Source organism: Phyllostomus discolor, chromosome X (genome assembly GCF_004126475.2).
Source record: "Phyllostomus discolor isolate MPI-MPIP mPhyDis1 chromosome X, mPhyDis1.pri.v3, whole genome shotgun sequence".
In the NCBI taxonomy this organism is placed as follows: Eukaryota; Metazoa; Chordata; class Mammalia; order Chiroptera; family Phyllostomidae; genus Phyllostomus; species Phyllostomus discolor.
The window spans coordinates 103254650-103326738 of NC_050198.1; positions in this window are offsets into that span (position 1 = coordinate 103254650).

The window sequence follows — 72089 nt, forward strand, 5'->3', positions numbered from 1 at the left end:
AACTCTTTGCCAAATCTGAACATATTAACCAATAACTCTCATACCTGAACATTGTAAATTTTATTATAAATTTATTATGAAAGTAATAATAAACTTTTAATAAAGTACTGATTTTTAATAAACTTTTAATAAAGTACTGATTTTTATTTGATATTTGCATATACTGTGAAATGATCATCATGATAAGTCCAGTTAATATCCATTACCAAAATAGTTACAGAATTTTTTACTTATGATGAGCACTATTACCATTTACTCTCAGCAGCTTCCATATATGCCATACAATATTATCAACTGCAGCTACCATGCTGTACATTACAGCATAGCATTTATTATATAACTGCAAGTCTGTACCTTTTGACTCCCTTTGCTCATTTTGCCCAATCCCAGCCCCAGTCTTTGATAACCATGAATATGTTTTCTGTATCTATGAGCTTGTTTCTTGTTTATTTGTTTTTCATATTCCACATATAAATGTGATCACATATTTGTCTTTCTTTGACTTATTTGACTTAACATAATACCCTTGATGTCTATCCATGTTGTCACAAATGGCAAAATTTCATTCTTTTTTATGGCTGAGTAATATTTTGTGTGTGTATGTTTGTGTGATTTTTATCACATTTTCTTTATCCATTTATTCATTCAGCTATCAATGTATGTTTATGTGTTTTTATATTATGCCATTGTAAATAATACTGCAATGAACATGAAAAACATATGTATGCATATTCTTGAATTATTGCTTTTGTTTTCTTTGACAAAGAAAGTGAAATTTTTGGAGTTTATGGTAGCTCAATTTTTACTTTTTGAGGAAATTTCATGCTGTTTTTCACAATAGCTGCACCAATTTGCATTTCCACCTACAGTGATCAAGGGTTCCCTTTTCTCCATGCCCTTGTCAACACTTATTTCTTGTCTTTTTCCTTGATATCTTATTGTGGTTTTGATGCATTTTAACTAGATTTTTAAAAAGATTTTATTTATTATTTTTAGAGAGGGAAGGGAGGGAGAAAGTGAGAGAGAAACATCAATGTGCGGTTGCTGGGGGCCGTGGCCTGCAACCCAGGTATGTGGCCTGACTGGGAATCGAACCTGTGGCACTTTGGTTTGCTGCTCACGCTCAATCCACTGAGCTACGCCAGCCAGGGCTTTAACTAGATTTTTTTTACTTTTGCTATTGAGTTGCATGAGATTTTTTTATTCTCACCCGAGGATATGTTTATTGATTTTTAGAGGGAGGGTGGGAGAGAGAGAAACATTGATCAGTTGCCTCCCATATACACCCTGACCAGAGATCAAACCTGCAACCTTTGGTGTACAGGATGATGCTCCAAGCAACTGAGCCACCTGGCCAGGGCTGTATGAGGTTTTTATTAATATACTTTGGATATTAATTACCTATCAGATATATGATTTACAAATATTTTAGTAGGTTTCCTTTTCATTTTGTTGTTGGTTTCCTGTGCTGTCCAGAAGCTTTTTTGATTTAATATAATGATTGAATGATTTCCACTACCCGTTTTCTGTTTGCTGACTCTTCTACTTGATCTAGCTTGCTAGTGAACTCCTCTAGTGAATTAATCAGGTCAGTTATAGTATTCTTAAGTTTCAACATTTGTGTTTGGTACTCTCAAAAGTTTTCTAGTTGTTTCATTTTTTAATTTATTTTGTTTTTATTTTTAATCTTTTAAAATTGTTGTTCAATTACAGTTGTCCCCATTTTCCCCATTACTCTCCCCTGCCCTTTCCACCCCCCATCCCCCACATTCAATCCCCCCTCCCTGTTGTCTTTGTCCATTGGTCTTTTATACTTGTTCTTTGACTTGACCCTTCCACTTCTTTCTTCCATTATCCCACTCATGCCTCCCCTCTGGTCACTGTCAGTTTGTTTTTTACTTCCATGTCTCTGGTTCTATTTTACTAATTTATTTATTTTGTTGACCGGGTTCCATTTATAGGTGAGACCATATTGTATTTGTCTTTCACCACCTGGCTTATTTGCCTTAGCATAACGCTCTCCAGTTCCACACATGCTGTCTCGAAGGGTAGGAATTCCTTCTTCCTTTCTGCTTCATAGTATTCTATTGTGTAAATGCAGCACAGTTTTTTGATTCACTCATTTATTGATAGGCACTTAGGCTGTTTCCAGCACTTGGCTATTGTAAATTGTGCTGGTACGAACATGGAGGTACATAGGTTCTTTTGCATTGGTGTTTCAGGATTCTTAGGGTACAAACCCAGCAGTGGAATTGCCAGGTCAAAAGGCAGTTCCATGTTTAGTTTTCTGAGGAAACTCCATATGGTTTTCCACAGTGGCTATGCCAGTCTGCATTCCCACCAACAGTGTACTAGGGGTCCCTTTTCTCCACAACCTCACCAGTACTTGTTGTTTATTGATTTGTTTATAATGGCCATTCTGACCTGGTGTGAAATAGTATCTCACTGCAGTTTTAATTTGCATTTCTCTGATGGCTAGTGATGTTGAGGATACTTTCATGTGTCTCTGGACCCTCTGTCTGTCCTTGGAGAAGTGTCTGTTCAGGTCCTTTGCCCAATTTTTAATTGGGTTGTTTGTCTTCCTGGAGTGGAGTTGTGTGAGTTCTTTATATGTTTTGGACATTAAACCCTTGTCTGAGGTGTCATTAGCAAATATATTTTTTCCATACAGTTGGTTCCCTTTTCATTTTGATGATGGTTTCCTTAGCCATGCAGAAGTTTTTTAATTTGATGTAGTCCCATTTGCTTATTCTTTCCTTTATATCCCTTGCTCTAAGGGACATATTGATGAAAATATTGCTGCATTGAATATCTGATATTTTCCTGCATATGTTCTTTTCTAGGACTTCCATGGCATTACAACTTATATTTAAGTCTTTTATCCATCTCAAGTTTATTTTTGTGTATAGTGTAAGTTGGTGATCCAGTTTCATTTTTTTGCATGTAGCTGTGCAGATCTCCCAAAACCACTTATTGAAGAGGGTATTACTACTCCATTTTATGCTTCTGCCCCCTTTGTTGAATATTAATTAACCATAGAGACATGGGCTTATCTCTGGGTTTTCTATTCTGTTCCATTGCTCTATGTTTCTGTTCATATGCTAGTACCAGACTGTTTTGATTATAGTAGATTTATAATATAGTTTGATATCAGGTATTGTGATTCCCCTACCCTTCTTTCTCAAAATTGCTGAGTTTCTTTGGGGTCATTTATGGTTCCATATAAATTTTTGAAATGTTGATTTTATATCTCATTGTGAAATATGTCATTAGTGTTTTAATAGGGATTGCATTGAATCTATAAATTGCTTTGAGTAGTATGGACATTTTGGTTATATTAATTCTTCCAGTCCATGAACATGGTATGTGCTTCATTCTCAATTTGTTTATTCATTGTTCTCCTGAACTTGGTAAGCATCTTTTTTTGTATTATTTGTGTATTCAATCAGGGTCTTTTATATCTGTTTCACTGGGTTCAGATTTTGGATTATTATTCTGTTTGGAAAATATTTCTGTGGGTTTTTTTTCATTTTTCTTAACTCTCTGTGTTGGTGGCTGCACATTAGACGAATTATCCAACAGGCTTAGTCTCCACACACTGATTTTGTAACAGAGAACCGCTCAGCAAACTGCCTAGATAGAGTTTTTGGGAGATCCCAAACCTTTATGCTGTTCCAACCTGCTTTCATTTTTTTTTTAGCAACCTCCAGGTGTCTGGAATATGCCAGGTCTCATAAGCAATCTCAGAGAAGCAAGACTGAGGAAGAAGTCAATTCCTCAGGAAGCCTCCAGATAATTGGATCGTTGGATGTGTAGTGCACCTCTTTCTCTCCCTTGGTAGAAGTTGAGACTTGCGGTTGTTTATCTGATCATTCTGCTGAGCCTTGGGTGTGCCTATGGACAATGACATCCTGAACGGCCATCTTAGTTTTCCAGTGGCCTCAGTGTCTAGAATATGCCAGTTACTATCAGCACTACAAACTAGGCTATCCAGAATGAATCTCTGTGAAAGTTGTGATTTTTGGCACTTGGCACACCTATTTCTTTACCCATTGGGAAGATAGAAGCTAGCTATGTGGACTGTTAGTCTCCTTGGTAGCTTCCAGAGGTAGCTACGCACCTTGGTAGTTGGGGCATTGGATGTACAGTTTACCTCTTTTCTTCTCTGGAGAGAAGCTGAGAGCTGAGGCTTTTCAATTGTTGCTCTTTGCTAATCTAAGAGGAGTGATTATGGTGACTGCCAACTCAGACCTCTGTTCTCAGTAACTCAGGGTGACTAGACTATGCCATGACCCTTCAGTGCTCTGATACAGGATAGCCTCTATAAAAGTTGGGCCATTGGATATTTGGTGCATCTCTTTCCCTACCCAGAGGAAATCTGGAAGCCAGGTGATTTTATTTCAATCATATGGAATTGTGCTAATGGTAAGGATTATGACAAGGGGGTATCTGGAATTTCCCTCCTGGCCTAGGTGTGGCTGGTTTTGCATGTAGTGCAGAAGATTTGTTTAGTTAATGGGTTTCTCACAAAGGGAATCTGTCTGTGAATTGTTGTTGAATCATGGGGAGAAGGAGGACCCAGGGCTTCTTAATTTGCTCTCTGACTGACATCCCTTTTTTGAATCATGACTTTGCATTTCTCTATACTTCTCACATAATGACTACTTCTCATAATTATAGTTCTTAAAAGTATATTGAACTTGTTTCCTATGGCTACTGTAATAAATTACCACAAACTTCATAAACTTAAACAAGTTTATTATTTTGCAGTTCTGGAGGTCAGTAGTCCAAATTCAGGTTCACTGGACTAAAATCAAGGTGGTCACAAGGTTGGCTATTTCTGGAGGCTCTAGGGAAGAATCTGTTTCCCTGTATTTTTTACAGGGAGCTTCTGGAAGCCTCCTAAATTTCTTGGCCAAAATCACTTCAACCTTTTGCTCTCATTGTCACATCTCCTGCTACTCTTCTGGTGTTAATATTCCTTCTTCCCCCAACTGATAAAGACACTTGTGGTTACCTTTAAGTCCTGACCAGATAATCCAGAATCTCCCCATCTCAAGATATAATACTTAATCATGTTCGCAAAGGCCCTTAGGCCATTCGTTTACAGGTTTCAGGGATTAGGATGTGGATATTTGGGGAAGCAATTATTCAGCCTACTACATATACGTACATATAATGTGTTTTGCATGTAGTAGTGTCAGTAGAACTGTCTACTTTGGGGACTCCTGGGTAGATATAAATTTATTATATGCATATACTTGAATAAATCTGTTTCTGGTTTAGGTCTACTTCTGTGAGAATTGAAAAACAAATGAAGATAGCGTAATGGGCAGGAGGCAGCATTAAGCATTTTAAAATACTATAGGGTAAAGATTTTTATGGATTTTGCCCCTTCTTGTCTTCCACTTGCAAGGCTACAGGCAATGTTTAAATACCATGAAAGTTTCTAGTAAAGGAGGAAGGTTGGAGAAAAAGTTTGGTGCTAGAGGAAATAGCAACAGTGAAAAATGCAGTATTTCAGGGACAGAAAAATTGATTTCTTAGTTATTTTAATTGAAAATGCTACTCTTTTCATAGTCAAGCAAAAATAGTCAAATGATTACAATGGAGGAATCATAGCACTGCTTTTCTAGGAGGTACTGAAAGGTTTGAATAAGTGTGAAGAATTGCCCAAGTTCGATTCAGGTGAGAAAGCAATACAGTATGATTGACAGCATAAATATTTACATACACTATCAGGGGACTATCTAGAAAATCTAAGAAATGTGATATAGACAATAATTGGCTCTAGGCTTTCCTTTTGGAATGTAAGGCAACACACAGTTAATGAATTCTGAATAAGTTTGAACTCCAAAGGGAACTGAATCATCCTGTCTCTTTTTTACTGTTGTTCAACTATAATTGTCTCCATTTTCACCCCACCATGGCCCCCTGCCTCACCCATCTCCGCCTTCAAATGTACCCTCTTTGGCTTTGTGCATGTGCCCTTTATACATGTTCCTTGATGGACCTTGCCCTGTTTTCTCCCATTATCTCCCTCTTCCTCCTCCCTTCTGGTTACTGTCAGTTTGTTCTTTATTTCAATGTTTCTGGTTATATTTTTGCTTGCTTGTTTGCTTTGTTGATTAGGTTGCACTTATAGGTGAGATCATATGGTATTTGTCTTTCACCACCTGGCTTATTTCCCTTAGCATAATGCTCTCCAGTTCCATTGATGCTGTCGCAAAGGGTAGGAGCTCCTTCTTCCTTTCTGCTGTGTAGTATTCTGCTGTGTAAATGTATCACAGTTTTTTGATCCACTCATTTATTGATGGGCACTTAGGTTGCTTCAAGCACTTGGTTATTATAAATTGTGCTGCTGTGAACATTGGGGTGCATAGGTTCTTTTGGATTGGTGTTTCAGGATTCTTAGGGTATAATCCTAGCAATGGAATTGGTAGGTCAAAAGGCAGTTCCATGTTTAGTTTTCTGAGGAAATTCCATCCTGTTTTTCACAGTGGCTACACCAGTCTGCATTCCTACCAATAGTGCAAGAGGGTTCCCCTTTCTCTACAACTTCTCCTGCACCTGTTGTTTGTTGATTTATTGAAGGTAGCCATTCTGACAGGTGTGAGGTGATATCTCATTATGGCTTTAATTTGCATCTCTTTGATGATTAGTAATGTTGCGTATCTTTTCATATGTCTATGGACCATCTGTGTGTCTCCGAAGAAGTTCGGAGAAGTTGTCTGTTCAGATTCTTTGTCCATTTTTTAATCGCATTGTTTGTCTTCCTGGTGTTGACTTGTATAAATTCTTTGTATATTTTGGAGATTAAACCCTTATCAGGAGCAGCCCCACAGGTAGAAGGGGCAGAGCTCTGCCTGTGCACCAGGGATGGAGGAGACCAGTCCTTTACCCAAGCCACCCAGTTAACTCACTGTCTGGCTCTGTGCTCAAAGCCTCCCAGAAAAATAGGGCCCATAAAGTCACTGTGGGCTTCAGCCAGCAGACTCCTCCGCGGGACCTGAGTGTGGGAGTGCTGCAGGCCTTTCAGGCAGTCACAGCGGCCCTGTGAGCTCTCCAGGCTGGGGCTGCAACAATAGCAGTGCTCTGCCCTGCCAGGGTGCACTCTGCATCTGGCAGGCCTGGTGGGTCCCCACTGGTTCCCACCCGCAGACGATACGTAGTCTCTTCTTCCCTTCTGTGTTCTGTGAGTTGGGGATCCCCTTGTTTCTTGCGGGACAGAGCTCTGCAGCCGCAAATCTGCCTGCTCTCCCAGCAGCTGCTGCTGCAGCTCTGTGAAGGGGCTTCCCCCTCCTTGTCTCAACCCCTCCTCTGGTCTCTAGGTAGCATCTTCTGTACCCTCGGTCACAATGTTGCATATCAGCTTGGTTTCAGTTGATGGTGCACCTGGATTGTTAGAAAGTTCAGCTGTAAATGCAGTTTGGGAGCAGGAGCAAGTGGGCACAGCTACCATTCATCTGCAGCCATTTTTGGACCAAGATCACTTTAGTTTTTAATTGTTTTTATTGCCATGCTGATTTAAAATCCTATCCTTATAAGACTTTGAAAATAATTATTATAAGTTTTTGACATAATAAAGCCTAATGGAAAAGGCTTCTAATTATGTCACATAGAAATTATGTTGTCTTGGACTAGTCACTTATTCTACTGAGTTTATTTCACCACTTATAAAATGGGGCTAATACTGTTCTCTTAGAGTTTTTGTAAAGATGAAATGAGACACCACTTATAGAACATGATATCTATATCTTTATCTGAATCTATATATCTCTGTCACCTATCTATAGCTGTCTATCTATCTATCATCTGTCTATCTATCTATCTATCTATCTATCCATCATCTAGCTAGCTAGCTACTTACCTACCAATGGGGATTTAATTTTGGAAGGAGGAAATGCACTCACAATTCTGACCTTTGCATCTGATTTATCCCATTAACTAAACAATTATTATAGCTACACCTTAAATATATGATATATACTTTTTGTACCATAAGTCAGTTTAAATCATAAAGATTTGGTACTAACTTGTTTGTAGTGTACCTTAGTCATTTCACTTTTTCCTGCCAAGTCATTTCCCCTGCTTAGTGGTCAGTTTTGCTTAGCAGAGAGGAAACTGAGACTGAGAATATTAACTGTGTTGTAATGGGAAAACAACAGAGGTAGAGATCAAAACCCAGATTTACTATTTTTTCCATTCTACTGTTTAAATGAGGCTGTATAGACAAAAGTAAAATACACTACTTTCGCAAATAAATTTTTATTTGTATTCTAATGGACCACATATTGGCTATAAGTGAAACTAAATATGATATCTTGGCAATTTTATACAAATGTAAGAAAGAAGGGGGAAAAAAGAAAATATCTGCCAGCTGTGTTAAAATGACATCATGCAGCATATGCCTTTTCTATCACCAAGAACTCAAAATACTCTAAAGCAGTCATTAACCAAACTTGTCAACAAATGGAATTTTGTTTGCAAACTGAAAAATATTACACATAGGAGTTGGCAAGTGTTAATTTGTATGTCTGCATTTCTTAGTTGTTACAGAACCTGAAAAACCTAGGAGTGGGAAAAATGGCAAATCATAGTAATATGGGATAGGAAAAAGAAAGGTCTTATTTGGAAACTACAGATATAGATTCAGTACTGGGACCAGATGAAAGAACTGGAATTTTTTTTATTGTTGTTCAATTACAGTTTTCCCAATTATTCCCCATTACTCTCCTGTGCCCTACCCACCCTTGACTCCCTCAGTCAGTCCTCACCCTGTTGTCCATTACCATGGCTCCTTTATATATGTTCCTTCACTAGACCCTGCCCCTTCTTCCCCCTGTTATCCCTCTCCTCCACCCCTCTGGTCATTGTCAGTTTGTTCCTTATTTCCATGTCTCTGGTTCCATTTTGATCACTGTTTATTTTGTTCATTAGTTTCCACTTATGGGTGAGACTATATGGTATTTGTCTTGCACCACCTGGCTTAGTTCACTTAGCATAATGCTCTCCAGTTCCATCTATGCTTTCTTGAAATGTAGAAGTTCCTTCTTTTTTTTTTACTGCATAGTATTCCATTGTGTAAATGTACCATAGTGTCTATTCAGGTCCTTTGCCCATTTTTTTAACTGGGTTCTTTATCTTCCCGGCGTGGAGTCATGTGAGTTCCTTATATATTTTGGAGATCAAACCCTTGTTCAAGGTATCATTAGCAAATATATTTTCCCATATGTTTGGTTTACTTTTCATTTCTCTGATGTTTTCTTTAGCTGTGCACACTACAAAGTCATTTTTGTTTATTTTTTTTTCCGTTTACAGTTTACATTCAATATTATTTTTTAGTGGTATCAGGTATACAGCATAGTGGTTAAACAATGATATGCTTTAAAATGTGTTCTTCCAGTACTCACCTGGGATCATACATTTCTCCTTTTGAGAGCCATATAATGAAAAGGTTGACCTGGTTGATGTTATCCCATAAGTCCCTCCTTTTTATCTTTATGCTTCTTTGATTGGGTGAGTTCCAATGTCCTGTCTTCAAATTCATTCATTTAAAAAAAATTTTGCTTCATCTAATCTGCTCTTGAACCTTTCTATTTGTATTTTTCCTTCAGTTATTTTTTTTCCTTAGCTCTATGACTTCTATTTGATATTTTCTTATATTTTATTTTTTAAGATTTTATTTATTTGTTTTTAGAGAGAGGGGAAAGGAGGGAGAGAGGGAGAGAAGCAGCAATATGTGGTTGCCTCTCAAGTGCCCCCTGCTGGGGGACCTGACCCACAACCCAGGCATGAGCCCTGACTGAGAATCAAATTGGCAACCCTTTGGTTCACAGGCTGGTGCTCAGTCCACTGAGCCATACCAGGTAGGGCATTATTTTCTTATATTTTCTATGTCTTTGTCAATACTCTCTATTTGTTCAATTAATGTTCTCCTGAGCTCAATGAGTATCTTCATGAGCAGTGTTATTTTGATATTTTCATCAGGTAAATTACTTATTTCCATTTTATTAAGGACTTTTTTGACATTCAATCTTGCTATTTTTGGGAATAGGTTCCTTTGTTTCTTTACTTTCTTTGACTCTCTTTGTTTGTTTCTATGGGTGTAGGAAATTAACCTTATCATTCAATTCTGCCCTTGTTTTTGGTTGTTTCTCAATTCTTTGTGACTGTTCAAGAACTAGTTCTATTTTTTTGACATCCATTATTTGAGGATGTGCTAACACCTGTCAGTGTCTACAAAGTGATTATCTGCTAGCAGCTAGACTGAGGCTGATTGAAAACCAGACCCTCAAGCAACTTCTTTTAAAATACACAAGTATACCTCTTTCAAAGGAACAGTAGCAGATGAGCATCCTATGCCTGCTGCCTCTGATCTGAGTCTTGGTATAACAGCTAGTTAAGAACTGTTTCTTTCTTCACTATGGTCCTGTCAAACTTGTGAATATAAGCCTTGCTATTTACCTGAGATAAATTATCAATGTATGTGTCCTCTGGGTGGCAGACAGAAAAGCTGGGGTACCAGACATGTACACAAGGTCCTTTCTCAGAGATATGAAAACCTGGAGTGAGTCAGAGGGAGAACACAAAGATTGTATCTACCATCTTACCTGGTATCTGAAGAGTCTTTGAAGAGTCTTGTGTGTTTAATTAGAAGCCTGTTCTCAGGCCACAGGTATAAATATAAACAAATAGACCACTTCCACAGAATGTCTAGGAATATGTTTGAGTCTGCTGTCTCTGTGTTGTGCTGTGGTATGATGTATAGCCAGTTAAGAACTGTTTATTCATTTTTAACTGTTCCACAGAACTCATGAACACAGGCGTGCTGGCCACCAGAGCTGGGTGATCAATGGTCATCCCCTGAGTGACAGCCACAAAAACTGGGACAACCAGACATAAAAACCAGATCACCAGACATGTGTGTAATCTCCCCTCCAGGAGATATGTATGATCTGGTGTATGGCTGGGGGAGAATGCAAAGATAGCATCCACCTTCTGAGGAGTCCAGAATGGATTACAGTGTGCCCATAGATGTGTGTTTAATTAGAAGCCTGTATTAAGATAAGGTAATACACCTTTTTCACAGAAAGACTGTCTCAGTCTGTCACCTCTCTATTGTGTCATGGGGCAATTGCCAGTTAAGAACAATTTCTCCACTTTTTGTAGTCTTATGGCACCCATGAACATGTGAGACCCATTTCCCCTGGGTGGCAGCCGAAAATATTGAAGTGTTAGATGAGTGTACAAGATCCTTTCTGGGTGATACCAGTGACTTAGATTGAGGCAGAGGGAGAGCACAGAAATAGTACTCATCAGCCTGCATCTTTGTAGATGAGTATTGAATTAAATGCCTACCCTTAAGACCAATGCTTTAAGATGTACAACAACCCTCTTTCACAGATATTCTGGTCACTTTTAAGTTGGATGCCTCTGTTCTAGGCTTTGAGGTGGATGAGTCCCTGAAAGCCTTTTAAGACTGTTTCTTAGTTTGCTATAGCATTGTGGATCTCCTGGATGCAAGCTCCATTGACTTTCAAAGCTAGATGTTTTAAGAACAATCTGACAGTAACCAGAGGGGAGGTGGGAGGAGATAATGGGGTGGGGAGGGAGGAAGAGTTTTCAGGAACAACTATAAAGGATGTGCGGACAAAATCAAGGGGGAGTGGAATCAGGGGATGGAGATGGGGATGGCTGGGGTCCGGGAAGGGGAGTGGTTGGGGGAAAACACAGACAAGTGTACTTGAACAACAACAACAAAAAAGAATTCCAATACAAAAAGAAAGTCCAACTCAAAAAAAAAAAACTAGATGTTTTGGGGGCTCAACTGTCAATTGTAAGTCTAAAAGTTGGGTGCTGATGTAGGATTTAAACCTTTCACTCTTCAGGGAGAAGCTTGGAGTTGTGAGTTCCCTCCTGATTCTGGATTGTCACACTGGGGTTAGGATTTATATCAAGATTGTGTCTCAGCCTCTCATACCTGCTTTGATGTGAATTTTCTCATTTACCCAGTGTGTAGGACTAGCTCAGCAAGTTTTTTTTAAGATGAAATTGTTTCATGTGTCTACTGTAGATTTAGTGTGTCCATGGTAGGGGATGGGTTCAGGTTCCTCCTATATTACCATCCTGAAACAGAACTTCTATGTTTTCCTTTCTAATTTAAACATTTCACTTTAAGAATCATGTGTACTTGATTTACTGTTGAAATAGAATTATCTACATACTACTAGCATAAGTGAATTATTGAGAACACAATTTACCCCATTCAGAGAAATGGAAGCCTTTTGCAGTGCTTGATTCCTAATAGACCTTCCTAAATAGATGAGATTTGAACCTCATTCAGTTTAGAAGGAAATGTATCTAGCATTATCTCACAAAAGTTAAAACCACATTAAAAACCCAAGAAATTAAAAGTAAAACTTTTGATAGATTTGTAGTTACTCATGATATGATAGTTGAGCTCCCCCTTCCTATGCCCCTATTCTGATCTGTGGCATACATTTAAATTTAGTGTTTTCAATCAATAAATGGATATTTATTAAGTATTCATTGTGTACAATGCTTGGTGCTTTGGAGGAATACCATGAAGTACATGAACCACAACCCCAGTCACAATGCATATGAGCTGGGTAGATAAAACATGACGAGATGAAAATTAAACTACCAGCTTACAGCTAAAGAATGTATATGATGTGTGTTATTTACAATATCAACAGCTCAATATTGCACAAAGACTATTCTCTGCAGATCACTGCTAGCTTATAGGGAACCTCTGTGTGAATTATAAGTTACCCGCTCCGGGCAGCAAATTAGAAACAAGAGCTCTTCCTCTTAGCAGATATAACCCCTTCAGAGCACAGCTTAGAAAACTGACTAGTGAAGGAAATATTCAGCTTCACATCAGACACCATAGGCAGACACTTTAAAGGCAGAGTGCTGCTGAATTTTAGTCTCCCTTTGCTGCTTAAACAAGGTCAACTTTGCACAAATCCAAAACCATAAACTGTAACCTTGTAATTCTGATGAGCTGTTGTAGTGGCAAACATAGTTCAGAATAATCTATAATATTGTTTACTTTATTTCTTATTTACTTATCATTTTTATATAAGTATTAATGGAAAAGTAAAAAAAAATGAAACAAAGAAAAAGGTCAACCTATGACTTGTTTTTTTGATTAGTAAATTAATAGAAACTGTAGGCCAAAATAGGATTAGAGTGTTATCTATACTTACATATTAGAGTTAAGAGTAAATCAAATCTGCTTATTTGTTAGAAATTAAGGACTTTTGGTATGGTGTCTGAATTCAGGCTACTTTTAAAAGAGTAGTTTTCCTATTTTTTCTTGTATGTGTTTAGAGGCATATTTTTTAAGTATATAAAATGTTAACATTGGAATGAATTTTGGCTGTGAAAATCTATGAACTCATCTCCTGTATGGGGATATATAAACCTCACAGAAGATAAATTGAGGGTAAACTATTAGCATTTGTGACATTGAAGCCTGGATAATGAATTTCCTTTCTAGGTATGGTGCTTTGTGGGCCAGTGAGACTACATTGAGAGCCTGTCAGACTGTATCGAGAATATCTTGATAGACATCTCAATTCTTTCTACTGTACTTTGGGCAAATATAGTGGGCAATTTTCTTGCAGAACTCCTAGATTTTACAGTGACAGCTGAAATAGAAACTGTTGGTGTAAGTCATTCATAGCTGAGCTAATGTGTAGTGGCAATTTCATACTGCCAGCTTGAGAGTAGCGAAACTCACCTGGTTTGAGACACAAAGTGTTATTTAATTACTCTAACATTCTAAAAGAACCATTGTAATTCACCTTCATAAGGTAGGACATTGCTACCTGTATGCTGACTGATTTTGTCTGGTGTTTTTCAAAACAGCTGGAGAATTTTTTCTGGAAAAAATCAGCAAGATATGTATGAAAATGTATATATCCTGATCTTCAATGGGGTCATAAGAATCTCCCTAAGTTTATGGTGCAAATATCTCAATAATATACAACATTAGACAGATCTACTATTTACAAATATTTAGTTTGATCTAGGAATTGATATCTGCTGGTACATTGCTCTTATTGTTAGACTTTCAGTGTACATGCTATCTTTATTGAAATAGTTCTTTATCCCTTGGGGATAAATTTTTGCTGGTCCTTGCATGATTCCTCAGCAGTTAATACAGTACTTAACACAATATAGTAGGTGCTGAGTCCATGTATGCTGATTGGATCATCAGTACAGTAATACACACTGAAAGCAAATGTGTAGCATCTAGTTCAGACAGGCTCATGACTTCAGTTTATTTTAGGTTGGATAGTTCCTAGTACTACCAATAATGTTGCATATATATTGGAGTTTACTATGGGTGTTAAACTTTTATTTCTATGGGACTTTAGTTTTTTAGGACAAAATTACCATCTAAATTCCCCAAAACATAGCCAATGTGTCTCAGAAGGATGATATTGATATTTTGGGAGAGATGTGGGTATAGATAGGGGTATAATTATTCCTTGTGAGGGACTGTCCCCAGCAATGCAGAATGTTTAGTATTCCTGACTCCTTCCCAATAAATATCAGTAGTGCTCTTCAGTTATTCTTATAACCAAAGATACTCCTGTACATTTCTGTACTGCAACAGAGGAATTGTGGAGCACCTTTTGTTGATATCCACTGAGTCAGTGGGTAGCATTAATTTGCACCTGACTTCCATTTATGAGAATATCTACTGTGTTCTATAACCCATTCTAGGAGCAAAGAAGGGTACAAAGATAAATTTATGCATGCTTCATAATTTCCATTACCTTTCAGGATAGTAGAGAAACAACATATGTCAGCAAATAAGTACAACATATGGAAGGTACATGTGAAAAGAGTGAGAGAAACACACAAAAAACTGAGATTAATATGTATTTGAAAGAGATATAGGATTTTAAGTAAGTGGTGATTTGGAAGATTTGGGGTGTGAGGCATAGCATATCAAAAACAAAGACATGGCAAAATTTTGATGTTTGCAGGAATGTAAATAGTATGTTTTATATGACTAGAGGGTTTTTGTGGAGGAGTAATTTGAAATGGAGCCAGGTTATGAAAGGCCTTGAGGTCCAATTAAAGTTTTATGTGCATTTTGTAGAGTGAAGGGCCATTGAAGGCTTTCAATCAAGGAAAGGAAATCAGAACACTGAGGCAATTATTTTAATTTTTTCATTAAATTTGTTGGGGCGACTTTGGTTAATAAAATTATATGTTTCAAGTGTACAATTCTATAATACATCATCTGTATATTGCATTGTGTACCCACCACCCAAAGTCAAATCTTCTGTCAGCATATATTTCACCTTCTTTAACCTTTACTAAGCCCCCATCTCCCTTCCCTCTGATAACCACCATACTGCTTTCTGTGTTTATAAATTTTTGTTTATTTGTTGCTTTCATTTGAATGAAATCATATGGTTCTTCATTTTTTTTCTGATTTGTTTCTCTTACCAAAATATTCTCAAGGTTCATCCATGTTGTCACAACTGGCAGCATTTAATCTTTTCTATGGCTGAGTAGTACTCCATTGTATGTATATACCACATCTTCTTTATCCAGTCCTCTACTGATGGACACTTTGGTTGTCCTCATGTCTTGGCCACAGGGCATAATGCTGCAATGAACATAGGGGTGCACATATCATTGCAAATAAATGTTTGAAAAATTTCATGTAGAGACCCAGAAGAGGGGTTGCTGGGTCATATGGCAATTCTATTCTTAATTTTTTGAGGAACCTCCATACGGTTTTTCATAGTGGGTGTACCAGTTTACATTCCCACCAACAGTGAATGAGGGTTCCTTCTCTCCACAGTCTCTCCAACACTTGTTATTACCTTTCTTGTTGATAATAGCCATCCTAATAAGTGTGAGGTGGTATTTTTTTGTAGTTTTAACTTGCATTTACCTAATACCTAGTAGTTACTAGTGAAATGTTACTTAATACAATCATAAGCTAAATATGTAAAGACAGTAAGTTCATGTGGTACAATCAGAAAGACAGAATGAAAATGAATTCTTTTCTGCATAGGCAGCTGAAAAGCCTGCCAATGGCCAACTAGATTTGGTTTGCAAAAATAAGGAAAAGAGCTTTCTTTAACAAAAATAAAGCAAACAACTTTCACAGTATCCATCGATTAGTTAGTAGTACTGGGTGTCTAAAGCAGTATGCCAAATAAGATTCTATGGTTGAATCCTAGCTTAAGAAGAATGTGATGATCAATTAATTATATCTCACATGGGAACAGAGCTGAGTAACAGAATGACAAATGCCATGTAATGCCATCTCTACTACACAGCGAAGGTTTTAGATTAAAGAGTCCAGAAGGCAGCTATTAGAGAACAGTGAAAGGCCCTTCAGATGAGTAACAAAGTCCCTAGACAGTGTTATACAGACTTTTTTCATGCTCAGTATGAAAATACATACTGGTTTTAAATATTTTTAGTAATGCCTGCATATATGGATTAACATTCATTATCAAGTGGCATTTTCCAGAGTAAAAGAGCACAGCTTGTATAGGACTTATGAATTATCAGGGATTTCAGAGCCTGATAAAAGAAAGGTATAAATTTGTAAACACAGGTGACTGCATTGCTGATTTATTGAACTGCTTGGTAATGGTAAAACCTGGTTCAAGTTAATTTGCTTTATTTAAAGATTTATATCCGTAATTGATCTGAGACTTACTTCATTTATGTTTTGTTTTCTGGCTTGTTGAATGGATTTTTGATGGCAGTGGATTCTGAAGTGTTGTGAGTCATACACTCTAAAAGTTGCAACTTCTTATCCCCTCCTCAAAAGGAAGATAAAATTCAAAGTTAAAATCCGTGCAACCATTTCTGACTCCTCAGGTTTATACATGTTTTATGAGGTTGTAAGGGGTAATTGAGTGGAGGATAAGGACAGTTTGTTTTGTTTTACTTTTTGCTGGAATGGGACAGGAGCAGGGGAGAGAGATCAGGAAAATTTAGCTGGGGAATCGTCTATGGATTCTTTGACTATGATATTTTTCTTACCTTCTTATTTCCCAATCCAGTAGCATCATTGCCATGTAACTTCTCAGCCAAACTTCACTCAAAGGAATCTGGGAAGAAGTATAAATTAAGATGGAGATCAGTAAACTAGATTTAATTCCAGACTTATTTTTTAAGATATTTTTATTTTTTAAAGATTTTATTTATTTATTTATTTATTTATTTATTTATTTATTTATTTATTTTTAGAGAGAGGGAGAGGGAGGGAGAAAGAGAGGGAGAGAAACATCACTGTGTGATTCCCCTTGAGCACCCCCTACTGGGGACCTGACCCTCAACCCAAGCATGTGCCCTGACTGGGAATTGAACTTCGACCCTTTGGCTCACAGGCTGGCGCTCAATCCGCTGAGCCACACAGCCAGGGCCAGGCTTATTTTTAAGGGGTACTCTTGAGCTATTAATAGATTACTTTAGACAGGGTACATCTCTTTGTCACCCATCTTATCATCAGCAATCATACTACTAGTTCATTTCCTGTTTATTATATGTTATACACTGTGTTGAGACCACTTTATTTCCATTATCTTATTTTAAACATTAGGAAGTTGGGTTTAGGAAAATGAAGTGATTTCTCCGACATTTTCCAACTAGTAAATGTCAGAGCCTAGATTTCAACTATGGCAGTTTAAGTATTCTAACTCGTAGCTATTACATATGCCACTTGTAATATACATTATATGGATTATGCATATAAACATATGTGTATAATATATGTACAAATGAATGGATTATGATATGTCTAGAGCTTTTGTCTGTATCTTTCTGTAAGTTTAAATCTCATTTTCAATTTTTAAATTACTTGCACTTTATTGGATATGCTTTAAAAATAAAACCCACACGTAATCCATTGAATATTTCAAACAATAAAGTACAAAGTGGATTTGACTGCCGTCCTAGTCTGTAGCAATTTCCCATGTATACTCAGGAAGCACAATTTTCTTTCATGTCAATTGGAGTTCTGTGGAAAAATAATTGAAAGAATAGGTTTTGAGATAATGATATAAATGTTTTAATTCTGGACACAATTTTAGTTTTACCCTTGGGGTGTTTTTGGCTTTGTTTTGCTTTTTGTTTATTTTTCTTTTTGCAATAATTAAAAAGTTAAAAGCGACTTTGTACTTTTTAATTTAATATTCAGTTGTTTCAAAAAAAACTTACTAAGGATCTGTAGCTAGGTGCAATTAAAATGGTCTGATTTTAGGCAGCCAGCAAGCTAAGGGCCATGAATAAGCTTCACTCTAAATACCTCTGAACAAGTGAGAGTGAGTTTCTCCCCAGAGATGCATTCATTTTGTACAATTATCTTAGTTAATATAGATATTGCATCTTCACACAATTGTCATAAATATCAATCTAAGAAAAAATGTTATTTTTATTTTTGTTGACTCTTATTTAGAACTTTAACACCTGAATTTTCAGAATGTGTGTACATATTTTTCCCTGTTTTTGAACTTCTACATTTATTTGGCTGGGGTAAATTTTTATTGTTTTTTGGGGGGAGGGTTAAGTAGAAAAGTATTAGATATGTTTATTAAAACATTTGTCTATACATTGTTTTTCAATAAAATATAATTTCAAATATGTTATGTAATGCCTCATTTGTTAAAAATTGAAACAGTATGTCTGTGAATAGATGTGAGTTAAAGTATTGGGTGGTAGTGTGTAATTCCACAGCTGACAACACTGGATGAAGAAAGCAAGTACAAAGGCCTCAAGACCAGCTTTTTTTTTTTTAATTTAAAATTTTATCTAGGGTCTGTTTTGAAAATTACTCATGTTGAGGCAAAGGATTATACTCTAGACAGCAACAAAACTGACTATCAACAAATGTTATTTCATCTGTGCCATTTTTAATGTTTTAATATTTTGGTCCCTTATCCACTTTGTGACTCACTTATGTACATGTTATAAATAAACTTCCCACCTTATCATCTGACATTGACTATTTATTTTTAACATTCTTAGAAACATCTTTACTATAAGTGTTCTTACCCACTTCACTACATACATTGCAGAATGTGTATAACTACCATTCACTGATAGTATACTCTTCTCTAAGTATGCAAGGAAATTCTTCTAAATATCTTTATTACAAATGTTCTTAAACACCACTATACATGCAATGCAGAATTTATATAATTTCCATTGACTGATATAACACCAATATATGCATAGTAAATAAGTAGTGGTCTTAGATACATCTTTATTACAAGTTTTCTTAAATAGTTCACTACATGCATTGCAGAATGTGTAACTACCATTCACTGATATTACACTCTTTCCAAAATAGTATTTAAGTATAAAATACTTGATGATATCAATAGCAAGACAAATACCATATAATTTCACTTATATGTGGAATCTAATGAACAAAATAAAGTGACAAACAAAATATCCACTAGAACCAGAGGCATGGATACATGGAAGAGACTGACTGATCTCAGAGGGGAAGAGGGTGGGGAGGATTGGATAAAAGAAAGTGAAGGGATTAGTCAAAAAACATATATGAATGACCCATGAACACAGACAATAATGTGATGAAGGCTGGGATGGAGAGACACCTGGTGGAGGTGGGCAAAGGGTGGGTGATGGGGGACATCTCTAATAGTTTCAACAATAAAAAAGGTCATACCAAAAAGTAAATAGATAAATAGCACCACATGCCTTTCAAAAATTAGGAAGCATGTCTGCTGCAAAATGCACATATATACATACACAAACAAATTGGTATACCCCCTTGGAATTTCAAATATATATGTATAAAATGTATATTATGTATTTACTTTGGATTATTCATATTCATAGTCACATTAAAGAAGATAATACTGCCAATAAACTTTGTAATTTCAAATACCATTTTTAAATTGTCAATATTTAGGTAGAATTTTGTCATAGATTACTCATTTAATTTTGAAATTTCATACCATATGTTTTTTTCAAGCTAGTTTATTTCTACAATACCTTTCCTATATTTTAAAATAAGTTTTATTGGATGTAGTCCATTTTTTCTGTTTCCCTATATCAGAAAAACTATTGCTGTGAGAAATGTCTGAGATTTTCTTGCCTAAGTTTTATTCTATGATTTTTATAGTTCCCACTCAAATATTTAGTCTTTAATATATTTTGAGTTTATTCTTGTGTATGGTGTAAGAAGGTGGTCAAGTTTCTTTCTTTTTTTTTTTTTTTTTTTGCACTCTTATCTGTCCACTTTTCCTAATGCCATCTATTTTTTGAACAATTTTTAATTGTTTTTCAAGCACAGTTTTCTCCATTTTCTGCATGGCTAAAGAAAACAGTATTAAAATGAAAAGGGAACCAATACCATCTATTGAATAAACTATTTTACCCCAGTGTACGTATGTTTTTGCCTCCTTTGTCAAATATTAATTGACCTTTATTTACCATCATTCTTATGTATGATTGATGATTTGTAATATCAAATTGAGGTTAAAGTTTTCTGTTGGTCCTAGGTTTGTTTTGTACATTTGAAATTTCTGGCTATCTCTGAATTCTAATTTTGCATTTTGCTCATAGAAGTATGTATAGGTTCAAAAACATTTGGTTTTTATGAATTGCTAATTCGAAGCTTTCAGATAAAATGCTAACAAGTACCTGTTGCTTGAAATTCAGTAAATGGAGAGCTTTGAAATATATTTGATGTCACTTTTGGCCTTTTTTATTATTTTAAGTATGTGTCAATTCCATATAAATATATATAGGTGGAATTTTCTTAGTTGTTGAGTTTTACAAAATTCAAAATGCTTTTGGTTATAGATACATCTATTTAATTTTCAGTGCTGGTATTGGTTTACATAACTGAATTAGCCAATTTGTGACTATTACAACTCAGCAATATATTAATTTTTTCCCTGAATTCTTTCCAATACTTTTCCTGTTTTCTTCTAGTTAAAGTCATAGCACATAAAAATGAGAATGCAAAATAGCTTCAAAATAATATTTTATTAGTCTACATACAGTTTGATAGATTGTTGACCTACAGAATTGAATATTGAAGCTGTATTACAGGCTGCTTATAGTGGTAGGAAATATGGGGTTACAATTTCCTTGTGTAGGAAATGTGTATGAAAACATTGACCAGTCACTCAAATTCTTTCTGATTTCTCATCTCTCTAATTAACTAAAGCCTATAATATTTCTCATTCACTTAACTCTTGGGAGTATTTCCTGTTTCTTTTTTGTAGTGGTCTAATTTAATTAAGTAGCTCATTGAATAATATGTAAGTATTAATTCTGAAAAAGTATTTTTAAGTTTTCTTTTTTATTGTTGTTCAATTACAGTTATCCAAATTTTTCCCCTGTTGCTCTCCTCTGCCATGCCCACCATCCTCCACCCACTCCATCAAGGAGTATTTCTTTGGTGCAACATACATTTTATTAATATTTTGTGTACACTTTTGTTTATTTGCCCAAAATCACATTGTAAGCTCTTTAAATGCAAGTAGTGTGTTGGTTTCATCCAATCCCTACAATTTATACCAATTTCTGTTCACATAGAAAGTAGTCATTAAATCTTTCTTGTACAAATGAATGAATGAATTTAAAAAATGGTGAGTTATACAGATAGATATGATCTTTCCCCAAATTAACAGACATGGATAGCTGGCTGCACTTAGATTACTCTGACATTGTGTTCAGCTGTCTCATATCATTTTTTTAATTTTTAATATATTTTATTGATTATGCTATTACAGTTTTCCCATTACCCCCACTTCATTCTCCTCCACCCTGCACACCCTCTCCCACCCATATTACCCACTTTAGTTCATGTCCATGTGTCATAAATTCTTTAGCTTCTACATTTCCCATAATCTTCTTACCCTCCCCCTGTCTATTTTCTACCTACCATCTATGCTACTTATTCTCTGTACCTTTTCCCCCTATCTCCTCCTCCCCCTCTCCTGGTGCTAACCCTCCATGTTTCTCCACTTCTGTGGTTCTGTTCCTGTTCTAGTTGTTTGCTTAGCTTGCTTTTCTTTTTGTTTTAGGTATGGTTGTTAATAATTGTGAGTTTGCTGTCACTTTACTATACATTTTTTTAATCTTTTCTTAGATAATTCTCTTTAACATTTCATATAATAAGGGCTTGGTGATGATGAACTCCTTTAACTTGACCTTATCTGAGAAACACTTTATCTGCCCTTCCATTCTAAATGAAAGCTTTGCTGGACAGAGCAATCTGGGATATAGGTCCTTGCCTTTCATGGCTTGGAAACTTCTTTCTAGCCCCTTCTTGCTCACAAGGTCTCTTTTGAGGAATCAGCTGACAGTCTGATGGGAACTCCTTTGGTGGTTACTGTCTCCTTATCTCTTGCTGCTCCTAGGATTCTCTCCTTCATTTTTACCTTGGCTAATGTAATTATGATGTGCCTCGGTGTGTTCCTTCTTGGGTCCAATTTCTTTGGGACTCTCTGAGCTTCCTGGACTTCCTGGAAGTCTATTTCCTTTGCCAGAATGGGGAAGTTCTCCTTTATTATTTGTTCAAATAACTTTTCCACTTGTTGCTCTTCCTCTTCTCCTTCTGTTACCCCTATAATTTGGATGTTGGATCATTTAAAGATGTCCTGGAGGTTCCTAAGCTTCTCCTCATGTTTTTGAATTCTTATTTCTCCATTCTTTTCTGTTTGGTTGTTTCTTTCTTCCTTCTGGTCCACTCTATTGTTTTGAGTCCCAGTTTCCTTCCCATCACTATTGGTTCCCTGTGCATTTTCCTTCATCTCTTTTATGGTAGCCTGCATTTGTTTATCTAATTTGTGACCAAAATCAATCTATTCTGTGAGCATCTTGATCACCAGTGCTTTGAACTGTGCCTCTGATAGGATGGCTATCTCGGTTGCTTAAAAGTACTTATTGTGTGGCTTTCACTTCTGTTTGAGCCATCTTTCCCCCCCGCCCCTTTGGTCGCGTGGCGCTGCGCCGCGCCGCGCCGGTTACATATGAGGGGCGGAGCCTTAGGTGTTCACCAGGGCGGGGCACCCCAGTTGCTGGGTTGTGATGTTGTATGTGAGGGCGGGGCCTGAGAGGGAACAATGGCGCTTGCTCAGCCCTCTGTCAGACCTCAGACCCTTCCGCCGCTTCCCCCAAGCAAACTGGGCCCCTCTGGTGCCAATTCCCATGTGGGTGGGCTTGTGTACCCCATGGGACTTTCCAAGGACCTCTCCTGTGAGGCTGGGAGTATCTCCGTGCACCTCAACCCCCACAGGTTTTCAATCAGTGCCCCAAGGCTAAATTTCCCAGCGCTGTGATCATGGGTTGCACGCAGTGCCTTGCGTCAGAATTCCCGCCTCTCACCGGGTCTGCCATTTGCCACCCCTTGGTCAGGGTCATCCAGCTGCCGCTTGCGTGCTCAAGGTCCACCCCCTGCGGTCTTGCGTGTCCGGATGCCTTACGTGTCCAGTCCCAACACTCTCTGCTCTTCGTGCTGCAACCCGCGCCCGGCTGCCGACTCTGCTCGATTCTGCTCGACTCTGCCCCTCCTACCGGTCTGTTTGAATGGGTCTATTTTAACTTCTTGGTTGTCTGACTTACATATAGTTCAATTTTCTATCAGTTCTGGTTATTATTCTGTTTCTAAATTGTTGTTTTCCGTGTCTTGGTTGTGCGAGGAGGCACAGTGTGTCTACCTTTGCCTCCATCTTGGCCGGAAGTGCAGCTATCTCTTCTTCAAGTACGCCATTCTAGAAGATATTTTGTGGGTATGATAGAAGCCATTTTCAATCTTTAAATTTGTTTTATTGTTGTTCAAGTACAGTTTTCTGCCTTTTCCCCCCCATCCCTCCCCACCACCCCAGCCTTTCCCACCTCCTTCCCTTATTTCCACCCCCCCCTTTTTGTCCGTAAAGGGTTTACGGGAACAATTATAAAGGACATATGGACTATTTTCAATCTTAAGCCATCTCAATTACTATGAAAAGTAATATAGCATAGTGGTTAAGAGTCAGAAATCTGTAGTTAGACTTCCTGGATTTAAATCGTGACTCAGCCCCTGACTAGCTTGTGTGTTCTTAAGTGACTTACCTCTCCTTGAGTCAGTTTTTACATCTATAAAGTGAGGATAATAGTATTTACTATGTCATGGAGTTGTGAGAATTAAAAATATGTATGAAAAGTACTTAGAACAGTGGCAAACATTACTTATTTTATGACAGTAATTCTCACGACTTCTTAAACTAAAAAAAATCCAATTTTTTTATTTATCAGCAAAACACATAGACTAATCTTGATGGCTTATTTTGGTCTCCATAAATATAAATAGGGAAATGACTATATAATTTATTCATACACTTGGGAAAATACATTAAAATTTTTGCATGTACATATTCACACACATAAAATGTTTAAGAATAATACTGTGATTTAAATATTTAAGATAATACTATTAATAGCAAGCTTTGATGGGACAGAGTGTCGTAGGGTAAAAATGGAAATTCTGGGTAAGTGCATGTGTTTATATTATACAAATCAGCTTGAATGTTACAGATGTCCAAGTTGATAGCTTAGTATTAAATCATAAAATTCATCATTGGTAGTAATTGGAACATCATTGCTGTGTCTGTAAGAAAGGATATAAAAATATAGATGGTTTAAAATCTGAAAGATAGTGCTGCTGATATTGAAAGTGAGCTTTCTGCCTTTAATCAGTTTTTCTCTTTGTTTTATTGTTGTGCAATTACAGTTGTCCAGATTTTCCCCCATTATTCTTCCCCACCCCCCACCTCCCCCATTCAGTCCTCTCCCCACCCTCATTGTCTTTGTCCATGGGTCCTTTATACGTGTTCCTTGATGACTCCTCCCCTTCTTTGCCCCATTATTCTACTCCCCCTCCCCTCTGGTCACTCACTGTCAGTTTGTTCATTATTTCCATATCTCTCTGGTTCTGTTTTGCTCACTTGTTTGTTTTATTGATTAGCATTCTGAATATAAAACAGTTAAAAGTCAAAACCCACATTTTATTTTATTTTTAAAAAGATTTTATTTAACTCTGGCTGGTATGGCTCAGTGCGTTGAACTCCAGCCTGCAGGACATATGCCTGGGTTGTGAGCCAGGTCCCTAATAGGAGGCACATGAGAAGCAACCACACATTGATGTTTCTCTCCCTCTCTTTCTCCTTCCCTTCCCCTCTGTCAAAAAGTAAATAAAAATTTTTAAACATTTTTAAAATGACTTTATATATTTATTTTTTAAAATTTAAAAAGGTTTTATTTATTTTTAGACCCAGGGGAAGAGAGGGAGAAAGAGAGAGAGAAACATCAATGTGTGGTTGCCTCTCTTGTGCCCCCCACTAGGGACCTGGCCCACAACCCAGGCATGTGCCCTAGACTGGGAATTGAATCAGCAACCCTTTGGTTCACGGGCTGGTGTTTAATCCACTGAGCCACACCATGCAAGGCCAAAAACCACATTTTATGTCAGTTCAGAAGTCCATCTTTGATATTATTACAACATATTATAAATATGCTCTTAGTTGTAATCTCTGACTGTGCCTGAATATTTGAGTCACTTTTGTTAAATTTTGTACTTAAGCATTTCTGTAAGGACCTACAAAAATTTGTCCCCCCTAAGCCTTTCTACCCAAAGATTCTGAATTTAAGATGGAGTGCTGGAATTAAAAGTATGAATGACCTATTAATAATGACAAAAGAGCTACAAGCAACTCCATGCCAGTAGAATTGTATAGTTATCTTTACAAGGAGATATACAGTTTCTATTTTCCATGACATTTGCTCTGCCTCTTTTATGCCTTTTTCAGAGTTGGATTATAGTTTTCTCGTCTATGGAGAGAACTTTGAAAGAGCAGGAATCAATGGGGAGAAGCTATTTAACATCACTCGGCAAAATCTTACAGAACTTGGCATAATCCGGACTGATCACCAGAATATCATATTAAAAGCAGTTTCTAATATTAATAAAAAGGTAAGTACAGCACTGTTCTGTATTGCCTATCTTTCTAGTTAACAAAAGAGTTAAAAGCAAGAAATGTGTTTTTGTTGACTACATGGCTTAGAGTAAATTGCAATTTTTCACCTTTGCAGTTCAAAGGTAATTATGACTGATATGGTCTTTAATTATTCTGCTCAAGAATTCTATGGATGCTTCTCATTTTTATATTTGAATGCTGGAACTCTCTGAAATGGCTGCTATTTCTTTCTCTTCCTTGAGGATATGTGTCCCATTATTCTTGGGAGAAGTATAGTATATTCTGCCTAAAGTTATTTCCTATCAGAAATGCAAGTCAGAGATAGAGGTTCTAGAGAATCAGTTCACAAATTATTATTAGATCAAAGTATTGAAAGGACTGGTATATCTACTGAGGTTCAAAATCAACCAAGGTATTAAGGAGTACAGATTGGTTGTTGTAGAATAGTCATGGAGATGTAGAGTATAGCATAAGGAACATAGGCAACAATATTCTAATAACTATGTATGATGTCAGATGAGTGCAAGATTTATCAGGATGATCACTTAGTAAATTATGTAATGTCTAATTACTGGGATGTACTGAAACAAATATAATAATGTATGTCTGCTCTAACTGAAAAATAAAAATGATTTTTAAATGAGATAAAAGAAGCAAAATAGAAATGATGGCAGGTTGTGAGGAAGCACATTTTGCTCAATTTAAGAAATAAAATTCTGCCCTGGCTGCTGTGGCTTGGTGGATTGAGCATCAGTCTGCGAAACTTAGGGTTACTGGTTCAATTCCCAGTCAGGGCACATACCTGGGTTGTAGCCAGCATGCAAGAGGCAACCACACATTGATGTTTCTCTTCTGCTCTTTCTCTCTCTCTCCCCCTCAGTCTAAAAATAAATAAATAAATTCTTTAAAAAAAGAAATAAAATTCTGATGGTAATATATTTCCTTGATAGATAGTAAGCTTATTGTTTCTAGAATCAGATGAGTTGTTGGAGTTGGCTTTGGATTAATTTGTGCTGTTGATGAGATGTTGGACTTAGATAAGCATTAAGGTACCTTACATTTCTAGGATTTCTGTTAAGTTTTGCTTCCACAGAAAGTATTAAAAAGAATTTCTATAGTTCCCTCAGGAGTCTTCTAATTCTGAAGTAAGGAACACAATTAGGCTATATAATATTATCTATTGACCATGGGCTTTTTATGTTTGTATATGTATACCTATTTTCCCATTCTTTTATATTTCCTCTACGTAGCTTAAAGAAAAAAAATCACCCACACATCCACAAAATACCATGTTACTCCACAAAATAAAAACAAGACAAACAAGCAAACAAAAAAAACTGTCCTTAAAGTATGTGTGCTACTTTTCTACTCTAACAGTCAAATGTAATAGAGAAGAGAACTAAATCTATATTATGATATCTTGATTATTGATCCGAATATAGATGAAAATATCCCAAGTCCAAAGCTAGTTTAGACTACAAAAATAGATAATATACTATACTGTAAGTTATCTTCTTCCTAATCATATGGTGAAGCAATTTAAAATGATAAATAATTTGACTGAAAAATGACATTACAGTCATGTGCCACATAATGGCATTTCAATCAATGATGGACATGATGTATGACACTGGTCCCATAAGATTATGATAAAGCTGAAATATTCCTATTGTATAATGATATTATAGCCATCTTAAGTTCATAGAGCAACATATTACTCACATGTTTGTGGTGGTGTACATACACTTACTGTGCTGCCAGTTGTATTGCATACAATTATGTATAGCATATAATACTTGATGATAATAATACATGCCTATGTTACTGGTTTATATTAAAATATCAGTAAATCAATAAAAAATGGTGAGGGCATTATCAAGGCCAGATACAATATACCAGACAGCTGTCTCTGAACCTGGAAATATAGTTGCCATTTTATGTGTTAGCCAAGTGTACCCAAAACTCAATAATAAATGCAAAAGTCTAACCTAAAACTATTTAACCCAGGGAATTTGGAGGTTTTCATTATTTCAGGGCTATGATCATACTAAAGCCCATTTGTCCATTCAAAAAATATTTATTGAGGACCTTTATTAACTTCAGTGATTCAAGCAATGTCATATGCATAATTGTATCTAATGAGTTTCATTTCCCATGTTTTCATTTGAAGGTCTTAAAAACACTTTAATTTCTAATAGATTTTAAAATATTCTAATATGTCATATCCCTTGGATGAATTTTATTCTTCTTTGTTTATAAGCACACAGAATACTCCTTTGAAAAATAAAGTTCTGTATATTTTTCTTCATATTCCAGTTAGACTTTACAAGAATAGGACAATATGTATATTTCATTACACTTTGTGTTGCAGTAAGTTAGATATTCTGCTAAGACTATTAACTAGCAAACACCATGACAGTCCTTGCACACTACCTGAATAAACTGGGTGTGTTGGTCACAAAAGGCCTCAGTTTTAACAACAGTCACCTAGACTATTTAATCACCAGTTCATTTATGTGTGGAACACTTATGATGGAGACTATTATTTATGTCAAAGTTTAAGTAGTTGTTCCCCATGTAATAGAATTCCATTTTAAACTATATGATGGGAGAGAAACTCTAACAGTATCAATTTTTCTCAAGTATCCATCCATTTGCTAGGATATCTTGGCATTAAAACTAATTTTTTCTTGTTCTTAGATAACCTCATAAATTAATTTTGTGACTATGCTACCATGTTATCCATCCTTAGCAGGATGTTTCAAAGGAGCTTCCTTTAATGAAAAGAAGAAAAGTATTTGTAATATATAAATTAGTGATTCTGTCAAGTTCATTGAGTTATATATGAACAAAAGACCTTAGAAACCTATAGTCTCTGTTTTATGAGCATTTTTACTTTGCCTGGTATGCCTGATTAAAGATATGTTGTCTGGGTAGCTAAGCTATAAAGCATACTTTATTGAATATAAGATTCTATTGTTGAGGTGTGCTATTATTTCATTTAGCACTATGAAAGAAAAAAATCCTACCAATTTAAGCTAGTCCAATGCTTTCTTCACACATGGATAAACAATTACATCCTGATTTTAGAGATTTTAAAAATAAAAATACCTGCTTCTTTCAATCAATAAAATATGGTATTATATAAGTCTATATGGTTTCTAAGATCTGAGTTGAGACAGTATTTTGAAAAATTAAACTGAAAAAGTGTACATGTTCTTAGAGGTCATGGAGAGATGTTATTTTTTAATTTTTATTTTATTTATTTTTAGTTATTTATTTTTTATTGAACTTATTTGGGTGACATGGGAGAGATGAGTTTTTATAAAACGGGTTGAGTAGTTACCTTTGATTGGCCATTTCTGCCTCAAAATTCTGAAAATTAGCCAAGTATCATATCATATATCATATCTTAACTGGACATCTGGAGCTTCCAGGATTCAATAATAATAACTCCATTTGAAGAAAAATGCACAAGAGAATGTGAGCTGAAAATAATCAAACAGAAATGTAGCCATGATACAGGCTCTGAATAACATGATTTCTTAGGGAAGAGGAGAATATATTTTTTTTAATTTTTGTGTTTTCATGGAGGGATGAATCTTGAAAAATGAGAGGAGGCCTTAGAAATCATGGAATATAGCTATTCTCCTTGCCATATAATTAATATAAATTTATCATAATTTCTTTATTGTCAATTGGAAAGTAGATATATGGACCCCACATACCTACAGATTTCAAATATATCGTAAGATACAATTAAAATGTACATAATAAATAATGATACAAGACAGTTTTCCAGCACATGCTGTATTACAATTTTTAGGGTTTTCAAAAATATTTTATTTCATTTATTTTTTAAGAGATTATTTACTTATTTTTAGAAAGGGGAAAGGAGGGAGACAGGGAGAGAAACATCACTGTATGGTTGCCTCTTATGCACCCCCTACTGGGGACCTGGTCTCTAGTATGTGCCCTGACTGGGAATCTTACCGGTGACTCTTTAGTTCATAGGCTGGCACTCAATCCTTTGAGTTACACCAGCCAGGGCTAATTTTTTAGAACTCAAATATGGTTTATATATGAGAGAAGGTAGAATATTGGGGTTAAAAATATCATTTTGAAGGCTAACACCATAATGGAAACTCTGGAATGTATTTTTGGAGAATATCAGAAAGCACAAGTTATAGATTTTGAGGTAATAATTGTAATAATACTAGTTGACTTTATGTAGCAAGGAATCATTTATAAAGTACTATCTCATATTGTAGTCTGATTTAACATCTTCAAAGTTAAGAAAAGAACATCAAGCATTCTAAAATACTCAATTACAAATTAAAAAATGATGCAGCAAAAACAAACAAACAAACAAAAAAAGAACATCAGGGATAGATGCTACCATGACCATTTTATAAATGAAGGAACTGAGTACTATCAAGTTTAAATTGCCTTAATCCATGATTGCTTGATGAATAAAGAATGATGTTGGGTCTAGAATGGAGGTTTTCTTGCTCAGTATTCTTACAATCAATCAAAGCAGGAAGCAAAGAAGGATGAAGGGTGAAGGAGAAAATGAATGAGAAGGGTCTATAGGCTATCAGAAGAGCCAAAAAATCACTACAGTGAGGGAAGATATATGTCTGTGAAAGACACTGTCAGCAGAATTGAATGTTACATATAATTAAAGTTGAAGTTGTGTGAAAATAATTACTGACAAGCATGATAAAGTAATATAAGTAGAAATTCAGCTCTCAGAAGAGTAAGGAAGTTTCCTTTTCTGGAATGAAATAATTTGAATTCATTAAACTACAACTCTCCAATGTGTTCTTTTAGTATCACAGATCACCATAACTACTACTACTTCCATTTAGGGAGTTTGGAGAGTCTCTTCAAGGATTTACAATTCATCATTTATTCTAGTAAAAATAATGGGGAATAATCAGTAGGATATAATTTTTGCAAAAAGTAGAAAAAACAAAATGGAGATACTCATATTTTTAAAAGCCCATATTGTAATTCAAATAAGTTTTTCCTTATATGGAAAATTAATTTATTTCTGTGTTATTTTCTAAATTTGTCCTCAAAACTCGCTCATGGGTAAATCTGGGATAGAATCTATCATTCCATAATAAGAAACTTAAGTTGTGACTTTCTGTTTCAGCTTTTCAGTACAAAAAAATACCATCAAGTATGGGTTATATTTTATTTCATGGCTGTTTTTCTTGTACATGAAAAATTCAGAAAAATATAAGAGAAAACCAGTCTATTGTTTTCCTTATGCCACTATCACTCAGTTTTGTGTCAAATCTCATATACTTTAAGTTTGGCAAAGAACACTAGACGTTATGGAAGTTCACTTTCCTATGTGACTCCTCTTGAAATTTTAAGTAAATGGACGTAAAAGGGCCTACCTTCACTTCCATGGTGGAACTAATTATTAAACTACACTAAAAAATTCCTGTGAAATCAGACTCACAAGCAGTGTTTTCAGATACTGAAGCTATTGTTCCCTCCCTCTACTCCGTGAAATAGAGAGATTACTGTACAACTCCTTTAAAAATACATCCAGTTGCCTCTTTGTCCCACATTGCTATAGCACATGGTTTTAAGTTGTACCCATGTTAGAAGAATGGAATGTGATTTAAATGATGACAAAGCAGATAGTTTGTTGTTCAGCAGTTGGAAGAAAAGATTAGTAACTGTTTTCTTGGCTTCAGAACTTAACTCATTCAAGATAATTTACCTGCAAAGAACTTCTTTGGAAATTATCTATGAACAAAATTTTAAAATCTTTATCTCCCATCCAAAAAACACAAACCTTTCTGGTATGTGCAGATTTTTCATTAAGATGCTCTTTATTCCTCTTCTTTCTTAGTACAGTGAAGTTAGATTTTAATAGCTTTCCACTGGTTAAACAGAAAAAACACTCAGTTAATTCATTTACTGAGGACATCAGAGCAACGTGTTAATGGGTTGCAAATTTGAGGAACTTCAATTATAAAGAAAGATCTTTAAGTGTACTGGGAAAAAGAAATAGATATCTAAATCAATGTGTTGTATCATAATAGTGGGAAAGACAAGTTTTATAGTTTTGGACTGCTTATGAATGTAAATTGGACATAGTCTTATTCTGCTTTCTGTGATACCATAGTTATGGATAACTTAATTGTATGTTCTAAAACATTACCACCTTTTTTATCTTCATTTCATTCTTTGCTATAATTATATTGAAATTGCTCTAAACTCAGTGCTCAAATACTTAAGCCTTTTTATCCAGCGCTAAATGGGTGGCTTTGTCTTGTGAAGAGTGCCTATACAACTCATTTTCATGTGTTAACTTTTAGAACTCCTGTTATGCATTACCATCAGAATATGATTGCAAATAAAATCCATCTGCCTGTCTTTCTATTTTTTGGCATTCCAAGAAAAAACTCCTTAAATAATTATAAAGCTATGCAATCTAAATAACCCTATCTTTTTGGTGTTTCTTCTGCAATCTCATCTTTCTAGTCCTATTAATAGAAATTAAAGTTAAATATAAGGAATAAAAATGTGTAATACAAAAATTAATGTCTTGCCAACTGTTTGAGTAGATATCTGGCTCAACAATGGCAGACTGCATGATAGTCCAGAAGTTAAGAAAATTATGCTACTATCTCACTAAGTGATTTATTACTTACACAGCCTAGAGATCAGGAAGTTCCTCAAGTTCATTCATAGTTATTAAAATTCCAGAATTGGTAGCTAGTTGATTTTTATATTGACACTGAGGTAAGTTATAGTTGTGATGGGGGACTTAAACTATTTGGACAGCTGCTGGAAATGTCATTCTATTAATAGCAAAACATGTGTCTGACTATGCCTACCATTCCCTTCCTTCATTACTACTTACTAACTATAAGATGACATGGTCTCCCTTTCCCGGGGCTTCTATGATTTCTTTCTTAGTCAGAATTTGGACCAGAAAAACTGTTCTTATCATGGTTTTCTTTTCTGAGAAATGAAATTGCCAAGAGTGCAAGTCTCCAGACTCAGGTGAATTTTATCTCAGGGTATGACAGTGGGAACTAAATACATATGCATATTATTTCAGAAGGAGGATCAGTAATTTTAATGAGGAGATGCCAGAAGCTTAAGAGATCATTTTTTTATCTTAAAGAGATGTTTTCCAAAGTTTCTCCAAATGTAAATATTTTGTAAGATGTAGAAATGCTGGTTATAGATACAGTCAGATCGACTTGTAGATGACTAAATAACTTCACTGAAATAATATTATTTAATGCATTTAAGCTTCATTCCCACAAAAATATAATTGAAATGCATTGTGTAAAAATTACTCACATAGTTCGTCTTATCTTTTTTTAACAGCTTAATTTCTTTAAAATCCAATTTCCTCTTTATTGGCTGTTTTTTCTTCATAAGTTATTTTGTTTTTTTTTCCCTTAGACCAAAATGGAAGAGCAAATTATGCAACCAGAATGTCAGGTAAGAAAACAGTAGTAAAAAACAACAGCAAAAATAAATCTATAGAAGATAATTAAGTACAAAGTAATTTGTTATAATATTAAGGACCTAAGTGTGATGACACCAATGTATTTTACTTACTTAATTTTATGGTTCAAAATATAATTACTGCATTGCTTTGGAATTGCTACTATTAAAAGCTGCCTGTAATGTGGGAAAAAAAGTGAGTCAAATGGGATCTTTTCTGTTTGGCATGCCAAATATCTAGCTGGAAACACGTGGATGACTGATCATTTCACTTTGCACAGGGACTATTTTAATCTGTTTCTGTAAAAGAACTAGCACCTGATCTTTTCTGGTTCTGGGATTTTGGATATCACAGTAGTTGGATACCTTGTCATTTCCCTTCTTTTCTCTACTATTTCAGTTGTGTGTGTGTGAGATATGATGTGTACTGTTGTTCAAGTTATTGCTAGACAATTATAAGTTAGTGTTTTTACTATTGTGTCAGAGTTTCTAAGTAGTGGGAAATTTTCTGTTTTTCCCATTTCTTTGTAGGGTGTATATCTCTTCACCAGAGAATGTCATAATTAATGTACCAGTGTACTAAAAATGTGCAAGTAAGAAGTGTTTGCAAGTGAATACACGGAGGAACTATTAAAGCATGGATATATTTCATCAAACATACAATGATTTATCCATTTTTGGTCACAGAAATTACCTGAAAAAATTATTATACAGGGTCCAGCACAAATAATGCCTCTGTTTTATCACAGAATCATAAGCATGTAGTTCTGTAACATAACAATATCACACTCAAGCACACCATCTGATATTGTAGGTGAAATGTTCAAATTAAAACTATAAAATATTACACCCATACTATTACCCTACCAACCACTCTCAAGCAGGCCTTACTTCTACTGGACACTGTATGTGGTTAAGACACAGCAGATATAGAAAGGACCCTTAGAGATTTATTTGTAAATTTCTTTTGTAAGCAGTCACCTTAATATAGACTGTTTATTTATAAGTTCATAATTTATAGATTTAAAAACATCATTGTCATTCTTGGTGGGAATAAATTGTATATGAAAAAAATTAATTAAAAAATCTGATGGTCTTTTGTTAACAGTGAATAAGATTGATATTTTGAACCTAGCCCAGATTGTAAAGAGATTTTCTGTCCAACTGGTTGTGAGGATTGATATGGATTCTGTCTTGAATTCTGAAGTTCTTGGGAATTCACTTATTTTCTGGTTTTAATCACTTTCAATCTAATGTTACAGCATATTTTTTTTACTGTCTATAGTGGTCTCCAATAGGATAAGACAAATATATTTATAATTGTAAACTGATTGTCATCAAATTGAGAGCTCTCGAGTAATTTTTTTTTTTTTTTTTTGTCAAAACCCAATGAACCCACTTCTGGGGATATATCCTAAAAATCCTGAAATACCAATTTGAAAGTTATATGGACATCTATGTCCATAGCAGCATTATTTATAATAACCAAGATCTGGAATCAGTCCAAGTGCCCATCAGTAGATGAGTGGATGAAAAAGCTGTGGTACAATTACACAATGGAATACTACTTGGCCTTAGAAAAGAAAGACATCTTACTTTTTGTGACAGCATGGATTACCTGGAGATTATTATGCCAAGTAAAGTAAACTGGACATAAAAAGACAAATACCATATGATCTCACTTATATGTGGAACCTAATGAATAAAATAAACTGATGAACAAAATAGAAACAGAAGCATGGATACATAGAACAGACTGACAGCTGTTGAGTGGGGGGGGTGGGACTGGATGAAAGAAGGTGAAGGGATCAGCAAATGAACGTATATGTATGACCCATAGACATGGACAATAGTGTGGTGATGGCCAGAGGGAAGGGGAGTAGAGGCTGTGTGGAGGTGGGCAGAGGGATGGTATGGGGACAGCTGTAACAGTCTCACCAATAAAAATTTAAAAAGTGAAAGAACACTCATATATGTCCACAAAAATGCTATTTGAATTAATTTTACTTTGGGCTATTACTTTAATTTATCCACAGATACTTCTGGTTGTTGTAGATTGTTGCTTTATTTGTTTTTAACTTAAGGCCATTATGGGAAATATATTCCTATAGTTGGGTATATGACAGCCTTAATGAAATCACATCTCTAAATCATTCAGCAGAGTGGTTTTGAATTCAAGCTCTAAAGTCAGTCTGCTTGGGTTTACATTCCAGATAAAATGTATTAACTGTGGCCTTGCTCACGTTACTCAATGACTCAAAGTTTTGATTGCTTTATCTGCAATATGATTCTAATGACAGTGTTAAATTTTTTGTAAATATTACCTGAGATAGTTACCTTTACTTTTTTAAAAGATTGTATTTATTTATTTTTAGAGAGGGGAATGGTGGTAGAAAGAGAGGGAGAGAAACATGAATGTGTGGTTACTTCTTGAGGGCCCCTACTGGGGACCTAGCCCACAACCCAGGCATGTTCTCCAACTAGGAATCGAACCAGTGGCCATTTGGTGTGCAGGTCAGCACTCAATCCATTGAGCCACATCAGCCAGGGCAACATTTTTCTATATAGTGCTTAATAAATACTAGCCACAGTTGCTATTTCTTCCTCTTTTTCTCTTTTGCTCCTTCTCTTCCTTCCATTCCTAAGTTACTCAATTATTATTGTTATTATTACTACTATTATTATTATTATTTAAAAAACTATGGTACATTTACACAATGGAATTCTATGCAGCAGAAAGAAAGAAGGAGCTCATACCCTTTGCAACAGCATGGATGGAGCTGGAAAGCATTATGATAAGTGAAACAAGCCAGGCAGTGAAAGACAAATACCACATGATATCACCTTTAACAGGAATCTAAACAACAAAACAAAACAAAAAAAAACTAGCAAAATATAACCAAAGACACTGAAATAGGGGATAGTCTGACAGTGGCCAGAGGGGAGAGAAGAGGGAATTTCAGGGGGGAATGGGTAGGGATTACAGGAACAAATTTGGAGGACACATGGACAAAAACTAGGGGTGGGGGTAATGGGGGGAAGGGGGGAGGGTTGGGTGGGTGGGCTGGAATGGGAGTAGGGGGGAGAAAACTGTACCTGAACAATGATTAAAATAAAAAAAAAAGAAAATGAAAAAAAAGAGTTTTAGCCCATGGTCCCCTGGCTTTCTCTCCAATCCACTGTACATAATTCATCTACAGCAATTTTGCCTTGACATTATCCTCAAACACTCCCATGTACAAAAACCTAAATATTAAAATCAGACTGCCATTAAAGTCCCCTCATGAATTTAATGCTTATCTATAATACTAGCTTTTTAATTCATCTTCAGCATTCCTGAATTCCTTAGTTTATTTCAGGCAATTAAATCCCCTTTCTGTTACTGGCCAAAAGAACAGGTAATAAGAATAAAAAAGAAATGAGGCCAGCCATCTTGATAAGTTATGATGATAACACAAAAAGGAATAATATTAACAGATGGCATTTGTAAGTTTTACCATCTGCAGAACACTCATGTACATAGATATAACTATGTATAATTTTATATATGAGTATACACATACACACTTTTAGGCTTATAAAATGCTTTATTCATTTTTTCCCAACTGATATTTTTCCTCACTCAGACAAGGAGCAAGGATTTCTCTGGGGGGGGGGAGCAATATACATAAATAATATTGATATATGCATTTTGGGGTTTTAGAACAGACCACAAAGAGTCTTTTTTAAAAAGAGAATACTATAATACTTCTTAGAACAGACAAACTAGTGGGTTCAGAATTGTTCATCAAGTTTTTAGGGGTCTTGTGGGGATAAGACTCCAACTGGGAGTTTGTAAGGAGGGGTCATCACAAATAAAAAAAAAAAAACAGTTCAAGCAAAGGAATGGAGATTGGAAAGCACAACATGTGTTTGGGAGGTAATGAAAGATCATAGCCTTTCCTATAGAAATGTAAAAGAAGATTTGGTTTTGGATTTCTATGAATTAAAGGTGTGGAGAAGTGAAATTCTAATATGGAGTCCTAACCCCTTGGCTAATAAGACCTAAGAGACTACAGTTGGCTTTTTGTATAGGCATTTTATAGGTTCGTTTTTCCTCATGATTTTGTCATCGCCACATTTCATACATCACATCTAAAAATACTCAGGAGGATTTTTTTTAAAAAAGATTTTATTTATTTATTTTTAGAGAGAGGGTGAGGGAGGGAGAAAAAGAAGGAGAGAAACATCAATGTGCGGTTGCCTCTCATACACCTCTACTGGGGATCTGGCCCACAACCCAGGCATGTGCCTTGACTGGGAGTTGAACTAGTGACCCTTTGGTTTGCAGGCCAGCACTCAATACACTGAGCCACACCAGCCAGGGCAAGAGGATTTTTATTACCCTTGGATGTCATACATTTTTTAGATGACACAAACTTTGTATTTACTCTTTTCTGTATCTGTATATCAAAGTCTAACTTTTTTAGGCACAATAAATAAAAATTAATAAAGTAATGAAATGATAAAGCACTAGTGAAAACTAATGAAAATATGAAATGAGAAAGCTGATAAATGCTTAACAACTAGCTCTCTGGAAAAATAAGCATGGTATATAAATATAGATCTAGATAAGTATATAAATATAGATCATTCATAATATATACACTACTATTAAAGATATATAAAACACAATTCACAAATAATAAAATACAAAGTATTCTTTATTGTAAATTCCACATAGCCAGTTGATTTTCAGGGAGTGGTTTCACTGATTTTTGATTTTTGTATTATAGCCAACTATGTTTACAATTAACAAATGAATATAACATCACCATGAATATTAGGTGATTTTTTTATGTTAATGAATAAACAAAAGTGAAACTCTTAATATGCATATTAAAAGTTCACATTTTCATAAATAACATTAGATACTTTCTTGTTCAAATTATAGTTTTATTTTTCAAAATATTTAATTTTTATTATCGTACAATTACAGTTGTCCTGCTTTTTCCCTATTGCTCTCCCCTGCCCCATTCCACCCACTCTCACAGTCAATCCCCCTCATTGTCCATGCCCATGAGTCATCTATCTGTGTTCCTTGGCTTGCCCCTTTTTTAAACTCAGAAAAATATTTACTCAACTTTTGTGACATCTACAATATAACACCTGTAGACACAATAGTCACACTTCTAAATTTAATCTGTATTATTAGCATTTATCCTTCACTTTGTAAATCTAAATAATGAACAAAACAACCAAGATTTGATTTGTGGAATCAGAAGCTCATTATTTTCAATTGTGTAAATATTTCCTCTGCAGTTAGGTTCAATCTACCAATATAATGGAGTTGGGAAAACATGTACAATAGTACACCACGATATAGGTATAATAGATGTAAATGACTCAGGAGAACAGATAGTAGTAAAATGTAGTAAAATAATAAAGATATAGTAAGTTTTGAGCATTTATTACCTTTGTTTTCAACATAATTTAATTATGTTTATTTATTCATTTTTAATAATGGCTGTGTTTAATAACTAGCTTGCAAAATTCCTGATAATTTACTAATTGTCTCTAGCAAGCTAATAAGAGCTAGCTTTAGTATACCACTGGAAATAGTGTGATTAATTTATTAAAAGTCTGTAAGTGATCCTGGGTATTATGAAGAATATTTTTAAGTTGAATGCATATAGGTACAGCCACTACAGAAAACAGTATAGAGGTTTCTCAAAAAACTAAAAATAGAAATACCATATGATCCAACAGTTTTACTTCTGGGCTTTTATCCAAAGGAAATAAGAACGGGATTTTGAAAAGATATACATGTTATACATATTATATATTTATTATACATGTTTATCTCATATATGAATATATATGAATATATATTTTTATGAATATCCATGAAAAGGAATGAAATCCTGCCACTTGCAACAACATGGATAGACCCTGAGAGCATTATGCTAAATGAGATAAATCAGACTGAGAAAGGTAAATATTGTATGATATCACTTATGTGTGAAATCTAAAATAGCTAGACTCACATCAAGCATGTTGACTCACTAAACATCATTAATCATGCAGAGGAACTCACTGTAGGAAAGTAGCAGTTGTTAAAATGATTACCACCTATAAACTCTGCATAAATATAAAGGTCTGCATATTGAATAGTATTTTTTAAGATTTTATTTATTTACTTTTAGAGAGAGAGGAAGGGAGGGAGAAAGAGAGGCAGAGAGCATCAATATTTGGTTGCCTCTCACACACCCCCTACTGGGGAACTGGCCCACAAGCCAGGCATGGGCCCTGAGTGGGAATCAAACCAGAAACTCTTTGCTTCACAGGCTGGTGCTCAATCCACTGAGCCACACCAGCCAGGGCTGAATAGTCTCTTTAGTTTTGATTATTTGCGGTATTTTTATAGCATATTTCATTAGGACTTTCGATAAATTTGCAAACAATAAATACACCACCAAATATTATAGGAATAGGAAACTTCCAGATGGGAAAACAAATGAAGAAGAATGGGGAGTCTGAGGTGGAGGTGACTGAGTCATGGTGATGGTAGCAGGAAGCATCCATCTCAATAGGTAACTCCTGAAATATAACTCCAGGAGTACTAGATTTCTATTGCTGCCATAATAAATTACCACAAACTTAGTGGTTTATAATAACACTAACATTATTTTATAGTTCTATGAATCAGAAATACAGTATGAGTTTCAGCGGGCCAAAATCAAGGTGTATGCAGACATGCTTTTCTTTCTTGATATTCTAAGGGAAAATCCATTTCTTGTTCATTCAGGCTGCTGGCAGAATTTAGTTCTTCACAGTTGTGAGGGCCGAGGCCTCTGTTTCCTTGCCAGATGTCAATGAGAGCAATTCCCAGCTTCTAGAAGCTGCCTACATTTTTTACCTCATAGCCTCCATTCTTCACCTTTAAAGCCAGCAATGGCTGATTGAATCTTTCTCATGCTTTGAGTCTCCTTCCTCTTCCTTTCTTGTTACATCTCTGTGACTTCCTTTTCTGCCTTATTCTTCTACTTTTAAGGGCCCATGTGATTGCACTGTACCCACAATAATAATCCAGGGTAATCTTTACCTTTTTAAGGTCAGCTATTAAACAATTTTAATTCCCTTTTGCCACATAACATATTCACAATGTAAGAAAGAGTGTAAAAATCCTGAGTCCATTGCCTCGCATACAGTTGGGGTTCAATAGATAATACCTGTTATTATTAGAAGTTATTAGTTAATTTGCTCTGTTCCATTTGAAGTAATTTTCATTTAGTCCTAAGTCATTAATATGTACCATGATTACAATGCATATTTACAGCCAAATCATTATATTTCACCATAAAAAGTCACAAAGTATTGGTTTCTAACATTGAGGGATCTAAGTTACACAATTAATATATCTAATAATGAAAAATAATTTAAATAATGAATTAATACATCCTTATAACTTTTAATAGACTTTTCATTGGTTATCAATAACAGATAATAAGGGCTTTCTTTAAACAAAGATATTTACATTGCTATATTTGGCTATTCAGCTGTGTAAACCTGTAAGTCATCTGTGAGTTTAAAAGTTTCTACTGCATGATTATTCTACGTACAATTAGTTACCGAGCCCTGCTGATTTTTCCTTTGTTGTTTCTTTGAATCCATCTCTTCTTATTCATTCTTACTAATGAGAAACAGTGTGTAGCTGTGCTAGCTAATGATTCACAATGAAGAGAGATGGCAGTCATGAAAATCAGGGGGGTCCTGAAGAATTATAAAATAGTGATCATCAGTAGTGGTTTTAAACATGGTAGTTGTTGGAAAGATTATGAGTCCAGTGGCAAGGAACAGGCATTTAAGTGTTTGAAATTTTTTGGCAGGATCTAGGAAAAAGGAAAAGCCTCTACACATCCCTCTCTTTCCTTTTGTTGTTGTTGTTGTTGTTGTTTTCAAACTATTTCCAAGCCCTAGACATTCAGGAAACAAGATTAGTTATAAGAAAGGCAAATATATAGGATGTGAAACTATATTCCTTTCTATCTCTGGTTATATCCTCTAAAGAATTATGAAAACAGCCTTTGCTTTATTAAAAACAATCTGATTTTCCCCTTTAATGATACTGATATTTGAAAATCTACACAGGATAGTAACATTTCTTTGTAAAATATTTAGGCACTACTAGGCAACCTATCCCCAGAGATCAGGACATTTTAGGTCATTCTGCCTCTGACATGCTATCTTTTGACAGTAGTACTCTAATAACAAAAGTGAACTTTTGGAGCATAATTGATCCTTTAAAAATAATATCTTTTTCTGGAGTACAATGTAATGCTTAAGTGCATGGCCTCCAGAATCAGACTAGCTGAGGTGTAGTACCTCTAATAATTTATTTGTGTGACCATAGAAAATAATAATGATTTTAACCTAACATTTCTTGACTACTTATCGTGTATCAGGTACTGTCTTAAGTAACTTAAAGGAATTATTTAATTCTCTTGCTTTTTGCCTCAGTTTTTGCACTTTTAAAATAAAGTTAATAATAATTTGGTTACAGTCAAATTGTAATAAATATTAAATATGTTAATGTAATAAGAGTGAGGATTGCCTGAGTCAAAAATAGTACAATGTTAACTGTTAATATTATGATGATTATAATTAGCCCATTCTAGTCTTCTGCTCTCTTTCAAAAATGCTAGGACCTAAAAAAATATTTTTTGAATGTTCTGGCTCCTTAACAATTCAGCAGGTGCTGAGCACATGTTGTTAACTGATCCTAGAGAACAGAGTAAAGCATGTGACTCTTTATAAATACGGTTGCAACTTCCCTCTTGCCCCATGGTCTGTCAGAGTTTATAGGAACTAAGTTTTACATTGCTGTACTTTCAGATTGTTCTAAAACCCTAGTAGCTCCACCAAAGGCTTTGATTTTTTCCATACGAGGCAAAATGTGAAGATGTAACCTATGAAAGGTGCTTCATCTTGAAAAGTAGATCACATTAGGTTTATTCATTTCCAATTCAACCCCTGTATTTCTGAACTCATGAATTATTTGATTATCTTTATTACCTAACTAAAAACTGAAAGATTTTCCCTGCCATGTACTGACAACTGACATTGTATGAATTATAGTTGATACAGGTCTTCCTTAAGTAGAACTTTACTATATCTTAGACTTTTTAAATATTTCATTAAGAATTTTCAAAATTCGTATCTTAATGTAATGGTAGTTCTATTTTCACCATTCAAAGAAAATTTCCTATTTCATATCAAAATCTCCTTAGAGTGTTCTTTTTTATCCAGTATTCTTGGACTTTTTCCTACTAAGTCCAAATCCATCCAACTATTGGTGATTTTTACATCCTTCTTTTCTCTTTCCCTCCCCTTTCAACTACACAGCAAACATCCCCTTCCTAATAGTTGTAGCTTGGATAGTGAATGGTAACAGCTATTTGGAAAATATAACCTTTTAAGCCAATGCTTCCTCATGCCTTTTCCATGAGTTTTCTGTCAGGAGAGCAGACATTAGAGTAGATAAATGGATTCACTGAGCTTCTAACATTACTTATCCATCTATTAGACTCCGAGAGAAAGACAACAGGTAGTAAGCAGTCCATAGCCCTTAGCCCTTAGCCCTACCAAACCCAACATCTGAACACTTATCACTTAGTAGTCTAAGTCATTTTAATCACAAATTCCTTGCAATAAAAGGATTCATGCTACAATACCATAATTTTGTCACTGAGCTGTTACCAGAAACCAGCTTGTGATTGTATTAAACTTTCATCCCCAATAACTACCAAAACTCTCCACTATCAGTAGAATTGAAAATAACCAAGCTCAACTTCTACATCCGAAGTCTGTTCTCTTACCTTAGTTCAGTTGGTTGTGGCTAATTTTTCAGTACAGTTATCCCCTCACTTGCTGTTCTTTATATGCATGTTGTGACAAAATTGTGGAAATATGGAGGTCTTGTCATCAGTCATTGCTTGATGTAACTTATTATCTATGAGGACAAAAAACTTTTTTACTTTCTACATGTCCACAGTAATATGAAATTACTTTTTCAGTATGCCTTCTCAATGGCATACTATATTACTGTTAAATGAATAAGCAGCTTTCTTATTTTCTATTTTCTATGGAAATAGAAATATTTTATTGCATCAAAAATCACCTTACACCTGGCAGTTCAAGATTGCTATTCCAAATTTAGTTATGATATTTGTGAAGGCTGTGTTGCCTATAGATCAGATGTGTTGAGTGCCTTATATCTTCTATTCCTATTAAGTTCATGGTGTATCTTTGGAGGTACAATTAATACAGACATTTTGTAATTAGTTTTATCATTCTCTCTAAGTAATATGGAATTTTAATGTGACACATAGAAAAATGCAGCATGGGTGATAAATTACTGAAGAGTACACTTTAAGAAAAATATAGTGGAATGTGCTATTCTGAATCTTTTTTACTTGATTTGAATGAAATATGTTATTTTGAATCGAATTGGCTATTCATGTATGTATTTATATTTGTGCTACATTTGTGGGAATGACATCCTCACTGCTATAGAATTAAGAGACTAAATAGATAAATGCTATAGTAAAATTGGTCCTCGTCCTGAAAGGCTGAGCTGTCTAGAATATTATTTTATTAACTTTATAAAGTTTGTGTTCAGAAGGACCTAGCCATTTCTTACTGTTGGTCTTTGTGTTACATTGTTACTATGGTTTTTCAATAATCTTCCCTAAGGGAATGGTATCACCAAGATGGTGAATTAGGAGACCTCAGGTTCCATCCTTCCACAAAGACCAACAATTAGACATATCCATGAACAAAAGCAGCTCTGGGAGAGCTCTTCAGTCCAATTAAGAAACTTTAGCAACACAGCAGAACAAGAAACTTGAGAGTGACTGCACACGAAGGGTGGGGGGAACTTAATTTTGCTTATATTGTCTGATCCTTAAGGTGGCATTGCTCAGCACCAAAAGAAAACTTCCTAGCTAGAAAGAGTTCTCCTCACAAGGGAAGGAAATGTGGGATGAGAGAATTGTTTCCCCAGCCTTTCAAAAATACTCAATGGAGAAAAGATGGTCTCTTCAATAAATGGTTTGGGAAAGCAGGATATTCCCATGCAAAAGAATGAAACTCACCTCTGTCTTACACCATTCACAAAAATCAACTTTAAATGGGTTAAAGACCAAAATTTAAGACCCGAAACCATAAAACTAGAAAAAAACACAGGTGTTGGCAATGACTTTTTAGACATGACACTGAAAATACAGGCACGCAAAGCAAAAATAAACAGTGGGACTGCATCAAAATGAAAACCTTTTGTACAGCAATAGAAACAACTAAATGAAAAGGTAACCCACAGAATGGAAGAAAATATTTCCAAACCATATATCAGAGAAGGGAGTAATGTCCACAATATGAGAAACTCAGACAATTCAGCAAAAAAAAAAAATAATAACCCATTTAAAATATGGCAGAGCATCAGAGAGATGCAAAATAAAACCACAAGATACCAGTTCACACCGGTCAGAATGGCCATCATAATCAAATCAACAAACAACAGGTACTGGTGAAGTTGTGGAGAAAAGGGAACTCTAGTACACTGTTGGTGGAAATGCAGACTGGTGCAGCCACTATGGAAAAACAGTAGAGACTTTCATCAGAAAACTAAAAATGGAACTACCTTTTGACCCAGCATTTCCACTGCTCGAATTATACCCTAAGAAAACTGGAACGCCAATTCAAAAGAACCTATGCACCCCGACGTTCATAGCAGCACAATTCACAATAGTCAAGTGCTGGAAGCAACCTAAGTGCCCATTAGTAAATGCATGGATCAAAAAACTATGGTACATATATACAATGGAATTCTATGCAGCAGAAAGAAAGAAGGAGCTCCTACCATTCACGACAGCATGGATGGATCTGGAGTGCACTATGCTAAGTAAAATAAGCCAGGCAGTGAGATACAAATACCATATGATCTCGCCTATAAGTGGAACATAATCAACAAAACAGACAAACAAGCAAAACATAACCAGAGACATTGAAATGAGGAACAAACTGACAATAACCAGAGGGGAGAGGGGAGGGTATAATGGATGAGAAAAAGGGAAGGGTCATCAACAAACATGTATAAAGGACACATGGACAAAGCCAAAAGGGGGTAGGATCAAGGGTGGGAGGTGGGGATGGGTGGGGTGGGGTGGATTCATTGGGGGAAAATGGAGACAACTGTCCTGGAGCAAAAAAAATAATTAAAAACAAAAAATTAAAACAAATTTACATTGTAAAAAACAAATAAAAAATTTAAAAAATCGGGCAGAGAACCTGATTGAATATTTCCAAAGAAGACATACAAATGGCCAGCAGGTTCGTGAAAGGGTGTTTGATATCAATAATGAACAGGGAAATGCAAATCAAAATCACATGTGTTATCCCTTCAACATGTTGGAATGGCTACTATTAAATAGAGAAGAGATCATTCATTGGCAGGGATGTGCAGTGTTGGTGGAAATGTAAATTGGTACAGCCACTATAAAAAAAGTATGCATGTTCCTCAAAATTTAAAAACTACCATATGACTCAGTAATTCTACTTCAGGATATACTGAGATCTGTTGAGAAAAAGTCCAGCCATTGTTAATATAACAAGAACAGTTTACATGACATTGGTGTAACCTGGCAGCCAAGGAGAGTGGACTGGAATGCACATGTGTGAACAATGACACTGTACTTCACTGTACTAGTCAGTGGTGGTGGTAGAAGTCATTGAGTGAGCATGTATACTGTGTGGCCAAAACATTCAGAATGACTGAGTGACTAGAGCAACGAATCTGCATCAAATTTTGTGTTAAGCTTGAACATTCTTCTGTGGACACTGAATGATTCAGAAGGCTTTCAGGGACAATGCAATGAGTGCAGCTCAAATTAAAGTGTAGCACAAGCATTTTGAAGATGATTGAGAATCTGTTGAAAGTGATCTATGTTCTGGAGGGCCTGCAACAAACAGAACATATGAGAACATTGAATGTGTATGGGCTGTGATCAACAAAGATTGGTGACTGACAGTGTGAGAACTAGAAGTTGATCTGGGGATTCCAAAAAAACCACTGTGTCCAAGATTTTGATGCAGGATCTTGGCATGAAATGCGTCATGGCAAAATTCATTATGTGGCTTAGGCTACCAGAGCAGAAGGAACATCATGCTGTAGTTGCTAATAACTTGATTCAAACGGCTACCAATGAACCAGATCTCCTCAAGAAGATCATAACTGGAGATGAATTGTGGATGTATGGCCATGATTCGGAAATGAAGGCCATGTCATCCCAAAGGAAGTTGCCTGGATCTCCACACCTGAAGAAAGCTAGCAAAGTCACAGCAAGATCAGGACCATGTTAATTGTGTTTTTTGATTGGGAAGGTGTTGTCCATCATGAGTATACCTCTCCAGGCAAAACAATTAATAAGGAGCACTTCCCCAATGTTCTTTATCAGTTGAGAGATGCAATATGACAAAAATGGCTGCAGCTATGGGAAGATGCTGATTGGCAGCTTCATCAGACAATGTGCCCACTCATGTGTCACATCTCCTGCAGAGTTTTTTGGTGAAACATCAAGTGATCCAGGTTACTCAATCCCACTATAGCCCAGATTTGGTGCCCTGCAACTTCTGGCTTTCCCCAAAACTAAGATCACCTTTGAAAAGGAAGAGATTTCAGAGTGTCCACAAGATTCAGGAAAATACAACGGGGAAGCTGATGGTGATTCCAACAAAGGATGTTAAAGACTGTGTTTTAAACAGTGGAAGAGATGCTGGGAGAACTGTATGAGGTCCCAAGGTACCTACTTTGAAGTGAACTGAGGCGTCATTGTCCTATGTACAATGTTTCCTGTATGTTGTTTCAATAAGTGTCTCTATTTTTCAATATTACTTGGATGGATACTTTCTGGGCAGGCCTCATATATTCAAAGACAATTAATTACTCTTCTGAAAAAGATATCTTCACCCACAAACTCATTGTCTCATTGTGGCATCATTCACAGTAGTCAAGACACATAAAACACTAAGTGTCCATTAGCAGATGAATGGATAAAAAAAGCACTGGATACCAGGGGGCTTTTTTGTTTGGGTTAAAATTTGCTAATTGCTGTGTGGTATGGGGAAACCATTTATGTGAGTTGGCAACTGCAAAATATTTTACAACTATAAAGTCAGAAAATATGTTTTCCATTAACTCCTTAAAATTACTGGAAAATTAATTCCTGCCGTTGAAAGAATGAATAAAATAAATAATTCTAGAATACAGAAGTTGTAGTGTAAAAGAAGCAGCAATGAGTAATGGAACTAGTAAAGCATAGTTTGTCAAGATAATTTCACTAATATGGTTATATAATTAATGCAAAAATTTTAAAAAGTCTTTAAATACAAAGTATATATCCCCCAAATGTTTATCTATTAATATCTTAATGATAATATATGTAAAATCCCAGGTTATATTAACAAAAACTCGTGGCATTTATAATTTAATTTTGGTATCTGTAAATAAGAAAAGTAGAAAACATCATTTTATATTACTTTCTTCATGTTATAAAACTCTTTGAAAGAAGAAATAAAAACATATACACCTTACTTTGTCAATCAGCAAATGTAAAGCAAACTTATTTGCAGAAAGTACACGTTACCAAAACATACTTATTCATCAGGAATCTGGAAGATGACATATTTTTAGATTGATTTGGGAACTTTAAAGTGAAAAACTAGATTAATTTCTTCCAAAGAGGAGGCTACATGGGGCCATTATTGGAACTCTGTGATTATTCCTGACCGCTATTTGATAAGGCCCTGGACAAAGTGTGACTAATGACAGTGTTTGCACACATATTCATGCTAAGAGAAAACATGTAAATTAGACAAGTGTCTAACCACTTGAAGTGGTGCATTTAAATACCTGTACCCAATTAATAATCTTGCAGCTCCTACATGCTTAAACTACCAGTTCACAGAAAGGATTATACGTAGTTTCTAGAACTCTAAGATAATTGAAATGTAAGGAGCCCCTTTCCTGTCTCTTAGATCTATACCCAAGCCTCTGTAATATTCAAACTAATGTAGGTCCCCCTCACTAGTTTATATTCTAAAAAGGAAATGAGGTAGGTGTGTACTATAAGGCAGTGCCAGCACTAACATGTCCTAATTGTAGGCAAGTAGTAGTTTTTGTCACATTCTAAAATTATGTACCTCAAAATATCGATTGATGAACCTTATTCTTTCAGGCCCTTTGTGTAACTATGACCATGAATGATATAAGTATTACCAGAAACAATATGTAAAGAATGAAAAAATGATTGATGGTAATTTTGCCAGTCTCTTATATTACTTCGGCTAAGTGGTATTGCTGTTGAACCCATTTCATACTTGTAGTTTGTTAGATAAGAGCTACCTCACTTTTTTCGCCAAACTCCCATTTTAATTTCAGCGTTACAAAAAGATGGCGACCAGATTCAAAAAGCAAAGTGAACATCTTGAGCTCGCTACTGATCGAGTTCGAGTCATCATATCCGAAAGAAGAGCGGCACGTACTCTACATGACACTAGTGAGCAACCACCTCATAACATTGTTGCAGCTGCTCTTGATCTGATTAATGTTGTCGAGATGATAGTAAACATTTTGCAAAGGTAATTACAAATATATGATCTGTAAAGCCTTAAGATTTTTGCATTTTCCCACTTTGTCCTTCTTCAGAAAACTTATGAATTTGATTTTATTTCTCCAGTATTTTTCAAAGACAATTAGATATTTTTATTGATGCTCTGAATAACTCCCTAAGGCAAACAACATAATTATATGTTAAATTAACCAACATTTGGTCATGTAACTTTTTTAATGGAAATAATCATTTTACAATAATAGCATATATTTTACAAAGAATTCATTTTGCACTCTTTCTGTAGATCAAACTTTGCTGCTACATTAGAAATAGCACTTGTTTTACTAGTCTTTCTGGAATGGACAAAAGTACACCAAAGTTCTAAATTACCACTGGGGACTCTTTACAATATCAAAATAGTAGTTTCTTTATACATTAATTACATTAGTTATCTTTAGTAAAAAAGACTCAGTCTTGTTTTCGAAGCTGTGTTACTAATAGAAAGCTATAGAAATCAAAGATTGTAACAATCTCTGGGTAATATATTGATCTTCTTTTGATAATAGCCTTTAGGTAACATCTTAATATTTCAATTTCATAATTGTTTTTATCAAATTGTATAGTCAACTCTATATGCTACACACAAATGGAGCATTATGTCGGTATTTATCCCTTATAACCCAGTGACAGGTTAGATAGAGAGGGAAGCATGCTTTTATTTACTTAAAAAATGCATGCTCTTATGATCAATGAGAGAAGTATAAGAGGGAGAAATCATACTTTTACCTCTTTATTACCAGGTCTCTTGCTAATTACTTATTATCTCACTTCATTGCCATTGATACTTGATTTTCTTCACATTAAAAAAAAGAATGAAATGACTGACACACTAGTTCAAAAAATTTCAAGTTGAATGTTAAAGGAAATTTAAGAAATTTACCAGTCCCATACTTTTTCTCTTCTGAGCCCCTTATACACATCTCTCTGGTAGGTAATAAGCTGAACAAAGTAAATAATTGGGATCCTTGGAATGAATTCAATTTAAGGAGAATAGTAAAAGGGATAATGGGCAGACAGGAAAGACAGCCACATGACTGAGTAGTGACAACAAATAGGACCCTCCCCTTCAATTAAATATAACCTACTTTGCTGATAGTTGATAATTCAGTGTGTTCAGTTTTCTTACCTTATTAAAGTAATCTCATTACAAAATTCACATCATGGTGTCAATATTAACAAGCACTCTTTGACACAGTTTCACTACATCACCAATTTGAGGGCCTTCTTGCTCTCAATCAGTGAAACCAGATAAGACAAAGGGGAGCTTATATTGCTCTTGTAGTATTTGTAGTATTTAGTCCTTAAGACAATCAGTCAGATTCCTCCTTCAGAAATGATATAATCTGTACAAAGAGACATCCTTTAGTAACATTGGAATATGGAAAATTTGTGGGTTATCTTAACATCTTTTCTAACTTTGTAGAGATTTTAAGTTACTTTAAAACATTACAGATACACATAGTCCTTGCTTAAAGACTAGTGATTACTAAATAAGAGGTATTCATAATGAGTAACTTCTTTACTAAGCTGAAAATTTATTGAGCATTCTAAATATGATCTTTGCAAACATAAAAGTGTTATGAATGAAACATATAAAAAGCACAGTGTTATGTCTTGCACCAGAGACAGTTGCTATAAAAACACTTATCTACTTTAAATTTCTCAGCTTTAATTGTTTCCAATTTTCCAAAGGCCCCCCTAGGAAAATCCATATGTTTTGAAAATTGTGTCAGAGACTCATCTGGCATATTCTGATCAGATAGTAACATGGATTTTAAGAATGTTTGGGGCTCAGCCTAATTGGATTTCCTATAGGGTAATTAAATTTATCTTAGAAAATATCTAGTTAAGAGTATCAATTGGAGGAATTGCTTCTTCTTTTCTCTCTGAAATTGAATAATTGTGTTACTGGGCAAAATTATTTATATATTTTATTCTAAAATAGACCTTATTTCTACGTTTTTAAAATAAAACATGTAAAAGATGCTATTAAAATATACATTTTCCATTATTAGTTTTAACATTAATTTTTCTCAAACTGTGGTTCAAGCTATTATTTGATTTGGTTTAATAAAATATGATTCAGGACTAAAATCATTAGTTTTATTTTTAAAAAGGATATAAATATAGTGAGTTGTCTTTACTGATAGCAGTAATAAATATTTTTGAGAATTGAAGTTAATTCAGGAGTTTAGTTCTACAAGTCATGAAAATGGATAAAGGTGGTTATGTGACCTCTTCCAAGGAAGTTTTCTCTCCCTTTTTTATATTTGTCTAAAGTGTTTAGCCTTTTTAGTGGGTTACCTGGAGTTTTTTCAACTGGACTGCAGTATATGAAAGATTGACTTTATAAGTACTATAAACTTACATTATAATATAAAGCTTCATTTGTGCTGCTTTATGAGTAATAGAAAACATTTTAAGATTTACTGTAAAAGTTAGGGGTTTTAGAAAGCTCTCAATTATGGCATTAAATGGAAATCTTAGCATCCATTGACAAGGGTTTATCTCATTATGACACAGGAAAATTTTAGTCATTAAAATTTTAGGTGGTTTACTGATTTGAGGGAGACAGAATTTATGACAAAATTCATTGAAGATGGTAATAGAGTAACTGTAAATCACTTATCCAATATGACTACCAATATTCTACTTAAAAGGAAACACAAATTGATTGTGTTTCATGTTGAGAATTAAGGGATATAATGGGGTGAGACTCTACATTGACCCAATGTTTTCCTGACTGTTTGCTTTTCTTTTTTGGGGGGTGGGGTGGGATTAGCTCTAGAAATAGATGTGAAGGGAAACACTGCTCTTTAAAGATTTTTTGCTCAAGTTTTATACCTTGGGCACAGTTATAGGAGATTGTTCTATGTATCTTGCCACATAAGGTTATAATCTTAATTACCAGAAGTAATTTGGATCATTGCCCATATTCTTATGTGCTTTAGAAATATACCTCCAGAAGGTGGCACTTTCATATAAACACCAGGGATTGTAATCTCCTAGGAATTTAGGAGGAGTATAATTATTTTTCCTTTCTAATTCTTAAAAATAAAACTTAACTTTCCCTGTGTGACTAAATATGACCTCAATACTGTAATGCTTGTTAATTTATTCTACAAGTGACATGCTGACAATTACTCTCCATTTCTGTAATACAATAGGATAGATGAATTGAGTGATCATTTTCCAACAAAGCTATATAGGTTTTATAACCTCATTCAAATTACTACTTATGATTACAGGTCCCTAAAGCTACAGAAGCCTGAGAGCTATGCTACATTGAAAAATAAAGTCAGGACTTTCAATCTGCATAGTGTCCTAAGTAAAATACATATTTTTCAATTGTGGCAAATAAAATTACCAGATATAACCTGTTTTTATTTTCCAAGGGATATATAACTTATTTGTGGATATCATAATTTGTATATGATCATTTTCTTCCTTCTTTTGTTATTTTTATTTCCTTTACCCTTTAGCCAAGGTAAAGGAAATAAAAAAAAATTAAAAGTTACCTATTCCGCCTTCAACCTTTTTATGGTAATTTGAAAACAAGAATAACTACTTTTAATTGTGCATCTACCATCCTACCAATTTACTGAGGCCATAAGAATATTACATTGGTCAGCTTTCATATAAATTTTCTAGTATTTTAATATAACTTTGTAATGTCTAGAAATTAGGTACCCTTGGTACTTTTTCAAAATTATAGAAAGACCTATCTATTGTGAATTTAATCTTCACTTTCCTAAGGTATAAAACTATGGTACTCAGTGAAACTGAGAGTGATGAAACTTCTTGTAATCCTTCCCTGGCAGGCCTCCACTTGATTGCATGTCAGAATTTTCCAGTCTGAAAATTCATCTCATTAAACATATCTCATTATTGAACTATTTCTGTGAACAGGTAAGGCATCATTTTGTTGTCTGTTCTCCATACATCTTCACATCCATTTACCCATCAGTTCTATACATTTCTTTTATTTTCCTTAGATTATATGTATTTATTTTTTAAAAGAGGGGAAGGCAGGGAGAAAGAAAGGGAGAGAAACATCAATGTGTGGTTGCCTCTTGCATGCCCCCTACTGGGGACATGGCCTGCAACCCAGACATGAGCCCTGACTGGGAATTGAACTGGAAACCCTTTGGTTCGCAGGTCTGCATTCAGTCCACTGAGCCACACCAGCCAAAGTGTAAATTTCTTTACAATGATGCCTAAACTATCTGTATCTTCTTTATCATTTTGAGTGTCAACACTAAATACAGATCCATATTTTGTTATATATAAGTATAGTATTTGTGTCACTAATAACAAATTTGTCAACTTAAATCTATGAACTATTCAATTAGAATTTTCCACTATTGCTGCATTGTTCTAAATAAATATTAAGCTGATTAGAAACTTTCAAATGTTCATTATTATCCAGTAAAAATAGTCTAAACTTGTATATAGCAAGTTTACCATTCACAACCTTCCTTAGTATATAATCATCTGTTATATTATTCTTCTGTTTTATGTTATCCCTGTAGTATGGTTAATACATTTTACTCATTCATTCTTTACTAGCAGGAACGTTTAAACCATGGCCAGCAGGCCACATGTGGCTCAAGATGGCTATGAATGTGGCCTAACACAAAAGTGTAAATTTACCTAAAACATTTTTTCTGCCCATCAGTTTTCATTAGTGTTTCTGTATTTAATGTATGGCCCAACTCTTCTGTATGTGTGACTCTAATGTATGAGACAACTCTTCTTCCAGTGTGGCCCAGAGATGCCAAAAGTTTGGATACCCCTGCTTAGTGTTTCTTGTACAATTCCACGTTTATCATTTTTATCATAACTATTTTCTCCACCTAGAATGTACTATCATGATTTCTCTTTTTGTCTAACTAACATACTTCCTTTAAGAAATGGTTAGTATATTCATTTATTTGTTCATACTTCCATTCATCCATTCACCAATCAAAAAATTGACTCCTGTAATTATTATTTTCAAAAATTCAGCACATGATACTTTATAAGTGTGTTTTAATTCCATGATCATTTGAGGGTTGTCTATATGCAGACACATGATCTAGGCTTCATAGATGAGACATGAATGAATAGGGGAGAATTATTTAGTAGAATAATCATATATTTAAATAAGCAATGTTTAAACTTTAGCGTATATATCATGTCTTAACAAGTAGATTTTAAGTCTCTTGAGATCAGGAATTATCTCACATTATTTTATATTAAGATTATTCAGCATAACCTTTTCTACATATGAGTGTCTAAATAAATACTTTAAGGGAAGGAGGTCTTACCCTTTGCAACAGCAAGGATGGACCTGGAGACTATTTTTCTAAGCGAAATAAGTCAGTCATGAAAGACAAATACCATATGATCTTACTGACGTGTGGAATCTAATGAACAACAACAAAAAAACTGACCAACAAAATAGAACTAGAGGCATGGATACATGGAACAGACAGACAGCTGCCACAGAAGAAAGGGAGACTGTATGAAAGAAGGTGGGATTAGCCAAAGAACATACATCAGTAACCCAAAGACACAGATAATAGTATGGTGATGGCCAAAAGGAGGAGAGTGAGGGCAGTGGGGAAGTGGGCAAATGGGAGGAAATGGGAAACATCTGTAATAGTGTCAACAATTACAAAAATAAAATATGTTGTCTCAAATTGTATCATCTATTATAAAACATATTAAAAACTGTGAAACAGTATATGGTGTCCATGTGAATTGTATTTGTTTTTTCAGAAATTAGTTCAAAGACTGGTTATGTGAAAATATGCAATGGTAATAGCCGTCGCAGGGGAAAGAGGGTGAAGGGACAAGTCAAGGAACATGAATAGAGGACTTGTGGGCATGGATAATGGGGGTGATTGACTGTGAGAGTGGGAGGGGGCAGGGCAGGGGAGAGCAATGGGGAAAAAGGTGGGACAACTATAACTGAACAACAATGAAAAATAATAATGCTAACATATGGCAATTAATACTTGTCGGTCATTATTCTAAGTGCTGGTGTAAATAATGTTTTTAATCTTCAAATCTTCATTCAAGTCTGTTGACTGGCTGAAATGTCTTTAGCAAAGTATACGGGTCATGGTGGTTCAACTATTATCTGCATTAATCTGGAATGGGGTTTGGTTTAAGGGGCCTCTTCTCAAATCTGTCCCTACTATTTCTTATTTTACTGTGGCAGAAAGAATAATGGGAAATTTTATGTCTTATGAAAAAACTCAAAATTAGACTGCTACTGTCAACAAAGTCACTATAGACTCTTAATATACCAACTCTCCCACTGAGAAAAAAAATGAAAAATATGGATACAATAAAATAAACTCCTCTGTTTCAGGACATCAAAAGGATTAAAATAAAGTGAACACAAATGCAAGGTTACAGAAATATTGAAAGCAAAGGAATGGAACAAAATATATCACACAATCTAATATACATCTTAGTTATATATATTATTAGTATAGCTATATACTAGTTAATATTATACACATACACACACATGAGGGGGGCCAAAAAAAGAAAATTTATTTATAAAAATTGTATTTATTCTTACATGTTTAAACTTCAGTCGCCTTCAAAGTATTCTCAATTTGATGCAATACACCTACTGAAACATTTTTTCCACTGCTTAAAACAGTTTTTGAACTTGTTGGTTTTGATACCTTTTAGTGCTTCTGCTGTTTTTTGTTTCACCTCTTTCACATCGGCAAAACGTTCCCCTTTGAGGAACTTTTCCACCTGGGGAAACAGAAAAAAGTCACATGGGGTGAGATCAAGTGAATAGGGAGGGTGGGGTACGGGGGTCATACCCTTTTTTTGGTCTAAAACTGCTGAATATTCAGTGCAGTGTGGGCAGGTGCACTTGTAAATCACCCATCGTGAAATGGGCAAATGCATTGGAAGAGTCTTCAAAAAAAGTTCCCTGAAGCCAAATGCAGCCTCTCACAACAACAATACCAGCTGGTGCTTTAGTGATGCAGATGGGCTCCTAGAACACTCACCTAGCAGGGGAAGCCTGTACTATAAGGGACCACCCTCCAGAAGATAATTCAATTGTTTTATTTCAGTGAAATCATATGGTATTTGTCTTTGATATTTGGTATTTGTCATATGGTATTTGTCTCTGACTGGTGTATTTCACTTAGCATAATGCTCTCCAGGGCCATCCATGCTGCCAAAAAGTATAAACTGTTTTTAAATCTATGTCTGTATCTTTTATAATATATTTTATGGATTTATTTGTGTGTTTATCTATTTTTGAATTACAGCTGACTTTCAATATTGGTTTCAGGTATAAAGCATAGTGGTTAAACATTTATAGTATACTAGATGATCCACATATTAAGTCTAGTACTCACCTGACACAATAAGTAATTGTTTCAACATTATTGACTATATTTCTTAAGCTGTACTTTAGATGCCTGTGGCTATTTTTTTTTTTTATAACTGGCAGTATGTACTTCTTAATCTCTTTCACCTATTTCACCTGACCCCTCAACCTTCCTATCTGGCTATCATCAGTTTGTTCTCTGGATATCCAGATTGCCCTACATTTACTATATTATGATAAGGTGTTACATGGCCCTCTGATTTACTCTATACTAGTGGAAAATGAGAGTAAAAAGTGTAAATAATCTCAATATCCTTCTGAAACTAATTTTGACCTAATGAATCCCCTGAAAGATCATTGGGGAAGTACAGATTTTCCCAAACCATGTTTAGAAATCTGCTCTAGAGTAACCATGGAAACATAGTAAAATAAGGCATAAGTTGAAACCTAATTAATAATACAAATATTTAATACAATAGCCCAATAATTTTGAATACAGAAAAGACTAAACAAAGAAACTAATGCTATGGAAATAATACAGATACAGCCATGGCTGGTGTAGCTCAGCAGATTGAGCGCTGGCCTGCAAACCAAAGAGTTGCCAGTTTGATTCCCAGTCAGGCCACATGCCTGGGTTGTGGGGCCATGTCCTCCTGGTGGGGGGTATGTGAGAGGCAACCACAAATTGATGTTTCTCTCCCTATTTTTCTCCTTCTCTTCCCCTGTCTAAAAATAAATACATATTTTTTAAAATCTGTAAAAAATAATACAGATACAACTATACCAACAATTATTTTAAGTGTAAATAACACTCAATTTAAAAGGCAAGGAGTTTGATACTGTATTAAATAGATTTAGGTGGTTTTTCTAAGAGTTACACTTTGTATATAAGGACACATTGAAACTGGAAGGACAGGAAGAGGTATATCATGTAAAACTAAAACTAAGTGGTATTTTGACAACCTGGGTGACTCTTAACTGATAATGTGATGACTGAAAAAAAATCCAGAGATAAAAGAGTATATACTATATTTTTTCATTTCTGTGAAGTTCAAAGCATACAAAAATAATTGATTATGAAATAGAAAATTGGTTACCATTTGGAGTATAGACTGTGAAGGAGCATGGGAAAACTTTACGGGGTGCTAGGAAATTTTCATAGTCTTACTTGTGTTGTTATTATACCTATGTAAATATGTGCATATATTTATTAGGCATATAAAAGTATATGCAAATATATTGTAATCAAGCTATATATTTATGACTAGTGCACTTGCATTTTATTTATTATAATATAAATAAATAAATTTCTTTAAAAAAAACTGTGACCCTGGCTGGGGTAGCTCAGTGGATTGAGCATGGGCTGTGAACCAAAAGGTCACTGGTTCAATATCTAGTCAGGGTTCATACCTGGGTTGCGGGCCAGGTCCCCAGTAGGGGGGCATGTGAGAGGCAACCACACATTGATGTTTCTCTCCTTTTCTTTCTCCCTCCCTTCCTCTCTCTCTAAAAATGAATAAATAATATCTTTTAAAAAACTGTGGTGGGCAGAAGAATCGTTAAACATGCCATTTGTCTTTATAAGCTTTGACTGTTAAACATGATTACCTCTGTCAGCTGAGGAAATGATGAAACTCAGATAGTAGACAATGATAACACAAAATGTAGAAGAGAAGAAATTGGAGTATAGCGTTTTAAGGTCATTGTGTTGATCAGAATAGAATGTAACTATTAATTAAACAGATTAGTTCTGCTATACATGTTAACATTTTGGGGTTAAAAATACATTAACAGTGCCCTGTCTGGTGTGGTTTAGTGGACTAAATGTGGGCCTGTGAACGAAAGGGTCGCTGGTTCGATTCCCAGTCGGGGCATATACCTGGGTTGGGGACCAGGTACCCAGTTGGAGGTACTCATGAGGCAACCACACATTGATGTTTCTTTCCCTCTTTTCTCACTCCCTTCCCCTCTGCCTAGAAATAAATAAATAAAATCTTTAAAAAATACATCTCACCTATAAGTGGAACCTAATCAACAAAACAAACAAGCAAGCAAAATATAACCAGAGACATTGAAATAAAAAACAAGCTGACAGTAACCAGGTGGGAGGCGGGTAATAGGGGAAAGAAGGAGAAGGGTCATCAAGTAGCATATATAAAGGACCTATGGAGAAAGCCAAAGCAAAGAAGGATTGAGGGTGAGAGATGAGGGTGGGTGGGACAGGGGAGAGTGGTGGTGGGAAAATGGAGACAACTGTACTTGAACAGTAATAAAAAATTATAAAATATAAAAAAAATAAAAATTACAAAATAAGATCTTTTAAAAAAAGAAAAATACATAAACAGAATGTGTAATGTCTTTACTAGTAGAGTGGAAAACAAAGAGAATGAAGAAAGTGTGTTTTATTTAAATGAAGGGAAGACAGGAAATGAGCCAAAAGAAATATAATACATAGAAGACAAAATTAGATGGTAGAATGAATACACATGTATTATAATAGCAATAAATATAAAAAGGTGAAAGGCATCTGTTAAAAGACAGAGACTCTCAGATTGGTGCTATTTCCTCCAATTCTGAAGGATTCCTTTCTACAACTTTGAAATGAATAGATTATTTGAAACACACCAGTATTATTATTTAATATTTATTCTGGTGCTTTAACTAAAGAAATTATAAGTTCTATAGCAACAATTATATTTTCTTCTCTTGTAGCCTGATCTCAACAGTGAAATGGAATCTGATATGCTGGATGTGGTAAGTGGCCTTTTAAGATATTGTTTTATAAAATAAAATAATTCACACATACTATATATTTTTGATGCTAGAATACTAAATAAAAACTGGAAAACTGGACATTATTTAGAATACTAAATAATTATACTTCTTTTAGTACTCTATATACAAGTATAGATACATATAAATATATAGTAAATGTTCAAAGCATAGAGTGGTTTATGTTTTCTGTCACACAAATGAAATTGTTTTTAAAAAAGGAAAAATCTAATGTTTCTTACAGAAGGTAATATTCTAAATTGTGAGACAGAAATAAACCATAAATTAACTGAAAAGGTATAATTTATAATGAGAAAATATGAGGAATATACTTTCAGCATATTCTAAAGCAAAAATAAAAATAGTTCCTTTATTTGTATTACTGATTTGGTACATTTTTTCCCTGAGAAATAATTTGCTTGTGTGCAGCTTTCTTTGGTCAGAAACTGTAACTATACATTGGAGTTAATTACTCAAGTGAACAGACCTTAATACACTATATAAGACAAAGATTTTGAAATTATGTATATCAGATATTGGTGTAGAGAAAGTTATCTTCATAAAATTCCATTCTTTAGAAAATATATTTTTCTTAATAATTTCCAACAACAACAACAACAACAAAAAAACCCTCTTGAACCCTTACATGTTGCCTTGGGGACCTCTGTTCATTCTTTCTTTCTAATTAAATAACAATAAAAAAAATCTGATAGTACTTTAGAATTAGTTTGCCTGAAGTATTTTAGATGTGCCTGAAACAATTAGAATTAATTAATTATATTTTTCCTTTCTAGATTAACCTAGTATTCATTTGAGGAAATTTAAGAGGGTCAAACACTCCTATAAGTATGAATCATTTAGGTAGCCATTTAGCTGTATGGGTTTTTTTGTTTGTTTGTTTTGTTTTCACCATTCTTTAGCACTTGTTCCATGGTAAAACAAAGTATCTAGTACTACTTCCATTTTTTCATATAATACCTGGAACAAAAGTTAAAATGTCTCTGCCTTAGAAACTGCCTTCTTTTTACAGTTTGCTAATGGTTGAATGTAATTATTTTGACTTCAAAACTTATTCCTTGTCAGAATGAAAATTTTCCTGTGGGGCATACAGTATGTTAAACTAGTTCATGCTTCACATTTTTTTAATTTTTATTTTATATTTTTATTTAATTTTTGGAGAAAATGTTTCTGTTTTCTTTTTTTTATTGTTGTTTATTTACACATGTCCTGCCTTTTCCTCCATAGTTCTCCCCTACCCCATCCTCCCCCATTCCCACAGTCAATCCCCTTTGCCTTGCCCCTTCCCCTTCTTTCCCCATTATCTCCTTCCTCCCTCCCCTCTGGTCACCATCCGTTTGTTCTTTATTCCAATGCCTCTGTTTCTAGTTTGCTCATTTGTGTGCTTTGTTAATTAGATTCCACTTATAGATGAAATCATAAGGTATTTGCCTTTTACTGCCTGGTTTATTTCACTTTGCATAATGTTCTCCAGTTTCATTCATACTGTTGTGAAGGGTAGGCAATCCTTCTTTCTTTCCGCAGCATAGTATTCCATTGTGTAAATGTAGCACAGTTTTTTGATCCACTTATTTACTGATGGGCACTTAGGCTGTTTCCAGTACTTGGCCATTGTAAATAATGCTGCTATGAGCGTTGGGGTGCATAGGTTCTTTTGAATTGGTGTTTCAGGGTTCTTAGGGTATAATCCCAGCAGTGGGTTAACTGGATAAAAAGGCAGTTCCATTTTTAGTAAGGAAAGTCCATACTGTTTTCCACAGTGGCTGCACCAGTCTACATTCCCACCAACAGTGTATTAGGGTTCCCTTTTCTCCACAACCTCACCAGCACTTGTTGTTTGTTGATGTGTTAATGATGGCCATTCTGACCTGATATGAAGTGGTATCTCATTGTGGTTTTAATTTGCACCTCTCTGCTGGCTAGTGATGCTGAGCATCCTTTCATAAGTCTCTGGGCCCTCTGTATGCCCTCCTTGGAGAGTGTCTGTTCAGGTCCTTTGCTCATTTTGAAATTGCATTGCTTGTCTTCCTGGTTGGAGTCATGTGAGTTCTTTATATATTTTGAGAAAGAAGAACAAAGTAGAAGGGATCACAATACCTGATATTGAACTATATTACAAAGCTACTGTAATCAAAACAGTCTGGTACTGGTATAAGAACAGACATATAGACCAGTGGAGCAGAATAGAGAGTTCAGAAATAAACTCACGTCAGTATGGCCAGTTAATATTTGACAAAGGGGACAGGAACATAAAATGGAGTAAAAATAATCTCTTCAATAAATGGTATTGGGAGGTCTGGACAAGTATGTGCAAAAAAAAAATGAAACTTGACTACCAACTTACACCATACACCAAAATAAACTCAAGAAAGATAAAAGACTTCAATATAAGTCATGATACCATGAAAGTCCTAGAGGAGAACACAGGCAGGAAAATTTCAGATATCCCATGCAGCGGTATTTTCACTGACACATCCCCTAGAACAAGAGATATAAAGGAAAGAATAAACATATGGGACTACATCAAATTCAAAAGCTTCTACATGGCTAAAGAAAACATCAACAAAATGAAAAGGACATCAACTATATTGGAAAACATAATTACCAATGATACCTCAGAGAAAGGTTTGATCTCCAAAAATAATTTTTATTTTTTAAATTTTTTTTAATTTATAGTTTACACTCAATATTATTTTATATTAATTTCAGTTGTACAGCAGAGTGATTAGACAAGTATATACTTTCCAAACTGGTCCCACTAATATTTCCAGTTCCCAGCTGGCACCATACATAGTTGTTACAGTATTACTTACCCATAAAAAACAATGAAACCTAATAATTTGTGACAGCATGGATCAATCTAGAGGATATAATGTTAAGTAAATTAAGTCAGTCAGAAAAAGACCAATACCATATAATTTTACTTATGTGTGGAATCTAAAGAAAAATATTAATGAATAAAAAAAAAACAGAAACAAACTCATAAATATAGAGAACAGAGTGACAGTTGCCAGAAGGGAGGAAGTTTGGCAGACTGGGTGAAAAAGGTGAAGGGATTGAGATGCATGCTTTGTTAGTTACAAAATAGTCGTGGGATGGAAATACAGTAAATATAGTTCATGCTTTGTTCTTAAGTGCAAGAAAGTTTTGGGGTCCTTTTTGAAAAACAGGTTTTGATAAGGGCAAGGTGAAATAAAGCATGAGGACATTCAGCTCATACATGTAAACCTGGAGAAGTAAGGAATAGGAGGAAAAATAAGCTACTTGACAGTTTTCCTAGGGATAGGAAACTTTGCTCTTGAAGCATTTATTTTAGTTAAATATCGACCTTTTTTAACTTCAGTAACAAACAAAAAACCACCAAGGATATAGTTAAAAATGAAGTGGCTCTGCATTCTGCATTTGCCATAAATCACCATCACATGAACTCAGAGGAGACCTTTTGTTTGAGATTATCCTATTTAGGAAATCATGAAAAAGACTTATTTCCTTACATTTCTTATTCTTTTGTAGATTCAAAGGTCATAATGGCTATATGTTATGTAAATAGAATGCATTTTAAGATTTCTAATAGCTACTGCTTTTTTAAATATAGAGAGATACATTTTAAAGGGGTTTTCCTAGTGATAATTTAATAAGCATATAATATGTGTTACTTAATATTTTATTTTTCACCCTGGTTTCTCCAAACATTCCCTGCCCTTACCTCCCATTTCATTTCTCTTTATTCTTAAAATTTTCTCTTTCTATTTTCTTTTGCTTTTTTTCCCTCTTACTGCTCCATATGGGACCTGAAGATTAAGTATTGGGGTGAAGTTCAGGAAATGGTCATAGACTTTGAGAATGTATATGATGTTAACGTATTTCAACCTTCAGAAACTAATTAAAGAACCACCTAAAGTCTAAAGGATTGTTATATGCCTCTGTCCACATTGCTTGGGATTTACAATTATAGCTATGTCTTCTAAGACATGCTTCTTCATCAGAAAAGATATTGACATGAAAGTGATATATGGACATGCAGAAAAAAAGGAAAAATATTGTCTTTCTCTTTAGAGTAATCTGTTTAAAGACTTCCTGAGTTCCTAATACCTGGCACTAATATTAAACTCTCCTCAGAATCTCACAGATTAATTATATATTGGCTCAATGTCAGATCAGGGACTCAATTTTTGGTATACCTCAATTAAAATAAATAATATCCAAATATACAGGATCTGGAACAATGATACCCCTTTTCATTACAAAATCTTTTTTGGAAATTTAAAGACCAATTACAAAATCATGAGCATGTAATTCTGTAATAACAATATCACACTCAGGCACACCATATGACATTTTATGTGAAATGTTCAAATTAAAACTATTAATTATAAGCTAGGTGGTGAAAGAGAAATACCATATGATCTAATCTATAAGTGGAACCTAATCAACAAAATAGACAAGCAAGCAAAATACAACCAGAGTCATTGAAATAAAGAACAATCTGACAGTAACCAGAGAGGAGGGCGGAGAGGGAAAGTAGGGGATAATAAAGGGGGACCGACAAGGAACATGTATGAAGGACATATGAACAAAGGCAAAGGGAGTGGGTTCCAGGGTGGGAGGTGGGATGGGGAGGCAGGGAGGGTGCGGTGGGCTGGAAATGGAGATCATTGTACTTGAACAACAATAAAAAAGAAAAAAACTATGAATTATTACACCCATATTATTATCCTACCAACCACACTCAAGAAGGTGTTACTTCTGACATACCCTATGTATTTTGAAACTTGGAAGGCACTTTAGGTTTGGTCTAACCACCCACTCTAGTATTTGAATAACCTCCCATACAAGAGGAGAATCCCCCCTAAAACCAGTGGCTATCTGGAAGAAGTGTGTTCTAAGAGGAGACATAAAAACCAAAGCATGTGAAGCAAATGCATGTCTGATGTATTCCAAGAATAACTAGAAGGCCAAGGTGGCTTGATTAAAATGTCAAGGGGAGAGGGAACGGGGAGTACAGGAAACAAAGATGAGGTCTAAGCAAATGAGTTGAGTGACAGATTTTATAGATAGTGGGTCACTGTCAAGACTTAAGGGTTTTTGTTTTGTTTTGTTTTGTTTTGTTTTTTGCCCTGACTGGTGTGGCTCAGTGGATTCAGTGCCAGCCTGTGAATCATAGGGTCATCAGTTCAATTCCCAGTCAGGGCACATGCCTAGGTTGCAGGCCGGGTCCTTAGTAAGGGGCGAGCAAGAGGCAACCACACATTGATGTTTCTTTCCTTCTCTTGTCCCTCCCTTCTCTCTCTCTAAAAATAAATAAATAAAATCCTTTAAAAAGACTTAGGTTTTCTCCCCTTCAATATTTTATTATTTAAATTTTCAAGCATATAGAAAAGTTGTAAGAATTATACCATAAACACCCATATCCATACCACTTAGATTCAACATATAACATTTCTGTATTTGCTTTATCAAATATTCATCATCTATCCATCCCTCTATCTACTTACCAGTTCATCTTATTTTTTTATGGTGCACTGCCAGTTAAGTTGCAGAAATCAGTACACTTTGTCCCAAATACTTCAGCATGCATATTATTCGTGGAACTTCAATACTGGTTTTCAGTTCAATTTTATAGGTAAAATTTACAAAAAAGCAAAGTGCACAAATCTTAAAGGTGTCCTTTTGTGGGTTTTTACAAACATACACACCTGTTTAACCCAAGCCATGGTGAAGATATAGAACATTACTGTCACCCCAGGAATTTCCCTCATGTTCATTCTGAGTCATACCTGATGCCCCTCACCTGCTTTCCCACCCTCTCACTAGGAGGTAACTACATTTCTGATTTTTCAAAACTTCAGATTAGTTTTGACATTTCTGAAAATTTATATAAATGCAATTATATACTATGTGCTGTTTAATGTAAGGACTTTCTCACTCAGCATATTTCATATCAATTTTTACTATCAGTTGATTTTTCTGTTATATACTATTCCATTGCATAAATATACATATATCCCAATTTATCTTTCTATTATATAGATGGAGGTTTCTATTATTTATAATGTAAGGCTATTATGAATAAAGTTTCTATGACTATATTTCATGTAAGGATTTTTAGAGACTAATGTTAGAGTAGTCTTATGTTCACAGCAAAATTTACAGGAAGACACAATTTCCTGTATACTTCACAACCCTACATATATATAAACTCCCCCATTATCAGTAAGCCCCACCAGAGTGGTACATTCGTTATAATTGAACCTGCATTGACACATCTTAATCATCCAAAGTCTGTAGTTTACATTATGGGCCTGGACTCAGTGTTGCACATTGTATGGGTTCGAATAAATGTGCAATGACATGTATCCATCATTATAGTATCATAGAGTATTTTCATTGACCTAAAAGACCTCTGTCTTCTGTGAATATTGTTTAGTCTTTTTGTGGACATATGCTTTTATTTCTCCCTATAAGTACCTAGGAATGAGGTTGCTGGGGAAGATGCATGTTTGGATTTATAAGAAACTTCCAGAACTATCTCCAATGCAGTTATATCATTTTACACTACAAGAAAAATGTAAAAACAAATTTCAGTTGCTCCACATCCTCAAAATATTTTGGTATTCTCAGATTTTTGAATTTTAGCCATTCTGGTAGATGTGCAGTGGTATCTTATTGTAGCCTTCATTTGCATTTTGGTGATAAGTACTTTTAAACATGCTTTTTGTGCCCTTATATAAATCCCTTTTGTGTGTATAGTGTCTGCTCAAAACTTTTGTCCATATTTAAAAAAAAATTATCCTGGCTGGCGTAGCTCAGTGGATTGAGTGCAGGCTGCGAACCAAAGGGTCGCAGGTTCGATTCCCAGTCAGGGTACATGCCTAGGTTGCAGGCCATGACCCCCAGCAACCGCACATTGATGTTTCTCTCTCTCTCCATCTCCCTCTCTTCCCTCTCTAAAAATAAATAAATAAAATCTTAAAAAAGAACACCATTTCTTTAAAAAAATTTAGTTGTTTGCATTTTTATTATTGAGTTATTGGGGTTTTTCATGTAAACTGGATACCAGTCTTTTGTTAGACATTTAATTTATTAGTATTTTCTCCCAGTGTAGGTTTGCCTATTCATTTTCTCAATGGAGCTTCTTGTTGAGTAATAGTTTTTAATTTTAATGAAGTCCAAAGTGTTATTTTTCCTTGTGTCTTATCTAGAAAAACTTTGTCGACCCCAAGTTGTAAAGAGGCTCTTTTCTGTTTTCATCTACATGCTTTATAATTTTAGTTCCTATATTTAGATTCATGATCCATTACAAAGTATGCTTTAATATACAGGTTATAGATTATTATATTTCCCACAGATATTAGATTGTTCTAGTACCATTATGGAAAATAGTTTGCTTCTTCAATTGGATTCTTTTAGTGTTTTTGCCAAAAAATTAATGATTATATAAATGAAGGTCTGTTTATGGACAGTATATTTTTCATTACCTATTAGTCAGTTTTTATGCTAACACCACACTATTTTTATTATTGGACATTTGTATCAAGGCCAGAAGTCAGATACTGAATAAATTTCTACCTTAGAGTCACACACGTGAATTCAAATATCAGATCTTTAGAAGGACACTATTGAAACTATACATGTTAACTCATTATACAGTGCACAGTGATGCATTAACATATTATTTCCTGCAGCCATATCAGTACCATTCAGACAAGACTTTTTCTTGTTTTGTTTGTTTGGGCTTGAAATAGAATGGAGCAGAGGAGTAGGCAGGAGACAGGGGTGTAGCCTGAAGTCAGTCCTGGGGTTCTAGTCTATTTTGAAATAGTGCCTAGTTTGGAAAAGAAAAATATAGTGGAATAAAAACTATGAGGTGAGGTTTCTTCCAAAATTGGAAGATCCTTTCCATCCTTGACTCTATAATTTCCCAGGTTCTTTGTTTTGAAGTGCATCAAAGGGTGTGGTAGATGAGGAAGGAGCTTACTACTCTTTAATTATTGTCAAAGTACAAGGTCTGTCAGGAAGGTATTGAGCCATGAAGTATGAAAAATACAGACATTTATTGAAGAAGATACAAGATGCAAGAAATATTGTATGTAGGACAATGATGCCTCAGTGCCCTTCAAAGTCAGCACCCTGGGACCTCACACAGTTCTCCCAATCGCCATCAACTGCCCCATTGTATTTTCCTGAATCTCATCGATGGTCTGAAATGTCTTCCCTTTCAAAGGTGATTTTAATTTTGAGAAAAGCCAGAAGTTGCAGGGCACCAAATCTGGACTTTAAGGGGGCTGAATCACCTGGGTGATTTGATGTTTCACCAAAAACTTCTGCATGAGACATGATGCATGAGTGGGCATGTTGTCATGATGAAGCTGCCAATCACCAGTTGCCTATAGCTGTTGCTTTTGAATTATCCAAATAGTTTTTGCAGAATAATGTTCAAGCTTAACACAAAGTTTGATGCACATGCATTGCTCTACTCACTTAGTCATTTTGAATGCAACAGCCACACAGTACACATACTCACTCAAAGGCATCTACTGCCTCCACTGACTAATGCAGTGAAATCACCATTGTTCACACATGCACATTCCAGTCCACTCTCTGGCCTCAAGGTTACACCGACATCATACAAACGATTTGCATAATAAAAATAGTGGGGCTTTATCCAGACAGACATCGTATTTATAACTTTACATTTTATTTATGTTTATTTATTCATTTTTAATTTATTTTTCATTGTTCAGTTACAGTTATCCCCATCCCCCCCCCATTGCTCTCCCCTGTCCTATCCAACCCCCCGCTCCCAAAAATAATCCCCACCTCATTGTCCTTGTCCATGGGTCCTTTGTACTCATTCCCCTTCTTTCCCCCTCCCTGAAACTCTCTGGTAACTGTCAGCTTGTTGTTTATTTCAATGTCTCTGGTTCTGTTTTGCTTACTTGTTTGTTTTGTTGATTAGGTTCCACTTACAAGTGAGATCATATGGTGTTTGTCTTTCACTTCCTGGCTTATTTCACTTAGCATAATGCTCTCCAGTTCCACACATGCTGTCTCAAAGGGTAGGAATTCCTTCTTTCTTTCTGCTTCATAGTATTCTATTGTGTAAATGTAGCACAGTTTTTTGATCCACTCATTGACTGATGGACACTTAAGCTATTTCCAGCACTTGACTATAGTAAATAACACTGCTGTGAACATAGGGGTGCATAGGTTCTTTTGAATCAGTGATTTAGGATCCTTAGGGTATAATCCCAATAGTGGGTTAACTGGATAAAAAGGCAGTTCCATCTTTAGGTTTTTGAGGAAATTCCACACTATTTTCCACAGTGGCTGCACCAGTCTACATTCCCACCAACAGTGCACTAGGGTTCCCTTTTCTCCACAGCCTCTCCAGCATTTGTTGTTTGTTGATGTGTTAATGATGGCCATTCTGACCTGATATGAAGTGGTATTTCATTGTGGTTTTAATTTGCATCTCTCTGCTGGCCAGTAATGCTGAGCATCCTTTCATTTGGGCCCTCTGTCTGTCCTCTTTGGAGAAGTGTCTGTTCACGTCCTTTGCCCATTTTTTAATTGGATTGTTTGTCTTCCTGGTGTGGAGTTGTATGAGTTCTTTATATATTTTGGAGATCAAACACTTGTCTGATATATCATTGGCAAATATGTTCTCTCATACAGTGGGTTCTTTTTTTATTTTGATGATGGTTTATGTAGCTGTGCAGAAGGTTTTTAATTTGATATAGTCCCATTTGTTTATTCTTTCCTTTATGATCCTTGCTCTAGGGAACATATCGGTGAAAATATTGCTGCATGGAATATCTGAGATTTTTCTCCCTATGTTCTCCTCTAGGACTTTTATGTTGTTATGACTTATATTTAAATCTTTTATCCATCTTGAATTTATTTTGGTGTATGGTGTAAGTTGGTAGTTGAGTTTCATTTTTTTTTTTGCATATAGCTGTCCAGATCTCCTGACACAATTTGTTTTTTATTCCATTCTATATTTTCTGCCCCCTTTGTCATATATTAATGGACCACAGGGACATAGGTTTATTTCTGGATTCTCTATTCCATTCGACTGGTTTATGTTTTTGTTCTTATACCACTACCAGACTGTTTTGATTACAGTGACCTTGAAATATTGTTTGATATCAGGTACTGTGATCCCTCCTAATTTGTTCTTTTTCCTCAAATTGTAATGTACATATCAAATTAAAATATTTACCAGGGATAATATATGCATTTGGTACCAATAGAAACATGGATTTTTATCTAAAAGGTTTTTTTTCAAATTGTTTAGATCATAAAGTATTTTGTTCTTTAATGTTTTATTTCTTTTTATTAGTAGTCCATACAAATTTTCTAAATATAATGGGACAACTCACCTTTTAAAAATTTACATTTTGCTTTCAATATTGTTTTGTATTGGTTTCAGGTATACAGCATAGTGGTTTTTCTTTAACCACTTAAATCTGTGTTTTCCCATGATCCCTTTACTTAAAGTCAATGTTAATCATTTTACATATGTCTTGGAAATGTTTAAGAATTGTTTTTATTCCCTCATACTCATCAACAATACATATTTATGTAGTTCTATTGTATATTTGAAATTGAACTATGTGGTAGGGATTTAGAATTATGTATAAGCTATAACTCCCCCCCATATGAGATTTACTGATTGCTAAGTAGGTGGTTTATTGGGCTATTATTTATAACTCTTTCCTTTTATTTAATGTTTTAATTTCCCTTCCTAAACTGTTACTGACATGTTAGAATCAAATTCTGTGGTATCAAAATATTAAAATTAACAGGTCAAATTTCCTTTAGAGAGTTTGGTTCATTTAAAAGCAATGACAATATGTTCCCTGAGTGCATATATACAGGGATATACAAATATTCCCACCAAAAATGCAGTAAATAGATACTTATGGAGTTTATGATGGGTAATTTTAATATTTACCTTCTTTCTCTGTGGATGGGATTCTGGGTAATACTTAAGTTCTTAGGCTCTTCTGCCTCTTCTGAGAGTTTCATGCCATATGTGTATGTATGTGTATATATGTATATATATGTGAATTTATGTTTGTGTATATATGTGTGTGTGTATATATTCAAAAATTTTTTACTTCTTTTCACTCATCTACATGTTGCCTACACAACAATTGAGACTACCTAAAAATTCACATACTTTACAATTTCGTACCTTGATATTAAACACTTGACTCACTTTGCAAATAAATATATATATATATATATTTCTTCCTGTTGATGAGTTATGTATGTCTAGTGTGTTTTCCTGAATATAAATATGAATATAAGTACATATATTCAATTTTTCAAAAAAGTTATGAAAATTACCTATTAGAAATGACATTGATGTAAGGTAAGTTTCATGAATCTTTTCTCTGTTCTTTTCTAGTGCAAGGGTGTGACTAAAATGTGTAATTACGTAATGGATCTGCCACGTGAAGTCACTGGACCAGAAGAGATATCACCTAGGATGCAAGTGGTGAGCAAATTTTAAAAAATATTTTTCATTAATATAATACATTATATAAATTTTAAATGTCAATCAAATCCTAATTTAACACATAATCATTTAGGGGTTTTGAGGGGGTTCCTTTCAATGTTGCTCCATATATTCAGTATATAAGATGATGTAATCATATCTTGCTTTTTTATATAGTCATTATATTAATTTTGAGTGACTACATTGTGTACAATTTAATTTATCACCCATAATTAATTTCATTATTTAATTATTGTTGGATTATTTGATTGCCACCGTTTTTCAGGTAATAAAAGTAAAGCTGATATAGTTATCTTTCTAGGTATATTTATCTTTAACCATTGAATTAATTTCCTTGAATATATTCCTATGATTCTGATGATTATAGTGACAGAGTGTACAATTATTTTAAGATTATCAAATTATCTTCCAGAAGAATTCTACCAAATTAAATCTTCATTTTCATCAGTATTAGGCTTTATCTGTTTTTCTTATTCCTGCTATAATTATAAAATCAAAACTTATTTGTGTTTTAGGTTGTATTTAATTGCTTGGACATTGTTCTTATATGATATATATGTTTCTACACTTTTTTCCATTTCTTTATCTTTATTATTAAAACTATTTTTTTCTCATTTAAAAGTAATAACTTATATAAAATGTGAAAATACAGAAAAGCATTTGAATTGTTTCACCCATTAACAATATTTATATATTTTCTTCCAGTGTTTCTTCTCTTCATATTTTACTTAAATTATTGTGACATATGTATTATATATATAAGTATATATATTCATTTTATATACTTATATATAAGTATATATATTCATTTTATTCATAAATACATGTATAATTTGATCATATAAACATCATTCATTTGATATCTTTTATTGGCATTCAAATTATTTCAAGTTCTTGCTATTACCATTATCCATAATACTTTGATATATATAATTGTACATCTTCATACATTAATTTTTCTCAGACTTAGTTGCTTAGACATGGAATTACTAGTTCAAGGGCTATGGACATGTTTAAGATTTTTAACATAACTGAAAAATTTCTTTCATAAAGGGTTATATCAGTTTACACTAAAGATACTACATCAGCAGCATATGTGCATAACCATTTCATTATACATTTACTATTTAATTATCCAGGTGAAAAGTAGTCATAATCACACTTTGTCATATTTTATTTCTCTTACAATTAATGTGATTGAA